We start from the raw sequence: 72,089 nt of genomic DNA, 5'->3' as shown, positions 1-72,089 counted from the left end.
TAAGGGATATAGTTTAAGTAATCATTAGATGTCACTGAGTGCGGCAGTTAGTGTTGTAATGGTACATAATGAATGGACTTCCTGTAAATAAATAAATAAGTACTTGGTAAAAAGTTCAGTAATGATTTGTTTTTAAACGGGAACCGCCTTCATACTTTTTCTTTACCGGCACATTTTTTTAAGTCAGATTACATACTTTAGTTACATCGTTTGCAGTTGGAGGAATATATTTGAAACTGAAATTATTATTTAACGAAAATCACGCCTATAACTTTAGTATAGGAATATTTCACTCATACAAAAACTTTACCTCCCATACAAATTAAAAATAACTATAAAATTGGTCTTACAAGATCTCTCCCGTAATATGACACAATGCCACACGGCAGACAATCGAAGATAAGATAAAGCGGCCCACTTTCCATAAAGGATCGACTCGACACTTACTAGTCTATCACAGATTACAGCCGCAGAGAGATAAACTGACCGATAGTTAGTTCTAAAGACCGACGGTGTCAAAATATTTATTATATCGATGAATTTATTAAACATAAATAGTGGCGAGCCGTGAGAACAAGAATAACGCTATTACAAGGCTTATACTAAAAATAAAAAATACCTTTTTAATCTATATGTCGATAAGGTGAATGAATTTATTTATTTTACACAATAATTTATTGTGTTTCAATAAAATATGTATAGGGCGGGTTAAATGCCTCAAGTAATTATGTGGTAAGTGCAATTTGCTAATAATTCTCGACTTTAATGGTGGGAATAATATTGTTATGAATTCATAAATATAGCAATAGTATAATGTTTACATAATTAAGTAGGTATGCAGGTATATGAGAAGGATTGGTATCTAAGAAAGGGGTTTCGCATTTATTCCCGGCTTTTGCAAAAGTTTATGGGTTTTGATATTTTAATTCTAAGTAATAACAATCAGGAACTGGGTACCTTGGGTATAACAAACGTCACACGTACTACGAAATGAAATTGAAACATTGATAATTTTGACTGCACGGTTGACGCGGTGGCTGGTCAACCGGCTGCCATGCAACGTGCAGCAGGTTCGATTCCCACTTAATTACATTCCACACACTTTGTGTTTTTATTTTATTTTATTGTGTTATCCACAAATTATTGTTCCGAGTCTGGGTGTTATGTGTATGTGAACTTGTATGTTTGTAAACGCACCCACGACACATGAGAAAACACTAATGTGGGCAACGTTTAAAAAAACCCTTTTTTCTTACAAAAACGAAGGAAATAATGATAAAAAAATAAATCCCTTATCTATTTGTCCCTCTGTTTTATTTAACACGCTATCAATTTTTATGAAAATGTGATATTTCAAAATTAATAAAATGAAACCTCACACGACTGCGTTGTAAAGACATCGAACATGCCGACTACAAGATTGATGGCACAATAAAATCAACATTTTATAACTAACATTATTACTTTATAATCTCAAATTTGACTTTTATCTTTAGAAAGCTTGTATAATAGATAAACTATCTTTGGAGACACGATCGCGTTGATTAGTCAAACCAACTCATCTCATATAAGCAAGATGACCAATTAAGACATATAAATAAAAATAAGTTGCTCATAATAAATTTTAAAAGTGGTTTTAAAGAATTAATGAGTTCTTTCGGACACCATCGTGCGCTAACTTATAGCTGTTCATAATTACGTTTTAATATGAAATGTCATATAATCCCAATAGAGATCACATAAGAGATTAGTAGAAAATAAACTTTTATAATGGGAAAGAACACTTTCCGAACATTTCGGTTCTCAGACGGCCTATAAACCGTGACGATTATTGAACATAAATTTTACGAACATAATGAATATGTTTTTGACATTTATTTCCGTAATTACAACGAAAGCGTAGCCAGGTATTAAAGAATATACATTTGTATATTTTATTATGTTCCCATGGTCCAATCAATTTCATGGTCAGTATGCTTCTGTAGTATTTTAACTACTTTCTTGATATACCAATGTTACTTCTTCAAGTTCATTAGTATTAAAATAACTACTTACTTTAATCTAATGCAATCTGAACCTTCACTAAATCTGAAATTAAACTCCACATTACATTAGCAAACCAACGTTTCTGGCCTGTTTCAGTTAAGAAATTAATTAATAAACGTTTTCACTCACTTTATTAACAAGGTAACCCTTTCAAGCCCATTATACTCAGACAAAAAAAAAGTATAATAACAATTCAGAAACCGTAAGAAACTGCTCAATCACAAAATCAATTCGATGTTCATACATGTAACAGTCAATGATCAGGATTCAGTAGCAGCATCCGCTTCTCGCCAATAAATACTGGAGATGAATGGTCTATGCGTGAGAGCACTATCAGATGACACCAGCCCGGCAGTACAGTGTGTTGCTTTTTGCTGCCCATCGCAGACATCTCGTCGAGCACGCTACTTGCGTGCTTACATGCCTATTCGTCATTTTTATGACGTAATATGATTGCGTTCGGTACGAAATTGCTGGTGTAGATTAAGATTGTTATAGACAGAACATTTGGAACTTTTTAAACTGTCTTGAATGACCAAAACTGGCCAGTTAATTCATAATGAAGCTGAAACATGGAAAAAAAAAAACTGATTGTTACGGGAGACTAGTAACGGTTCTGCAAGTAAAACCATTGCAACTTGGATACTGAGGGACATTTTTACCTAGAATAAAACACGCTAAGGGAAAACCTGCATGCGTTTGTTTTTATTGGTCAGAGATTTTCGTCTAAACGAGATAGGAAGAATAAAATAATAATTAGGTGTCAGAACAACACCTTTACACTGGAGAAACACTGAGATTTAAGAACTGTTTTTTAATTAGCTTTGAAGAACTTGAGTAAAATATTGTTTCCTTGTCTGTTTTCTTCACTTGTCTGTGGTTCTCTGGTATCACAAAGCAATGTCATTGAAAGATTTTCCGAGCGAAGCATCTCTTGGACTACTGTACATCCATTTTTTATGTCAATAAGAATTTGTTCCTGGTTGACGAGTGAAGGAATCCGGCTCGTTCCCTTGTTACATACCGCTCCATCATAAAATGAAAATAATCAATATCACTCATTTATAAATCACCGAACAATTACGAATAAAGCTGTAACAACATTTTTAGTTTCCGAACCGGCCAGTGTGAATGAAATGCTATTCATGCGTCCAATGTTTTCTTTGGCACAAAAACCATTCAATAATCAATCGTAACGGTAATTGTTATTAACTACCCGAAATGCAATAACTTCCGAAAGGCATGAATGTAAGATTCAGACGTCCGCCCGACGATAAAAATGTTGATTTAATGTTTGAACACGTGTCAACACTTCCAGTTATTGCCATCTGCGGCCAATGTCACCTGTAACTTTTTAAGTGGACCGCACACTGATGGAAATTCGCGAAAGTCGAATCAGGATGTAAGGGCAACGTGTTATTTCGTTACTGCATCGCCGCCTCATGAATAAACACATGCTCTGATTGATGTCATAAAAACACATGCTTATTATCCCGGCTTGTTTTAATTGTCTCGTACTCACTGTCCACCGTGTGCAATTATTATTTTAAATTATCAGTCTTGTTACGACTACTAGATACTTGGTGCAATAACTGCGAGGTCTGGTTTTGTTTTCCGGATTGGGATACAAATTATATTTTTTTAGTAATGAAAATAATAATTGAAGCCTCTGCTTCATGAGTTATTCCTGTTTTACGGTAGTAGCCTTGGAAGTTTTGAATGAAGTTATCCTCATAGTGCAATGTAATAAAATATTTGTCATAGAATTTCTTGCAATAGATTTACTTATACACGTTCTCCAAGATACTCTAGATACATATATTATTATCAGTTAACATAATCTTAGTACAATCATAATATTCATAAAGCAGACCACGTAACAAAAACTCAACTAGCAATGGACGAAAGATTACAGCTGATTATGCAAATGAAGCTAAGATATGTAATAATGTCCAAGCTCTTGATTGAAGGAGCACTAGAGATCTATTACACTATAAGGTAATTTAAGGATTAAAATTCTTTATGATACATAACGATATAAAGTTAACAAACTAGTTATAGTCAGCAGTCCACAACAATTAGTCAATTGAAAAGTTATACGTAAAGACTCCAAATTGTAATCACACATTTAATAATGTAATCACACATTTAAACACCTTAAAAATACCTTTAACCGATGAGCATGAATGAAAAGACTGATGCATGTATGTACCTATGTATGCACATTTAAACATAAATTATCATTTATTTAGCTAAAATAACTAATAAGGACTTCATGCTTATCAATCAGCCTTGCAAACCTAATAGAGCGAAGATAAGAAAGCCAAAAAAATATTTGGAAGCCAGTCAGCTTAACCTACATAGCAAAAAAGTACAACTTCTGCATAATGACGTAAATAGAAAGAGTGACGTTTAAATCCCTTTACAATATGCACGCGATACATTTCTTTTACTTTCAGCTCTTACTTTCAAAGGTTATGTGTATACTGTATTGAGATGGGATCACTAACGCTAAATTTAACGCAGGACAAGTCGTGTCGGCGGCTTTGCCTCTTTTTGGCTCGCATGGCTCTTCGAAGAAAACGATACCCCATTGTTATGCCTGTTACTGAGTGTACTGTTACACTTCTTCATGCCATGTTACTAATGTTCCCTTTGTATAACTTATTGTATCTCAACTCTCGAGTACCTACTGGGTCTGAGACTAAGCGAAGCGCGCAAATGTTTCGCGAGAAACATGCTTGAAAATGCATGTGTTGTGTACATGTATTAAAGTTCGTACTTGAGTAGTGAGCTTGAGCTTTTGTTATTCATGCTTGTATTCTTCTTATTCATATATATTTAACTAAATATAAGTACCTAAAATATCAGTAAAATTCATATCTCTAATTCAGATACCTAGTTCATAAAACTGTAAGAACTTCGATATCAGTATAAATTCTTTAATAATTTGCCACTAGTTGACAATAAAATAAATCTATACACCTTTTTTTCTAAGACACCTTACGCACTTTAAGTCGTAAAGAAAACAGAACAAAGATAGAGGTACTAAGTAATGACAATTTACTACATAGTACTGAGATAATAGAACCAGTTTTAAGTAAAGAATAAAAATCTATACCTCGGTTCTTACTTACGCACTTTGATTAGACAGTGCAACACTGTACTTTAATTTCTAAGACTGCATGCCGTAGAAACGATAAAAAAAAGTTAAACACAGATTAGATAGCAAGAATATTCCTTGATAGCTTTTATCAATCAGTTGTTTCTTGGTACGGTATTACAGTATCGCTGGGAGGCGAATCCTTAGAAAGAGATCTTCAATCATCTTAGAAACTGGTTGTTTTAAAACAATTATTCAAGTTACTGCAAAAGCGATTAAACGTTGTAACTACTGCTTGCTTTATTCTCTTATATTTTTAAGATAGCTCTGCTCTAGGATTTTATGGCTAATGCTAATACAAACTTCACATGTATATGTTATCACGACTTTTATATCAAATGATACTAAAAGTCGTGATAACAATTTTGATCATTTAAATATTTCTTGTGACGGAATATTGCTTAGCTGCTATTCCTTTCACAGTAGTCAATTGTTCAGGTGGCTCGCTAATAATGTCGTCAAAGTCACAGTCAAATCAATCAAACCTATATATATATACTATGATACTTTTGAAACGTCAACAAAGAAAGAAACAAATTATAGTCTGTCAGTCTGTCCGTCAGTGAAGCTACGTCGATAGATGACTTACCTTTTGTTCCTATTTTAAAGTTTCAAAATTGTGCATAACCGAAAAATTTACAGACGATAAAAAGCGACACATTCTTATGAATATTCGATATACTTCAAAGTATTTTTTTTTTCAAATAGATTTATGCACAAATTGATATGAAACCATTATTATCTTAATGCCTAAGTTTACTACCTAGATAGCCACACGTGACGTAACATGGCCCTTACTAATTAGTAAAAAGGTCCATTAAATACGACTAATTAGAGATAAGAATTTGTTTAACTTTCTAGCTTCTATCGTAAAAAATCTGTGCATCTTAGGTACATTAGTGCTTAAGTTGCTATCTTTAAGTATTTTTAACTAACTTAAGTGAATGATTTGATTGTATATCTACGTGGATTTTAAAGTTATTTTTAGATATTTTCTACGTGGGAAAGTTGGAAACTTCCCACTTCAGTCTTACCTCATCACCCGGAACTGCGGACTGCATAGCGAGTTACCTGGGCTCTGATTCGAAAAGTAGGAGTAACAACAGGGTGATTTATAGTCAGTAAGAGTCTGACACTCCTTGTCGCCTCGCCCAAAGTACAGAAGACATTGTATGATTGTCCTCCTTTGAAAAAAACCTTACATCATTGCATGTAGGTAGGTACCCCATTCACCTTTCCGAACAGCAATCAAAGGACGTTATATTATGACTTTACTTATTTTAGCACAATCCAACAGTTCAACACGTTTTATTTATTTAAGAAGATTCCCTATTACAAAGAAACGTAGGTACTGGATCTGGACATCAGAACAGATTTCGAAATAAAATGCATCCAATAAAAACATTTTTACTTGATAGTTGTTCGAACGATCAGCCGGACCACCGCGTAGAAAATAAGACGTCAGGCAAATTGAAACGGATCAAAGGAATGAAAGCTTCGTGCAGGCATTAGAATTGACCGTTTTCTGTGCGTTTCAAATAAATAATACCAAATACGAGACTCTTCCGATATTGCGAACATCGAGGGAGATTTAACTTACCTACAGGCTGTTGCTTTGGGTAGACATGATTTTTGAGTTCTTAAAATGCTTAATCTACTTAATTTTTTATTAGTATGGTGTTTTCAACATATTTTTTTTACATTATGCAGTATTTTTTTAATATGTAAAAATAGAAAATATTTATTTTAATTAAAAATACTCCTGTGAGATGATGAAATACGATAAGGCTTTTCAAATCAACTAAATGCGTAAAAGTAAATCTAGAAATCAAGTTGATTACATATATCCACATATTTTACGACCTCAACTTCAATCAGGTTTTCCATCTCTTCCAAGCACCCATTAATCTTTATAATTGTTGATTACACTCAAAGTTTACATTCATATATAATAATTATCTGTTCAAATCAGTTAACTCAACTTGATAACATAATTCAAATCTTGTACTCGATCCCGAGCCGAGTTTCCGAGTCATTATGTCCTTAGATATTATCGATAATCGGAAAAAACAAATCACTCCTAAATGTGAACTGTCTTAAAAGTTCAATCGCGAATCGACGAGGCCACCCGTTACATCGCTTTCCCCGGTGGTCCAATCTTCAAGATGATTAAATTAGGATACGAACAGATATAACATGCGAAATGATATACAATGAACCGAGTCCGATTCTGCATAATGAAGCAATCAAATAGTATCCATTGTACCCCGGCTCATCCTGACGTAGCAGTTGTAACGTTTACTTTTGCGTTACGTTACGTACTTAACATAGAAGAGATTAGGTCTAAAATTATCTCTGTATGAGCAAAGTAAATAAATGAAAATAAACACGAGCTGTCAGATTATTGTACACGTTATAATTAAATGTCTTGAATGATCAGCTTCGTAAATGCATTTCAAGTCAGTAACGCTACGGACCTATAAGTTTGCGTTTTAGTTACGTTTAGTAAGTAACACCGACGCTTTGCTGTCCGTGACCGCTTTGCATACGGTAATCCCGTTGGAATACTCACACAAAAAGTCGTTGCATTTTAAAATCCTTTTCGAAAGCAAACATTTGACGTTTCGAGGGAAATTGAGCGGAAGGCTTTTTGTATGCTTCTTTGGAATGGATTAAAGGAGGCTTTACTTACACTAAGCTGACGTTCGGTAGCACTCTGTTTCGAATTGGAAACAACTTTTTGACTGGTCGCACACTAAAGATGATTTAAGTCATCATCTTTATTGATTTACTCCGATCGTGTAGCTGGGATATATTTTAATATGGCGGTGAAGCTGGCTGAGTCCGTTTATCGATGTTCCACTGTCAATATAGCGCCTTTGTTCGCACCAAAATTTATAAGTTAGACGTGTGTCCATTGTACGGCGGAGTAAAAGGCAGGACGACAATGCGAAGTATTTTATACCGATCATAATCCTGACGTGTGGTCAAAATGTGTCGAAGCGTTAAAGATTTATATCAACGGCCACAGTTTTTGGGGCAGTGGGACATTTATTATTTCCTACCTGACTATGAAAATTCATATCACTACTGGGCAACCAATTCGCAAAATCGATTGTCGACTTGTGAAACGTGATCAAAATTAATGGTTGCCGCTGAAGCATTTATGTATAATAAAGTTTAAAGTTCTTTTTGATTACTCATCTACTTTAAAATATCGTTTTTGCGACACTCACTCTGATATTTAAAACTGAAATTAATAATGAAATAAATTGCATTCTACTGAATATTAAGCGAAGGACATAAACGTTGAAAATGGATGGGATGTAATAAATCAATAAGTAAACAGTAGAGAAGTTATTAATCTTGAACGTAGGTGGCTCTACTAATCTGTATATTAATGTATCAGTATCAGTTTGAGTGTCGAGGTGTCCGCTTCTCCTGCTAAGTATGGATAAAACCTACAAAATAGTGGCATTTAATATTGTATTGTATATTCTTGAATGTCATAGTTTTCATTCAATTTAAGTGTTTATTCTACAGGTATGTTGCAGGTATCGTGTTTACAAAATGTTGCACAGTGATGGTATTTATTTCAGCTACAAAATTTATTGAAAACTAGCTTCTACCAGCGGCTTCGCCCGCATTCCCATGGAACAAAAAGATACCCTATCACCCAAGTTAGCGTAAACCCTCTCTGTATACAAAATTTCAACAAAAACTGTACAGTAGTTTCAGCATGATTGACGAACAAACATTCACATCAAATTTACAATAACGTTGCGATAGAAACTTTAAAAATATTCGGCGTAAGGATATGAAGTTACAAAAATAAATCGGTTATCCTTGTCATAAAAATCTATACAATATAATAAAGCAATATCATTGACCACAAAAATTCTACCGGCAACTATAAAATGTAACATCTAATCATACGCCCAATATACCACAGATAGAACATTTTAACGACCTCTTTTTACACAATAAACTTACATAGTTACTACCTTCATAGTTGTATGAAAGATAGCGAATACATCTATAGACCCGCCTCATACCGCGGCGTCTCTTTCCTCATTATTGTCAAACGAAACGACACTAATTTTATTTATTAGTACCTTTTACAACTTGTCAAATTGCGTAGTACTACTGCTACATGGTCGGTGGGCGGCGCAAACGCAGGCCTTTGTAACGCCGCTGTGTATCAAATCGATTTGTTTTAGGGTTCTGTTTTTGAAAAGAAAGTGAAATAGTTGTCATTGTGAGAGGCATTTGTTTTTAGAAATGATAAAAATAAAATGATTGGAGAGCGGATTTTAAATATTAGTAACATTATTAGTAGTTTAGAACTAGACTCAATGTAGTTAAATAAACGATTTACTAAAAAAAGTAATTTTAGTATAATGACTTGACTGTAATGGTAGAAATTATAAATTATTTAAGATAACTAATTTACTACTGACAGTCCTTCTAACTACATACTTAACACTCACACTTATCTTTCTTAAATAGCTATGCAACAAAATTACTTTCTTTTGGCAAAACCTCTAACACATTGTCCACTTCGGTCTTGACCATTTCTCTCTTCTCTTTTCAAACTTCAACAAATTGTTTTACTAACAGAACTCCCTTTGTTACTTAAGCCATAAACTTAGAGAAAGGCCATCGAAAGGAGATAAGATGCTTGTAAATTATCTTAGACAAATTGCTTTGCTATTTAATTTATTCAAAACGGTTGTAAAAACGTATAATTTTATGCGAGACACGGCTACAGTATATTTTTTTGCCATACGCAGTGGGTTGTATAAAATTTTTCGAGTTAATATTCCAAGATTACTAGAAAAAGGTATATAGATGACTGAAAATTAATATTTTATATTTTGTCTAGCTTTTGTTGCACATAATAACAGTACCTATTATAATTTGGAAACGGCAATCATGTCATGAAATTAAGTATATGTTTCGTGATAGTTTGATTTTTATATATTATACGATTGACGCGATGGCTGGGCAACCGGCTACAGTGTTACGTGTAGCGGGTTGGATTCCTACACAGCGCAACTCTTTATGTGATGTCTAAGTTGTGTATATCAACTTGTATGTTTGTAAACGCACCCACGAGAAACGAGAAAATCATAGTGTGGGGCAAATAAAAACTTACTTAAGTTTACTCTGTAAGTCTGCCCAGATAGCACAGAGGAGTATATCTAGGAAAGCATAAATATCCCCACAGAGTTACTGATTTAAGACAATTTCAGTGATCACAGAGCATAAATTATATCTACTGAATTTATTATTATTCACCATCAAATCGACATAGAACAAAGCAGACGCGAGTCATGAAAGAAACAAAAAGAAAGTCCTGCACTAAAGAGGTTGACTAACAAGCACACTCACCCCTTTATCTTACATCTATCAATAAATATAACTTTGTATGGCTGACATTGTAATATAATACTACAGTGCGGTCCTAAACTGTTTCACACCTTGTACTTGGGTCAATAAGTAGATAATGTACGAACCCTATTAAAGACCACATCGTATTGGTCAGTGACTGGCGACTTGGAGCAGCCCTTAACTTCACTGACACACTGCTGTTTAGATTGGCGATGAGTCGAAGAATTAAAACAATAGATTGGTTGTTAGGATATTTAAATAAACCTTTTCTTAAGTAAAATATAGTAAAAGGGATGATTTATTTATTTCACATATAACATTTGCCATTACAGATCGTAGGTCTAATGCGACAAAGTAACTTTTATAAATGATGACGGGGTATGGAAATTAAAAATCTATTTAGTCCGTCAGTTAGGTAATGAAAAAATATTAGACACGTATTTTTTTATTTTGTCATATAAGATAACAATACTTAGATACCACGAATCAAAGTTAAGGAGTGGGAGCAAATACGTCATTTCTGCGTATAAAATGCACCTAGAAGTGACGTCACGCGATATTTCAAATTAATATATCTTCGAAAGTATTTGTTTCCATAAGAAAATAAAATACGTGTCTAATATTTCAAAAAACTAATCTACAAATTGGACATTAAAATAAAAATTAGTCACTTAACCTATTGTCATGGACGTAAATCACTTGGAAATACATTAGGAAGTATAAAATGATGAATTGTACCTTTATAACTGAATATTAACGAAACATAAAGTTACTAACCTTTACATAGCAGTATAACAATATAACAATTTCACAGTGGCCCGATTTTAAAACAAAAATTAAGATGACCATTAGAAAATCACACTGTTGATCAATCTAAGCTCTCGTATGTCTCATTTCTAACATCTGCCCAACCCGTGCATGCGTAATCAAAATAAAAATATTATTTTAGTAGATTTATTCGATAGTGGGCAGATGTGTCGGCGCGCGCTCCTGCCACTCTATTTTTCTTCCTTCATTGTATTTGGGCGAAGGGCCTTAAAGGGTCAATATCCAAGTCTGGGCTTCCGTTCGATATTCGATTCACTTCTTGTTTTGTCTGCAAACATCTTAAATATCCGCCGTCAATCATTAGCCGAGATTTTGCATTAGTTGAAATGCTTTCTTTGAATTTGTATTAACCCTTTGTGGTTTAATATAAGGGCCTTCAAAGACTGCAAAGTCTAGTGAGTAAAGTGGCTATGAAGTGTTTACGTAGAATTTATTTTGTAGAGGCAGACTAATTATTAAAAATATTGAAGCTTGTAGGTAGTACTAATGTGCAAGTGTCCAGAGGCAGTATGACACATACTTAGAAGTTGAGATAATTTTGACTGTTGATAAAACGAAAAGAGGTATGTAAGACTCGTAGCAATTGGTGTTCCATTGTCTCTACAAATAGATTTTTTACTTGAAATTAAATTAAAACAAGACAACACGAGTATCAATAACCTATTAAACCAATATTATAATACCAGCTACCTGTTCTACCTAAATAAATATTTATTTATATGTGCTGCAGAATGCTAACTAAAGAAACGGCACACGGCGTCTGTTGCTGGTCGGATTAACACTATTTACTTCTTGTTTCGCGCGAGCCAGTCCACTTAGTCTTTTTAATGTGTAAATTAATTTAAATCGACCTTTGGAGCATGAAATTCCCAATCCATTACCCGTAAGACAGTTTAATGCGCCGCCCGAGACTCACAACGCAATAGAACACTGTTCCCTAGCGAAATCCGCGTATTCCCAACATACTGGACACAGGTGGCGGATTCTTGAAATAGAAAAATCGCCCATACGTCTCTTTAAGTACATTTTTCCCGTTTCATTATGGACCATGGACTATGGACCATAACGAGGAACTTTTTCATTTTAATTAAACGTGCATTAAACTTGAAAGTCGGTGGCTTATCGCATGTCTAGGTGTTAAGGACTAATTGATAATCGAAATAAATGGACTCCTTTCGTTGGGACTAATAGCCGTGTGTCCGTGTGAACGCGACGTAATCAGCAGCCACTTCTCAGTTGTCGCTCACACACGATAATACCTGTGAGCTGATCATACGGGGCGCGAGAAGTGGTCTCACTAACGAAACCAGAGATTACCTCACAATCTCATTACAGCGGAGCCAGTGCCGTCTTTAATAGCGGGGATAACACTGGAATACGTTTTAATTTTCGCGTCCAAGCTCGTTAATACGTCGCTCAGATCAGTTTATACTTAGTGCCAAGTCGTTGCAGAAAAATTGTTAATTACTTATTTTAAGCTCACCTCAATATCGCGATGTTGGGGTCCGAGTCTTCGATTATGTTTTTAATTTATTTTTATTTTTTTTTATATCTAATTAATTTTTAATAACAAGTCAGAATATTCCGTTAATGTGTTCTTATCAAATAATTAAGTTTTACAAGAATTTTTAAAACAGCATTAATGTATAAATTAGTTGAAAAGTTAAATGGACTTGCGACCTTCACTTTTTCATACGCATATTTTTCACGGAGGCGATTTTATTTTTAATAAACAAGCAAGTGCTAGACTCCCCTTCGAGTCGGATAATGCAACAAACTAACATACTTGATTAGAGTTGTTAAATAAAATAATTGATGCATTAATTATTCGTAGACGTGTAAACAAATTGTGGCGAAAAATATTTAATGACACAGAGAGGGCATAATTGAAGTTATTTATTTACAATCTGATTTTTTATTTTGTACGACGCATTTCGATACTGGTAGTGGCTAGTAATGGATTTTTCGGTTATCAATTTTTCATTGGGACGTTAAAGTATGTTTTGTGCCTTGATTTAAAGTTTTAATATGGGGAGACGCATCCGTTGTAAAGAATCAATTGACAATCTGAGCCTCACGCCTCGTGGCGACTGAATAAATGGCGGCCGCGACGGGTGATTAAAAAATATGGCCACTTTAGAGTGTTAAATATCACAAAAGGCTGGCAATATTTTCAAAATAATTACGTCAATAATTGGCACGCAAGCCAACAGTAAGTGGAAGGAGGTTCGTCTCATTATTCTCGTACGGATTTTACCACCAACCGAGACAGATTAATCGTTTTAACTATATCATAAGTTTATATTCGAACGTAGAACTGCGCTGTGTCAATTACACAGCAAAAATACAGCTGTCTATTATTCATGGTATGGTTCATGAACTATCTATGCTAAGTGAAACCCATATTGCATGCGTGGGAATGTTGCCGCGCGACTCTCCGCAACAGATCATGAATGAAACTTATTTATGTAGAGAAACCTATAGGCCAGACCAGGCCATCTTTATAGTATTTGCCAATGTCATCGATTGGTTTTTTCAAACTGAATTTACGAAAAAAAAAAACACATCTTTGTGAAAAATTAAAAACTTACAAAAGTTCTTAAGTAAATCATAGGAGCAAATAAAAGAAGAAAAAAAGGCATCGATACAGAAAATTATCTGTCGAACAAAAGACGAAAATCTGTCAATAGAATGGTGACAGTCGTTGAATGTGCGCCTTCAACGGCCATTCAGCGATAATCTAAGGATCGAGCTCTCAAAGTGGCCGAAAGTACAATGGCGTTGAAATACATGAATACTGTTGCCGATCAGATGGTATAATGGATTCCAATTCTTACTCACACTTTCAATATGTGGCCACGAAAACTGAGGGTGTAAACATATATAACCAAAATATAAAAAACATATTGACTGCACGGTTGGTGCGGTGGCTGGGCAACTGGCTGCCGCGCAACAGGTAGCTTCGATTCCACGGAGCAATTCTTTGTGTGATCCACAAATTGTTGTTTCGGGTCTGGGTGTCATGTGTATGTGAACTTGTATGTTTGTAAACGCACCCACGACACAGGAGAAAATCCTAATGTGGGGCAACGTTTTTATAAAGAAAGAAAGAAAGAAAAAATGTTGTTTAAGCTATAACACTAATTCATGTTACAATAACAATAATTTCATGTTTTATGTAACAGAAGGTGGCCACCGATAACGATACGATTATTACAACCGTAAACACACAAATTAAGAAAATATAACTTATCCTAGCCATTCAAAATGAAGTAGTACTTAACCTATTGTACGTTACGTAAGCATTACAGAAAACAATAAAACATATCCTTTCGTAGCAGCCTCTTATTTTTCTTGCAGCTACAATAACAACACATTGATGTTTATTCATCCTCGCTGTTCTTCTCCAGTTTCGTGGCCCCAACACCTAAGCCTTCTGACAAATGTCTACGTCACTGATATAATCAGGTACTATAAGCAAAGAATAGTCATGCATCCATGATACTTGTGGTCAAAACAGATAAACATGGCGATTGTGCTGGCGATTTTGTTATTTTTAATCGCCAAATGATTACAATCTGAGGTGCAAACAGTTTCTTAGACAGCGTTGCAGCTGAAAGCGTCTTTTATAACTTCTTGGCAAATTGTCGTTTATCTTTCAATGAATAGAACTTTAAAGGACGTTCATTGAGTATTATTTTGATAATTTAGTTATACGAACCACTAATAGAGGAAAATGTTTGAATGAAACCCAAAGAAACTTCCATCGCCTCAAAATATTATTCTCACCTTTTTAACCTTCACTGTACTTTCACCAATAATTCAAGACCAAATTTAGACAAATCGGTACAGCCTTTCTCGAGTTTCAGTGAGACTAACGAACAGCAATTCATTTTTATATGGATAAACCCACTTTGCTAATCAAAGTGCACATTTACAATCACAATGTAAGTTAACATACACTTTTCTACCGATTATATCATGCGATCCATACAATTTTCCAAAAAATATTTTTTTAATTCCCATAACAAATAATATACCAGTCAGTACCATACGTAACCCTATCACCGGTTACTCTTAATCACTTGCACTTCGGGTCATGCATGTGCCAGCGCCGGCGGAGGGTTGGACTTGTTCAAACAACGCGTTTATTTGCATTTGACGAGTGTAACGAGCTTTTACTATCGTTGAGTGTCACCCGGTTATAGGGTTACCATATATTCCAGTAAGCACGGTTACAATTTACATATTTTTCTAATCTCGTTTTGTATGTTATGAATTACGTTAGTCAGTAAGTGATTCAAGTAATTCTATAGAACACGTTCCGAATATTTGCATTGGATTATGGTTACCGGTTTTTTTGGATTAGTATGTCAGATATAAATATTGTCATTGTTTTTTAAAAAAACAATATTTAGTTTCAAATCTCTTGCTCATCAGCAAGAGATTTCTTCTAAATTTACATTATTTTTTTTTACTGGAATAGCGAACATCAAATCGTTAGATAGTTAAGGTTCTGCTTTCAGCTCAACTAAAATGTTTGATTTGATTTATTGTTTTTCCTATATTTACATTAATATTTATATCCATAATTTTTCATATAAAAGTATTTCCCATTTTCCGTTATTAATTGCCACCCTAAATTCAACAAGTACCTATAGTATAGTTATGCGTTGTGGCCTCAAATTCCCTCAAATAAGGGGTGCGACACACCTGTCCCGCACCCTCGCCGACACGCGACGTATACAAGTTGCACAAGCCGGTCCACCAATATAAAAAGACCTCCTGGGCCCCACAAGTTCAATATATTCCTTCTTTTAAAGCAGCTACAGTTAGCCGATCGCCAAAGTTCTAGATTAAATGGTTATGAATTGGTAATGGCGTAGGGTGCCCATATAGCATGCTCTCAAAATCTGGGCATGTGTAGAGCAATGTGCATTGTTATGGATATAGTGCACTGTTGAACAAGTTTCATAGGGGTGTTTTATTTTTATTATTATTCAGCTTTCAGTCTACCTGATTGACCTCAGTACAAAAAAGGGGAATATTATGGGGTAGTTATATTTTTCTGAAGAGCTTGTCTTAAACTTTTAAGACCGACAAGAGGATCACTATTTGTTTCACAAGTCACCAATACATAGGGAGTGATCAATGAAGGCGCTTCATCGCCGTGACTGTGATCAATCGACCATTGTGTGCGCTCAAATTGGTAAAATGTCTTTACAACCTATTTTATTGTTCAGTCCACGGTTTACAACTGCACCTACGAGACGTGACACCTACATCACTGATAATTCGATAAAATAATGCCGATCAACTTGAAGTTACTACTGCAAAAACAAATATACGTTTAACTTCACTCCTTTGTTTATTCTGTTTAGCTACATAGAGGGCGAGTAGAAAAAAAAAACATAAAATTACGAATTGCCAGTTCTCTTTTTTACCTTTCTTCAATAAATACGATAGCCAACGAATGTATAATTAAAATAATGTTACCGAACCGGTGTACAATATGAAATAATAGTATTTATGAATTGCTGAACAATGGTGCTCATTAGGGACCCGTTCTACACGTATCAAAAATACCGTTGAATAATAATAATTTTGATATAAAAATTTAACAATCGAACGTAGTAATAATTGCGGAGGGAATCGCGAGTGGTTGGCGCGTGGCGTGCGCGCGCGCCAGACAGGTGTGCTAACCCTAATTGTTCAGTATGAAAAGGAGGGCGAGAGGGTGAACTATATGAATTTGCATCAAATAATGTATGTAACGTCACGCTTTATTGCCCTTGCAAACGAATTAGGGTTACCAAACGTGTTGTATTGATACTGGTTGTTCAAGGTGAAATGTTGACCAACCACATTATAATTTAGTTTATTGTGGCTTAGTTACATTCTGAATACAGCTATGAGTAGCTACACCAGCATAAAAATTTATGAAATACAAAACATCTCGTACACACAAGATCAGTTTGACTGCACAGTTGGCTCAGTAGCTGGGCAACTCGATGCCGTGCAACTGGAAGGGGATCGATTCATGCACAGAGCAGATTCTTTGTGTGATCCTGAAATTATTGTTCTGAGCCTGAGTGTCAGTACATGTGAACTTGTATGTTTGTAAACGCATTCACGACACAGGAGAAAATCCTAGTTTTTTTTTAACAACAGAAAGTTGTACTCCAACTAAATCTAGATCTCGAGGCAGAACATAAAGTTTGTGATGAAGCACATTAATGTTACAATGACTACCTACAATTGCACAAGACCAGTAATGATATAATTCTTATAGGGCAACTTACATAACAGGTAAGGAATCAGAACAATCTGTTACACCAGCTATTAACCTGAGGACATAACGGCCTTTCTATCCGCTCGTTAGCCGAAAACTTGTTGCATGTGTACAGTGCCTTACCGACAATGGTTGAACAAAAAGCTTGGTGTACGTCCGTTGCAGAACACCGGAACACCTCAGGCGAAGGCTGCGTTAAGGAGCAGTTGTCTTGATGTAGATACATGTTGAGTAATGTGGGAACTAAATGGTAAATAGGTTAGAGTGAAGTGCGAAGTCTGTTTTAGGTCATCATGAGAATAATTCTACCAACTTTAGATGTGGGCATTTTTTTGATTATGGTTTATATATATATATATATATATATATATATATATATATATATATATATATATATATATATAATATAAAGGGAATTGACGACCGTACTTGTGTCACCTACACATCAACAGATCAGAAGCCTCTTCTCGCACAGGAGAATGTTTGAGCATTAATCACCTTGCTTGTTCAAAGCGGGTGTCACTTACATAAGAAATTTGTTCCTTAAAACACTAGTAAGATGTGGTGAAACTATTTTTTTTTCAATATTTATATATTTATAAATCGTATCATTTGTATATACTTATACTTTGTATCTTAAAATACTGTACAGTGTACAGCAACAACCAAAAAGCACAACAATAAAATAAAACATAGAACAGCATCCTCGACTTGCGGCAAGTGAAAAACGTTCAAGCACTTGAATTAACATTGCAAATAAACTCATGTCAAGTATTAAGTAGTGGGGTAGTAAATAAATATGAGTGTGTCCTAGCAATCAGTGCAGATATATAGGCTGTAAAATTAGCCGGTCGCCGGGGGCGCGGCGGTCGCGCGCCTCCCTTGCGGTTCCTGAGAACTCCGAAGACGCCTGAGATGATTTCGTGAGTCCTCTACGTGGGTGGAACTTCGTGTTGCGTGTGTGAATGGTATATCGTACTTTTTGAAAAACTTCTAATATGTATTCAAGGATGATTGCTCAACATTAAATATTATATGTATGTCTAACAGACTTTTTTTGAGGTGGGAAAATCATCCAATGACTTCTCCCGCCTTGGGTGAGGCAGGAGGGAGTGTCAGACTCTTACTGACTAAAAATCACCCCGTTCCTTCTCCTGCTTTGAGCCCCGGTAACCTGTTACGTTGTCCGCAGCCCATGTCTAAAACAGACTGTGGTGTGTTTAGTAAATCCTCGCTTGAATCATAATGCATGATTTGTTTCGTTTATCTTATTTATGATAATTATCTCGATAACGTTATTGAACAGTAAAATAATGATAAGACATAAAACAACTCGACATTTTTACACATCACAATCCCAAGAACTTGTTAAAAGACCAAAGTCCTTTATACGACCGTTTCACGTCTAGCGAAGCATCAGCGCCAATAATTGCAGGCTCCCGTACCGATTTAAATCGTACTCATAAAACATTTTGTAAAAGCCAACATACACAATTTATTGGTGGGATTTAATAATTGCTCATAATTGAAATGCAAGAGCAATTACGTATGTTACCTACCGCTCTGCACTCGCTTTATATCGCCGAAAGCCAAAGGCGTTTGTTTACAATGAAAATTATGTAAAGTGCAACTTTGACTGATGTAGATGGGTATTTAATGCATCTTGTGGAGTCTTGTTCTTCTATTTTAACTGTGTAATTAGTCATAAATCGTATTTTAGCTGTCGCACGTGACATGTACTCGATTTATTATTAAGATGTACGTTGAAAATTGAGATCATTAATCTAAATGACGTAGGAAGCTTTCAATCAATCTTCGGTAACTGTAGTACTGTGTATGATGCTTTTTACATATCATCTGACTTGTTTTTCCCTACATGACATAGGCAGGGTGGTACTTACATACATACTCGTATAATATTCTTATGCAAACGTTTCTCCAAACGCGTTTTTAATGTTAAGTGTTCTTGTAATACTAGGTAGACCACTAGGGCAACAGTAAATCTATACATAGTATAAAACAAAGTCGCCCATTTTGTCTGTAGTCCCTTCGTATGCATAAAACTTTAAAACTACGCAACGGATTTTGATGCGGTTTTCACTAATAGAAAGAGTATTTTCTCCGACAGGTTTTTATATATAATTGAAATACATTGAAACTATATTAGCTGAGTTATAGCGATTTATGTCCAAGAAGTCAGAAAAAAAATCTAATTGAAGATTGCATTTGTGCGTGCGCCGCTTATACCGTTGGATACAAGTAAGAACAATGTATAGCAAAAACATTGGTCTTTATTAGTTCTACAAAAAAGTCCGCGATGACATATATCCAGCTTTTTTATTTAAGTCACAAAAACTACTTTTCTGTATTAAAAAAACATTTAATTCGTTGGGTGATGTTTAACTGGTGATATAACCAATAATACATAAATCCTTATCATAATAAGTAAGTTCATCATCACGAGCATTTAATTTAGATTATTTTTGCAGTTTACAGTGTGTTATTTAGACATATAGTTTAGGAGATATCACGATATTAGTATTGCGGCACGGTACGGGCCGGCCGCGGCGGCGGGGGCAGCGTCCCTATAAATAATATTAAAAAGTAGGTACTACGACTTTGATCTATACATATAAGACAAAAAAAAATCTGTACATTACTTAAATATTTTTTCCAAAAACTGATAGGGGGGGCGATCAAAGAAGAGTCACAGAAACCAAAAAACATTTTAATATTTTAAACGCGGTTAAGGGAAAGAGAAGTTATTGTGAATTGAAAATTAGTATCCAATATGTGTTGGTGCGTTGACTGTATTTGTCGAAGTAGCGGGATACACGCAAACGAAGTTGCGCGGGTCAGCTAGTTTAGTAATATTATATTAACGGTGTATTTATTGGTTATATCTATTTATATTACCGATGTTATTGGTATTAGAAATGGGAATTGCAAATGAAAACCCCTTGAGTAGTCATAAAACGTTTAAAAAAACATACAAATGACTGTGGTAGTGTTATACAGGTGCTCACGGCGGCCATCATCCGAGATTAAGTTATCAAGTTACGATTTATACCACCAATAAATGTCAAGGTAAATGCGTATGACTGAAACGGCGTGTGTGGAGTAAATTCTCCGCTTTTACTGAGAAACTTATTAAAAAGTAACGTTAGCTCAGATCGGGCTGCAACGTTGCCAATTTATAATAACGATCTCACTTAAAGACAACGTGCACTTTCAGCTGCTAATATAATTTTAACTTGTACGTTGTACTTGTACTCACTTTGCCTTTTTTAAACGCGCGCCAATGACTTAATCACGTGTTTCGGATGCCACCATTTGTTATATTCCTTATTAGTATTTGTATGTTATTTAAGTACATACTTACGTACAGCAGAATGGGTTTCGATGTGAATTGTGTTGTTTTACATCGCCGTCAACATTAAGTGAGGTGATTCAAAGTCATAGAGGTAGCCAATATCACCACTGAGTTCTATATCGGTTGCTAGGTTTTACGTAAAACTTGACTAAAGTATTATTGAATTCGTATTTAAATCACTACCGTGGGAAAGTTTCTGTTCGCCAAAAGCAGCCAACATATTGTTTTTCATCCAAGATTGATAGCGGAAGCCCCATATCTCATGTCTTATTACTTTTATCTGTCATTTCCGTCGAAATTATTGAAAACATATCATATTCACGGAATCGATTTAATCCAAGTCATTTTTATTTCTTTAATTTATAGGTAAGATTGATGCGTTTATAATTACAAGTTACGTGTGAAATGAACGGATATCTGTTTTAAGATTAATTTAATTCGCTACTAATAGTTTGGACGGCCATCAATCATGCCAATTTCCTTAACTAGGAAACGAATGGACACAAGTTCACTTGAAAAAATATTGGCAAGTGTCGTGGGTGTAGCACTAGAATCGTTATAAACACATTTCGTCGCGCGAACTATAGGCGGAGCCGGGGGGCGAAGGAATGCTCCGACCGATCAAGAATCGGATGTTCTTAATGAAAGAGATTAATGACCTTCTGCTACCTGTACCTACCAACTCCTCGATATAATGATTCGTACGTCTGAGTTAATTGGATATCTCGTTCCGCAAACATTAAGAACGACCTTGGTGACCGCATGTTAGCGAATTCCCACATTTAAATCTCCTCTCTATATTCATGGAACATATGCTAATCAAATTGGTTTCCATGAGTAAAAAGATCACAGTAAAATGGCATTTTCAAGTCAGCTATCAATATGCGTCACTTTGTTAAATGTGATTCGTATATATTTGCAAGTTAAGAGTCATTCCGCATCTCGCAAGGTGGACACTTAGGTGACGGACTAAGGAGAGGAATTAATCAAAATTACTAATCAATCGCTAATTACAGATCAACGACCGAGTGCGGGCAGTGCAAGACTCGCGTCCTAATTGCTGGACGTTTTAAAGCCTATACGGCGTACGTAGAGTCTTTATCTCAATAATTAAAGGCTTATCTCCGAGTCAGAAACGCCGTCAGAACTTTATCGTACCGTGTCCACCCCAGCGTTATCTTCATTACGACTCTGCACCGCAACTTTAATTCACGTGTCCATTAATTTTAAAAGCTGCCGCGTGCGTTTGTTAAACCAACGATTATCTTTACAGTAATACGGCCCTAAGTTTCCCATGGACCTATAAATCATTGCAAATCAAATGATGTCGAACTGCAGCGGGTAATCTAGGTTATGTTGTGTTGGCAGATTTAAGACTCGCAGCGTCTAATTGCTGGTTCTCGTTACAGCTCGTAGTTGAAGCCATGGCGATAATTAACGCTTTGTGCTTCAAGATTACTCATTGAATCGTGTTATGATTACTTTTACACGTTTCTATAAATAGATTCGTTTTACTTATACGCTCCTGTGTGATGAACGACTTATTTGCAGACAACAAGTATTTATAGACTTACAATAATTGATAAACATTCACAAAGCTACTCGATCTACATTCTCTGGTAACTTCAAGATCAGTAGTCGTGGTTTAACCTCTAGACCAACGAAGCAGTATTGAAAAACGAATAAAAATAAAACATACATATCGTATGTAGGCAGGAATATAGCAAGTATTAATGTATCACTTAAACTTTTCTCATGCAACTTGTGTCGGCACCGCTTGATCTACATAAACGATAAATAAAAGAAATACCTACTAACAGTGACAGATTACTATCGCCCTCAAGCATTAAGTTACTAGTATATTCTACAGAGGAATCGTACAACTTGTGCCAGAGATATACAGGTGATACACTAAATATTTTCATTCCAACAATTATTTAAAAAGAGGGATAATAACTAGATAGCAATCTTGTACGTTTATAAAGACGGACAGTCTGGAGTTATCACGAATCTTCCTTGTAAAGAAAAATGTTATGTGGTCAGTGTTATTTCAATGTCAGCTGGACTTAATTTTCCAATTTGATTTAATATGATTTTGTATCTTGTATTATCTCGTCCGTCTATTCATGTAAGCGCGAACTAGCTAACGATCGGACTAGGTGGTTGACGGCTCGCCCACGGTATCGCATCGCGTCTCTCACGCCACAAAGTAAAGCGAAAAAGCCTCTACACGAATAATAATATTAATTACACCACACTACTATCTCGTAGAAGTAATCGTTTTAATTATTAATAATAGCGCGTAACAACAGAATACTCTCGTGATCCGACGTGGTGTTATTAAGCCCTATTTTTTAAATCTATATTAAAGTTGTAGGTTTGTTTGTACGTACGAAGCTTTTATGAATAAACATTTACAACTATCATTTGCCATTATACGGAGGTTTGTAGCGTAACTGGTACAAGTTTATGGCTATGGAACAACATTTAAGTTCCGTGGAATGAAAAATACAGATAAACGCTCAATGATAGTTTTATTTTAATTATTGTTTGTGGTTTCAGTAGATTGTAGTTTGCTTTTTGTAAGTTATATGTTTTCTTTTCTGTATAAAAATCTTCATGTATTTATTATACAGACAATTGTTTGTTTATTTTTCAAAAATCATGTAAGTACGTAATAAGGTAAAAATCAATAACAAGAAAACGTTCGTCTGGTACACAGATTATTCTATATTACTGAAATTATCAGAAAAAGTACGTAGATACATATGTATGTGCTTAGGAAACTGCTAAGATATTGATTTAGAGCATCATAATTATCTATACATTCGTTCTACATAGTTCCAGTTCGCGTGAATATTTATTTCACCCATATAATCAGGACGAGGAGCCGTCAGGCCCGACCTGAACGCCCGGCTTTTGTTATAATTGAATTTTGTTAACAGCACAGTTATACAGTTTTATAGCAAGAAAATTAATTTTTATGATGAAAAAACCATTTGTGTTACCAGTGGATTTTCATTACCCCTAATCTTGGCAGAGTTTATTGTTAATAAAACAAAGGTAAGAACTATTGAAATAATAATTAGTGGTGCGTTTAGTGCGGAGCGCCTGTCCTGTGCTGAAGCTGTATTTAATGAATGCCAAAATTATCATCCATTGTTCTCCGATGTGTAATGGACCACAGTATAATGTCACCTCTGTAGGGACAATACTTTAAAGTAATTATAAAACATTTATTTTAACACCGATCGGTTGTTTTATGAAAACAACGTCAACGCCTTTTATCCCCAAAGGGATAGGCAGAGGTGCACATTACGGCACGTAATGCCGCTATACAATGTACACCAACTTTTAACGATTTGTATTATAAGTCCCATGTAATAGGGGGTGAGCCTATCGCCACATACTGGGCACAACTCCAGACTCCGTGCTACTACTGAAACTTTTTTTAGAAAACCCAAAAAACCCAGTAATATTGTGAATAATCGATTGTTATTACATGTACTTGCATCTATGAATATCTATATAGTGAGTAATTTAAAATATCAATGTTAATACGACATGTATGCGAAAAAAAATCAACGACAAATAATAATGGCATAACTGCAAGTGTTAAAAACTTGTATGACGATGTCATAAACTTTATAATCAACAGTATAACAGTCACCCACGAGATGACTATTATAGTCTAGGGTGAGGAATTACTCCAAGTTAACAAGACAATAATTGTATATAAAAACTTTAACAAGAATAGGCGAGTTAAAACTTATAATAAATTGACAGAACATTCTTTTGATATTTTTTTTTTAGTTTTTATACTAATTACAATAACCACAGCCCATAAAATTATGTTTATGTACAGCATTCAATCGAATCAATAAAAAATATAATATAAAATTATCTCTCGCTTCTGTTTCGATCGTGAGCACATAGCTGGCCCACCCTTAATTGCTTGTCAACAAATTCTTCAATGGACAGCTCCAGTGGACACACAAGATTCCTCTTTTTACCCACCCGAAATACTCGATAAACAAGTCATCAACACTGGAACCTTTTCGAATGAACACAAACCGAAAACAAAACGAAAAGTACTCGAGATTTCCGAAGTTTTCTTACTGCGACAAAGTTGCAACGTTATTAGCGTAATAACGTTATACTTTCGTATCAATTATATTTTAATAAATTCAATAAACGAACCAGTATTCTGTGTGCATCTCGGTGCATCGACCCCATTTCATTGAACTAATTTTTTTGTGGTGTTCCGCATACGAGTAATGCAATACGCGGACACATTTTATAAAATTGACAATGAAATACTGAAACCATAACGAACGGACGTTGCTAACAAGGAGACAGGTTACAAACATTTTTTAACTGCGAATATTCGATCCTTAGAACCAGTACCTTAATATCGCTAGTTCGTAATTAAACATGGAATGAATGTACCGTCGTTTCATTTATTAAGAAGTAAATGGAATACACGCCTTATTCCAAATGAATGGAAAAAAGAAACAGATTAATCCAGCATTTGTTACGAAAACGACTCAAACGGGTGTAGATAAGTATTGTAATTAATATATGAGTTGCGAGCTGAATATTCTTTATATTAAAGAGGTCCGGTTATAAGCGTCGTCATAAGGCGCGTGTCTTTATTTTTATTTAGGAATAATCGTCAGTGGCGCAGGCGCAAGCCGTGGATCCAGTTGGAGTACGCGAGAGTGCCACGCGCCACTCTGTCACTCGCCGGCCGCCGCCGACGACGCGACGCGAGCCTCAAGTTTATATACAGAGTGACTTTGACCTCTGAATGCTATATTAACCTCCTCATCCAACACACGTTACAATAAAATTATTAGAAAAAACGTATAAAAGAATCTTTAAAAATTGCCTAAAATAGAAAATGTATAACATAAACCATGCTTTTTACCCTTGACTTTTACGCAATAATTCTAAGTGCCTTTCAATAAGGCGTTAAAATAAAACATAATCAATCACACTTAAGGCTTCAAACGTAATAGTCGATTCAGGTGCACAAACGCACACAATCAACGCAACTAAGGCTCTAACAGCACAATTAAAATTTCAAATTCCAATTTTGGTGTTGCTTCTTTTTGTTGGACGCAGCAATTTGATGGCGGTTTTTGTATTGGTGAAGACAGAAATAGATCATGGCATAGCTGGACTGGACTAGGTGGAATCCGCTCGACCTTCGATTATTCGCCATTGCCAGTTGGCACAATAACCAGCAGTCGATAACCACGGTCCAATTAAGTTCGGTAGCGCCTCTTAAAGGCTCACAAGACAAGTTTTTGTCACGGACCAAGCGCAGACGCTTAATTGGCGGATACACGTCATTAGGTATGTGCAATGCAACTTTGCGGTTAGAATAACTTTTTGCATTTTAATTTGTATTATACATATTTGCTTATCCTGCATAAGTAGACTACTTTGTAAACCACGTATGTATTTATAGTATCTCGAACGATCTCTTAGACAATGTATTTGCCTTTATCTTGACGATATCATGTTCATAATAGTGATGTTCTAGTAATGTTAGATTTTGGTCGCTGCAATTAAAATTGCAAGGAGAAAATAAAAGAAGGATCTTGAAATAAACCATCTATGAAACAATTAACGTGAATAACATTTATAAGATGTTCGGATCACCTTTAATTAAAGCGAGCTTGTTCATACAAAATTGTTGCTTGATCGATGCTGAAGCCCATCCAATTACTTCTCTTGTCGTTGAGATATTATTTACAGTCATCTTGTGTGTATTTATCATGAGATAACGATAAAATATTGCGTGTACAATCTAATATAAGTACATCTGCGAGAACTGTAATTACATCGATTAAGATCACGGGTTTTAAGACAAAAAATATCTTAACCCACAACAACTTATATATTGGAATGAATGATAAACGGTTTCATACTTTTCATTTCGTTATCTTACTACATAATATATTATTTTCACGTATTTTTAAATACATAGTTAATACAAATGAAGTTCACAAAGAGTAGTCTCACAAAATGTAATAAGTTAATTAATAAACAACAAAATAAAAGATACAGTACGATAAACTACGTATGGTATCAGCATAATCAGATTAACTAGATAGAAATGAACACATTGAAGGCCGTGGTGGTCACCGGTGACCGATGTTAGCGGAGGATTTACCTTCAACAGTTTTCTATTGGCAGTCAAAGACTTAACAAAACACCATTTATTATAAAACACTGCTTAAAATCACCACCATCGACAAATCAATCTGTATTTACACAATAATTTCCAATCCTAACTGTTCCTGAAGGACAACCGCCGACGAAAGTGCTTTCTTGCAAGCGTGGAATATCACTCGTTGCTTGAGAAACATATTCATTTATTTGAGTAACATTATTATTTGTTTGCATGTTGCTTGTTTCTTGACGCGTATTGCCAGTTTCTTGAGCTGTATTCTTTATAACTTCACTTGTCTCATTTACATTTGATTTGGAAGAAAATACTATGAGCATTTTCGTCACTAAAAGTACTGCCACTAACACTATCCTCATTGTCACACTAACAGTTAATGTTTGAGCTCCGTTCTAAAGTCGTTCATGTTATCGACTAATATTTTCTATCAAAAAGTACTTACTTATAATAAACATAGATACTTATGTTTGAACATAGTTACTAATTGCAGTCGTTACTTAAGTAACTAATAATACAAAGTTGTACCTTACAACTGTGAATGGTACAAGATATTCTTAATCTCAGAATATTTTGTATTTGGTTCATGTTTAGTGACATATCTTTATTATTCCATGTATCAAACGAATCACATAAAATATGATGAAAGATTGAATTATATAATTAGGTTATAAGTTCAACGCAAAGATTTCAATTTTTATCACTTTTTCAACAAATTAGAGTCATTCGTTATAATTTTATTGACCATTGATGCTATATGTATTTAATAAATATTTAAAATATCACATAAGATCATCTTTGAAATGTAATAAAAGCTAAGCTAGACTTAATTGGATTCAGAATTATTATAATATAAAAGGCTCCGAGGTAACTAGTCTCAAAGCCTTTCGTGGTCATAGAAATGCATAGTTACGTTAATTAAAAGCCTGAGCATGTACTTGCATACACAATGACGAAGGAGCATACCTCATAAGCGCATTCATCCTGGAGAATTAGACGGTACAGTCTGCAACGATAACGTTCACTGTCCGCATCGCAGGCCACGTCAAAGAAAAGCAAACGTGAACGCGTGCGTTTGTCGTGGCCACGAGCATTAGCCTGTAATGGATATGATCGAAAACCTGCTGCGGTTACATATTATGTCCATAGCTTCCCGAACTGGTCCCAATATCGCTTATTATGTATCGCCTTTGTGTTAATCATATCTTTCGCTCAGTATGGCAACCGTGGCGGCTACCGGTCGTTGGTCTATTAATAAAGGGCAGGCTTCCACTCGACGGAATGCTCGCAACCTGCTATTGTAGTCTAGTGGTTGAGGGATTTGTCTTTTTAATCGCGCTGCCTCTCTACTGCCTCGAGCCTATTATTAGGGTTAATTGGAATTATTAAAGTTTTTTTTCACAGCAACTAGAAGTTTTAGCAGATAGTAGTGATGCATACGAGATAGGTTTGAGTGAGGCGAGCTTTTAGATTAATGTATGGTTAGAATACGTGTTATGGAAATTTTAATAGATCGAGCTGAGGGAGGCCGAGGAGGCGTACGATCGTGACCGTACGATTTCGTTCATTCACTTCTTTTTGCATACGAATTAGAGGTAATGTTTTGAATGCAGCATTGCGAATGTATAGAACTACGAAACTACTGTTTCAGTGGACGTTCGTTATATTATGTACAGATCAACAGTTTCAAATTTCTTCACGTAGTTGAGCTTGTTAACTACAAAATTATACTTAATGTTGAAGCTCGTCGTATGTTTTTTCGATCAGTCGATTTTCACTTATTACTGGTGTGTAGCATGCACTGAGTATTGAGTATGGCGTGTCATTTGCATGATTGTCATTAATTAACTCATAAGGACCGTGACGGCGTACGAGCGTATAAACTTACTGCAGCATTTATCATCAAATTGCCGGGCTATCTCAAGCTACAGTGCAATTACCGTCGTTTTAAAATGATCAATGTCGCCAACTGCGTTTGAGACGTGTTTCGACGAAGATTATTTTATATTTTTGTATATCAACATCGCATTATTGGCATTATTTCGCGAAACGGTAAGCAAGGATGCCTATACTTATTGTAACCGCATTTTTGTCAGTTATGGTAGTCATCATTACAAAGTAGATATGTTAATTAATGACAAGATTAAAATTGATGATGGCAAAAAATATTTTCTTAACTAATACAAAAAGAAAATGATTTAACTTTAATTTCATTACGAAAATCGTAGCGTATTAGTGACAGACTACGATATACGTAGCGTATTTCATAACAGAATTAAAGCTAGGTATTTTTCACACCTGATTCTATTCTCTATAAATCGACACCAGCAATTTATACTACGCTAACTCGAAATTTGGAAAAAACTTTTTTATGCCAATTTGCTTAAAATGTGTGTTTACATACGTCATAAAAAAATTGAGAAGAAATATGCAAAAATAAGAAAGTTACAAATCTTATAAAACGCTAAGTAAAGGTACTTTTTGAAATCACTCGATTTATATTACGCCAACTATTATTAGCGGAGTGTGCGCGCGGATCATTTTGGTCTAAGTTCGTGCAACACTGCGCTAACTCATAGTTAGAGTAGTTTAGTGCGTTCGTGTGTATACTTGTTCGTCTGTAAAATGAACGACTTAGCGACTTTTACATAGTAAATACTTATGTGTTAACGTATTAATTAGTTTATTAATGGTACGTTGACTATTCTTTTTGTAAGTAAGTACATGTTCTTTATAAAATATTGAAATATGCATCAGATGATTGATCATGCACTACGACGTCCCGTACTACACTACGCTAACATAAGTTAGACGTGTATAAGATGTAAATTTTTTTTGATGAATTACGTTTATATACGGCTAACTTGCGCTAAATCAAAAAATAGAAATAATTAAGGAAATATAAATATGAGATATTACAATGAATAAATTAAATATTTAGCATACCAAATTTCAAAAAAGTGTCTTTATTAATATAAAAGTTATCACGTTTTTCCCTTTAAACGCCTCTACTGTAAAGTACGCTTTTTGAGTTAGCGTAGTATAAATTGCTGGTGTCGAAATATTCATAGTTTACAAAAACTATAACAATAAAAAATATTGGTTATTATTAAAAAAAATACAATCAAACATGATACTTATATCACATAATATAAGGTACATAGCCGCAGGCGACGGCTCGTAACATGTTATTCATTAAATCTGAGTCGATACGTTGTTTATCATTAACACAATATAAATATTTGTTTATCTATTCTCGATCTGAAAGTTAATTCAGAAGCGAGATTGTTATAGACCCTGTACACTGCAGTTTGTTATAAAATTACTAGTTTATTAGACATACTTCAACAGCTCGTGAGAATCCACTAACAGGAGCGGTTGACAATGCCATAATATCATTCATTTTTAACATTTTATGTTTAGAGATCCATATGAATTTTTATTTTAAATCTGTTTTCTAATCTCACTTAAAAGTGAATCTTTTAAGTAATGAACACACCAAGTTAAAACTGAATGCAAGTTCGATTTCAACCCTATAAATAGTTAAGAAGAAAGTTTTTTGTGTAGTCCACACTGTAGGTTTTCAATTTTATGTGAAGAAAGGTTACTTTATTACAAAGGAGAATATACTTTAAAATAGTGATTCTGTCACCTTACTAAAACTGTTCAGCTATTGTACAGTCTCCTTAACCCTAAACCTGAACACAAAATTCGACACTTCATTAAGTTGAGGCGATACCGTGCGCCTGCGGCGATGCCCACTAGCGCCACTAAAACAAACAACTCTATTAATTCCCAGCCATGTAAAGGAATCCGCTATGAAATTATACCGAGACCAATATCAATCATTCGATGTGTCCAAATCGATAATCGATATACAATCGAATATTCAAATCGAGAACTAACACGGTATGTATCGATTAACAACTCAATTAAAATGAATTATAATGTGATATTTGAAATAGAAACTTATTAAGTCTTTTTAAAATGGAATTAGGATTTAATTTACTTTTGTCTGGTGATTGAAAAATGATGCAAACATGTCAAAGATTTCTACTGTTTGTTGTCTCATTTAAATTCAAAGCAACTTCTGTTCCCTACTGTTCGGTTGATTAATATAATATTACACTTATGGATGGTACCACGAGATTAAGACAGTGGTTTTCATATGGTGGCTACATACGTTGGGTTTTGCTTGACGGTTTTGCCCTTATATGCAAAACTGTACAGACATACCTAATCGAATTATATTTTACCGACAACTGTACAGTTTTCTCCCATACACGCTAGGGTTTGCATGCACAGTTTTACATGTAAGGGCACAATCGTCATGAAAAACCTAACATTTATGGCATTAAAGAAAGCCTTCTTAAAAAGCTGAATAACTTATTATACAAATATACTCTGAGCTTTGCCTTTTTAATAGACACTAATTATTGACTATGTTGATATTGCAAGCCTACTAAGTATGGCTCATGATATATGTATACTGAAGGCACATACAACTCATAAGTGGAGGCAGCTTGTTGATGTTAAGCTGAAAACTAGTTACTATTAAGATGATCTAGAATTCTAGAACCTATTAACATAGTACGTGCCACTATGTTTATCGCTTCTACGATATGGAATGCTACTATTTATCGCTATGAAATTCCTAAACTAACTATGTACCTAAATATTTTTAGCTCATTTTGAGAGATGAGCTATTATCATAAACTAAACATGCACAACAAATGCATCATGTGTAGTGTAACCACAATACTATCGAAATATTGACTCCTCTGATGTTGCCGGTGTCCATGGGCGACTCTCATACGAAGGCTCGCTTGCCCCCTATTACAAAAAAAATACACCGAGCAATGCAAGCCATAATAGGGTAGATGACTAATTTTTATTTTAATGTCCGTCTTGTAGATTATTTTAAAATATTAGACACGTATTTTTTATTCTCTTACGGAAACAAATACTTTCGAAGATATATCGATTTGAAATATCGCGTGACGTCACTTTAGAGTACGTTTTATACTCTATAGTGACGTAGTTAGCTCCCACTCCTAAACTTTGATTCGTGTTATCTAAGTATTGTTATCTTATATGACAAAATAAAAAAATACGTGTCTAATATTTTTTCATTACCTAACTGACGGACTAATTAGATTTTTAATTTTCATACCCCGTCATCATCCCTATTATGATGTAGTAAGTAGGTACCCATTTAGTATCTAATTGTGATTGATATTTTGGACCTAATCTAATAATAACAAAATTCTTATAAGAACATACAAACATTATAATATACAAATACGATTACATACTAATTTGCAGGTGATGATCTCTTTAGGGAAAATATATAGCTCTGACTCCTTCCGAAGCATTAAGTCCAACGCCATAAAATGCTCGATATTTTATGATCTACTTAGCACAAATCCGATTGTTGGAACTTCTCTTTCGGTACCTCAGTACACAATATACGACCGAGAGAAATATGCTGCGAAAAGGATAAGGTCTTCATTAAAATGTGTTTAATGTCGGATCGGATTCAAGTAAGCTTGATGAATACACTTTCTATTACTCTTAATATAATTTTGTTCCCCGATACCAAAGTAATCTCAACTTTATTTGTATAAGTACTGCTATTTACATGACCAAATTTTTAATAATAGTTTTTTTTACTCATATAACAATAAAATATTTACATACAAAAGAAACGTTGCCGCCGAATGATAAACGCATCATAAGTGCCCGAAGGCATCTCTTTGGTCGATATCTGTTCGGAACAAATCACTGTTTTATCGTTACTCCCATCGTAAAAAATATTGATATCAACATAAAAAAGAGGACGAAAAACAATAGAACGGATGGATTGAAAGGATTCCTGCGTGAGATAAAGAGTCGGTTTAAAAAAAAGATATGTATTAATAATAGCTTTATAGTGACCATCTCCGAAACGCTGGTCATTCTTTATGGATAATGGTGTCATTTTAAACCCTATCGTTGAAAGATAGTTTTGACACTTTCCTAATACGAGACATGATGCTCCTATCTCTTACTTAGCTGTTTTTTATAAAGTCCAATTGGACTCGATGACTTGATACATTTTCTAACAGGACGTTACGACAAAATATATTTGAAATGTAACGTAAGCGGATTTATAAAGTCACATTACCTACGCATTTAAAAAATGCAATATTTTTATGTTTACCTACGTAGTAGTTTTTAAAACGTTATTCCACAAAGAAATTCTCCGAAAAGAACATGACACAGCACAGCTGATACATATAGGCAACCAAGCAAAATTAAAACACCTAAGAAAAAACTGTCATCGTAGCAATAAAATACAGAACATATAGACATTGACGTTTATTTTATTTTACGGTAATTATATTTTTCTGGAAACAAGACTATGAATTAGTTAATAATCGCCATTATTTATCCTGACCTGCCTTAATTTACTGAATGTTAATCGTCGGAACTCGCTAGGCAATCAATAAACACATAATTTACTATACAACGACCACATTGTAATCTAATAACTAATTTGCTTGATTGGATTAAGACGTCAAAGCGTGCTTTAGATTTCACGGTCGGCAGAAAAGATCGTGTTACTATCTATAAATCTGTAATCGATATTTTGTTTGATGATTAAAATGTTTTAATATAAAATTAACTAGCGTGGCGTCTAGCGCGGGTTTGAGTTTATAGTGGTGTGAGAGAAATCATAAAAAGTATTTTTTTTATTTATTAATATTAGACCCTTGTTGACTAGTGTTACATTCCCCCACTAAAATAAAATAATATGTAAGACAAAATCAATGTAAAATGACCAAAATCTTAAAATGAATGTTTACAAATGTCTAATTATAACAAGTCATTAGCAGCCAAGTACTATTGCCCGTTCCTATTATGTAATGTACCATACATTGTAGTGTGTATCAAAAAAAACTTACAAAAAAATAGTACAAACCATTTTTATTCACAAATTCTCAGAAAAATATAAAGAAATATTGCAAAAACATGGTATAATATGCAAATAAAGCTCCAAAAAGTTTCTAGCAGAGCGTGGTTTCGATCCACGGACCTCTGGGTTATGGGCCCAGCACGCTTCCACTGCGCCACTCTGCTTGTGTCAGCTGACGTCGAAATTACCGATCCGTATCGTCAAACAGTACTGTGGACTAAGTCTGTGACGTCATCTTTAGACGTGATATTTTTTTGTAATCTATTATTATAATACTACGAATATCGTATTATCTAGTGATAAATTACATTTATAGATAAGCTATATCAAAATTCGACGGTTATGATATTTTTGGAAAATCCAATTTTTTACCATATTTAGCAAGACTTTTGATGAAGACAATTTTTGCTAACTGTACAGCATAAATTGTGAAAATTAAATGAAACTCCATTCATAACCGTGACAGAAATTATCAACTGCAACAAAAAGAACGCAACAAAAAATCTCCCTCGTGATTATGATTAGAACCTAGACAATTATGGCAATGAACAATTTGTATGCAATTTATGATACTGTATTCGCAATTAGCTGTGAAATATATCACTCATTATAACTCGTTAAATATTTAAAACAGCATTCTTCGGTATCAATGACTTAATTAAGTGTCACTCTTATTATTCTTTAAAGGAAAAATAATAACAAAAATAAAACCTAGTTTGCCTCATAGGTTTTTTGCATGTTCATTTTAATTGTCATTATAAAATGATTTGCAGTAAATCATTAGTTCCTTCGCCACGTCCGATTTCATTACAGGTAGGCAGGGACAGTAGTTCTGATTGTGATCTGATTACAACATGTTCCAATTCTGTCATTTCCATAATTCTTTTATTTCGGCAAATCTTTAGAGCAGAAAGAACGTTATCGCGAAACCAGAGGCTTATCAGCAGTTCCCTTGTTTTGCGGCGGCAATAAATTGTTTAAATATACCATAATTCTTTGCTTCCTAAGATCAACTTTCGATAAGTGTTTATTAGAACACGGGTGGTAGAAAACTTGTGCGATATCGCCATAAAAACAGGTGAACAACAAAAAAAGCCGACATTTTTTACGTTTGCCAAATCTTAAAAAGTGTTCCGAACATCTTCGGGCTTGTTCGACCCTTATCTCTGTTTGTTTAGTAAATAATGAGCGGTCGCTAACTTGTTAACAAGTCCTAAATTTGTGTTCAAACCAAAACGTTTACTTGAGAGGTAAATACAATAATAAAATGTTTAAAAACTTTTAATTGAAGTGGTCCGTGCCTTAGTGTCTTAATAACGGAGTTAGCGGTGAAGGGAGAGGTCTCGGACGTTATCTTATGCCGCCCATTTCATAACATTACATGATTGCTGTATTAAAAAGTAAAGTGGTCAGATACTGAAGGTATTTGCATAAAGGATTGGCGGTTGGGCGTCGCGGCGTGTGGCATCCTTCTGTCCCCGCTATATGTCAGCGTTCAAGCAAATTGAGGTTTCAGGAACACTCGTTAAAAGCCTCGAGCTATAAGGATTTCTCGACGTGTAAATACAACTGGTAGTTAAAGTCTGAATTCGTCATTTACGCTGTCAGATTTGATGTTTTGAATAATACCTTCTACTAAACTTGACTGCGAAACTCAAATTAAGAAGTTTAAGATAAGAGGGTACGCGATGTATTTTTTTCCTTCGCATGTTAATTAAGTGGATTTTATTTCACCGATCGAAATGAAGTCTCCGTAATAAATCGAGACACTTTTGAATAAATGACATAATAAAGATGTGAATGAATTACGATATCGATATCCAGTGTAGTAAATTAACGATGCAGATCGACGCATCCCAAAGATATTTATGAGATAAATATGTCTCCCGCTTGCGCAGTGTCTCATTACTGCTGCCGACAAAGCTCCGGCCGGCCAGCATTTGTCACACGAACAGTTGCAAATAGCAAAATTCTTTATAATTTATAATTATGTACTCATGATTTTACTTGCTAATTAAGGATGTACCATGTTTTACTCTCAGAGGAATAACGAGCGAGAAAATTACAGGCGATGTGACAATAAATCAGTGAAGAAAAAATTGCAAATTTTGCATTTTTTGATAACTACATCGATGTTTCAGAGTAGCAGTAAAGTGGTGTGAGGAATTCGCTTATTAAATGCTGTTGAGATGTCTATCAAGTTTGATGCAGCTGGGCGGTGTAGCGGGGGAGGCTGTGCATGCGCCGGGGCACGCGTTGCTTAACATTCAGCGCGCAGCCGCGCCCCAGCCGCCACCACGAACGCTAACTGCCGATGGCTCGTGCTCACTTCCGCAATAAAACTCATTAAAATGATGAGCATTGAGGTTTTCTTGTAATATAAATTTAATTTCGAACACTTTGGATCGTTGATTAATAATATTTGGCTCTTTTTCTCCGTAAGAAAATACAACGTAATTTATTACTCGTGGCTTCCTAAAAAGTGGTTTAATGGCTAAGTACAAGTCACTTTAGACTCACTACCAAAGACTGGCTAATAGGCAATTTCCAATTTTGTATATTTCTCAGTAAGATAGGTCATATAGTCTCAATAAGATAGACAGTCACAATACTATTTAGATCATAGACTACGAAATTTTTTAATTCAGTATTTTTCTTACCTGCATTCAAGTCCTCACTCATTAGATCTCAAGGTTTAAAAACAAATTCTGTGTCGCAGAAGCTTTACTAAATCTGTAGGACATTATGTCTCCCAGATGTATCACCTTCTCCCCACAATGGGATCGAAAAACTATTACCGCCTAAGGTATGAATGTACGCAAACGTTCCCAACAGTATATTGAGGGCATTTAATGCGGATTCCCTAAGGAGTCTCCAGTAAATAAGGTTGGTTTACGAGTACCGTAATGCGGAGGCGGTATGCCATTGTAGCAGCCTTCGACGAGCACACTTTATTGGCTAATTTTATTCAATTAAATTGTTCTCGTTGCGCGCCGACACCCTTGCCGGGCTCATTTTAACGCCTCGGAAATTATTGCAATAGATAACATAATACACGGCGTGCGTTCGAAGGTAAGTGATTTAAAGACAGCCCCGGCACTTATGTTTCGCCAGCCACTAGCGCACGCTCGAATTTATAGTAACGGCTTTGACATGCACCGCTACTAAAACTATAAACATAAACTAATACGATCGTATTGCTATCTCGACTGTCGGCGATGATTCGATGTATGGGGTTAAAAATTATTATAATATGTTAATTCTGGACAACATTACAAAGCGGGTGGTGGCTTCCAAACAGTGAACGCGCCGTCAACCTCACGCTGTGAATCCACTAAGACGTCTCATCACAATATTGTCCAAAGGACAAAACTATTATTCCTACCCTTTGTCGAGGTAAAAACTTGATTTCACTAAACTGAGTTCGCGTCATGCTGACAACGCATTTTACAAATCGTTTATAACAGAATTTTATTTTAGCTGGGATGCGTATGCGCATTGATAACTATCGTGGTTATGAATGTTGACATATGAATAACAAAACTATCAAAAGGGTTGCATTGTTAAAATGTTAGCAGTTTATGGGCTTGAGATATTATACTTAAATGTCGGCAAGTTCGGTTCCATACGGATATATACCAGAAAAAATGTAAGATTGATCATAGTCTGTCACAATATTCTAAACATCTAAACAGTAAATAGGTATCGGTTCTAATGGCAAAATTCATATTATACATGTCTTTAATAAATCTTTGTAAAAAAAGTCTCCGAAAGGAAAGTAGATCATAGTTTTTTCTCACAAACGTTCTTGAATCTGACCGAAAAGGACATAATTAAATTACCATAACTAACAAAAACACTGCTCAAACAATAGACTTTGGCGACAAAGTTCCTCGCTTCCTTGTCATAAAACACGTCAAAGTCCCGCCGAAGTGTCCACATCTATAAACAAGGATATGGCGTCTACTCATAAATCGTAAGAAAAACAAATAAAATTATATTTAATAGGCTCGTGAGAACTGTCGCCCACCACCCACTGCGGCAGGTTCGTTAAATATTTTAATTGCACCGCTAAAAAGATCCCAAAATTTTATTTCTCGTAAATCAAAGTGGTGTCCACGGTAGTCCCCGGGTTTTTTCTTTCAAATATCCTGTGGTTATATCTGATGAAGTGCCACAAAATAATGCGACTAACGTTATAGAGACTTACTTCTTGAAAAAACGCATTCTTTATATAAACTTAGCTTCTAAAGAAAATTTAAAGGAAGGGTTTAATAGCAACGTCATCAGTGAATCGTGAAACGAAATCTTACAGATGGACATCGATTAGGATCGCTGCCTACGCTCCGTCAGCCCGATCGTTTCGCTTCCAAAATTTTTGTAGAACTTGATATATTTACCGCAAACCGATGAACAGATAAAACTAAAACGATACCGCTATACTATTTTCGTAAATGGTATCATTTACTCCAAAACTATAAAGGCAAAATTACGAAATAGGGCACGGTTTTCTAATATCAAAATTATTGCCATCAATGAAATGACAAATCAGTTATCTCATCATTCCTTCATAATCAGACATCAGGATCATAATTTTGTGAACGGAAGCATCATTCCGTCAAGGGTCGACAGTCATTCGAAATCCATCATTCATTGCCAACTAGACATTTAAAACAAAAATTTCCGTTTCAATAAATGTCTCTGTTTGTTTTTCTAACAGGAAACCTATTTAGTTTTGGTAAAAAGATTGTTAAAAAAAGAAACTGTGTGGGTGGTAGGAGATGACGACAGTTTAAGTAGTGTAACTCGATACGTGAGTCCAGTAGTTTGTTTTTCTTGCACACTCTAAATTGTCGGAAGCCAATGAGATGATGATATTTTGCCGAAGACCCATCGTAGACTTTATGAGCTCGTGTCGGCTCATCTAAATGTTTACGGAAGCGGTTTTTTTATGAGCACTTAAAGAGAGTTGATGCCGCCATTACACTCGAAACTAAAATTGATTCCCATTTTAGTCGTTTTATAATATTAACATCTAAGAGGAATATGAAGACATTTACGTTTTTGTTACTAATACTCATAATTACTTATATTGTTGATTTCTTAGCATCCTTCCTTTATACCTAATGAACGAACTATTTTTCAATGAATTTCAATAATATTTTCACCGAAACATTTAAATAAAACTCAAAATATTCAAACCATCTATCACTCGCAACAAAACTCATTAATCTTCTCAAAATAATAAATAACAATTATAACTACATCTACAAATCACAGAAATCCAGTACTCAGTCGGTAACAAAATTTAATCACAGAGATTTTTTCTCTAGATCAATAAAATGATCGAGGGTTCCCTTGTCTTGTATGTGTGCGTTCACAACAGGGAGGAGATCACGTGGCTAAACCCTGCACAACCCCTATTAATGTCTCCCTTCTCTTTCTAACATAAACGAGCTTATAAGGATAGAAAAGGATAAAAGTTATACGTGTGTGTGTAAAACGGCGCGGGCCCAAACATCTGCCTGGTTCCTGATATTTTTCGGTCGGTTAAGTTAGTCGAATAATAATACTGAATTAAATTTGATTAAAGTTTGAATTGATTTTACTGTGGTTCATCAATTTTGTTACAGTATTAATGTAAGAAATTATAATGGCAATTAATAATTACTAATCTGATTAGGCCCGATGCACAAAAATATATATCGAACCCTATTACTTATTACAATAAGCACGAACTTAATTTAGCAACTACATACGTAAGTAGTATTTACTTATGTCGTTTACATCTAGCATTATGGTACTTATTTCAAACAAAATGTTAATTCACAGCATGTAACGGTTTTGCCATTGAAAAAACGAGACCGAGTTGAATAGAACAATTTCAAGAAAAAACTTGATCTTGAACCTTTGCAAAATTATGGGAACCCCTGTTTAGGAAAACATAACTTGTAACTAAGAGGAATAAGGTGTAAAATGGAATGGGGTTGTAAATTCGGATGGTAAATATAATGTTGTTTTATAATAAGAAGTTGGCAAAGAGTTCATTGAAAACGAATGCAGTTCTAAGGTCTCGAAGGAAGGGGCAGGTCCAAAACGTCTCGTGTGGTGTTAAACAAAGACTGAAAGGAGTATTATGTCTGGACCACGGTACCAATGAATGCAACTCAAGTATGAATACTTTGCAAATTAAAAAAGATTTTAAATGCAACAAATGGTAACCAGACTCTTTTAATATCCAGCCTTGAAGATGGAACACGTTTAAATTAAACGCCAAATTCCTGGAAAATGGTATAATGTTGTTTTATAATAAGAAGTTGGCAAGGAGTTCATTGAAAATGAATGCAGTTCTAAGGTCTCGAAGGAAGGGGCAGGTCCAAAACGTCTCGTGTGGTGTTAAACAAAGACTGAAAGGAGTATTATGTCTGGACCACGGTACCAATGAATGCAACTCAAGTATGAATACTTTGCAAATTAAAAAAGATTTTAAATGCAACAAATGGTAACCAGACTCTTTTAATATCCAGCCTTGAAGATGGAACACGTTTAAATTAAAAATCAATCTGTGGCACTGGATTTTATTCAATTATTTTTAGTAATATTGCCACATCAGTAACTGTTTACTTAATACTATTATTCATTAAAATCCCTTATTCATCATTCATAGGTCGTAAGCCAATATTTCTCATCTTTGATGAAATGAAAAATTCAACAAGATACATTAAAAAAATAACGGACAAATTTTCACAGACAAAAATTACAGTTACAAAAACAAATATTTAATCGTGAAGCTTAAACTAATATTCAACTAAATAAACTAAAACTTTTACTTTCGATTAAGCCGTTCCAATAGGCATCAAAGACACCTTTGTCTCATTGTTATCGTTCAGAATCATACCCAATATTTTGAAGCGGATATGCTTACAACTCCCCCTTTTTATAAAAAAGTCTATTCAATAGCTAGTCTAGTCGTCTAGATGCAGTCTCAGGGTTCCAGACGACTTTTGTTGTACTGACCTTAGCTTATTTAATGTTCAAGTTGAAGGTTCCCCTTTGTTCCTTTTCTCGGCTGCCTATAATAGGCTCGGGCTTCGGATCTGGGGAAGCCCTCAATAGCCTAGCTAATTCAAGGTGTCCTATATTGAGATAGGTTAGCATTAGAAGGTAACTCGGCCGGGAACTATTCATAACACAGCTGGTTTGAAGTATGAATGCGCAGGTTAACTTTTGTGTTTTTGTTTGGTCTAGACTTCGTTTATAGGAGATTTTTTTTTCTTCAAGAAATAGTGTCTATGTTTGTTAAATATAACAAGATAGAGATTTTTATATATATTTTATATAGATAATCCTGCACGTGCATAATTTTCTTATTGAAGTCATAACAAATTTTACAAGTAGCTTATTGTAAAACTCTTATGTGAATAAATTAAAATGTTGAATTAGTAGAAAAGTTAAGAATAGTCTACATTTGATATTTTGGGAAACTAAAAAGAATATTCTTATTTTAGCACAACGCTACAGGAACAAGAAATTTAAGAAAACACACTCACAGCGTTCTTAAAAAGTTGCTTTTAAAAAGGGTTCGAATGTTTTGACAGATCAATCCACCTCGTTCGAATGCTGTGGCATCTCCGATTCGATACACCTTCCCCTGCCAGCAATTACCATATGGCTAAGCTAAATATAGCCAGCATAGTATGCACCATAGTCACACCTTACGGATCCCACATGTTCGCAAGATGGTGAGCCTCGGTCTTCGCCTTGCTGAGCGGATTGCCGCGAAAAAACCCGACATCTTGAGTTACAGGATGCACTTTTGAGTATTAGGAGCACTCGTCTTACTGTAAATCCAAAGACAGTTTAATGTTTCCATCTTCGAATTTCATTTTTTAATTGTAGTTTTTTAGCTTTTATTTTTTTATCACCGTTCATTAGCAAAGTTTAAAAAACGTTGGAACACGTTTAAAGCATAAATTTAGTTAATTAATAAATGTACTTTAAGTTAATTAATAAGTGTAATTTTCATATCTTCAATGACGCCTTTAAGAATCAAAATACGGATAAACGCCAATGCTTCACGTTGCCTTATAATAATATCAGGCGCTTTGTAATCCGCTCTCACTATGATGGTTTTATTGTAATCTAAGCTTATTTTTCAAATATAAATGTAAACTTTCATATTATGGAAATTATATAGGCATTACTAAAATGTTTGACGAATGTTTGACGCCATTTAACTTACTTACTCATTTCTACATTTTTAATTCAGTACGGAAACGTGACCAGATTTTACCAATATTATTTATATAAAAAATAATTTATACTTTATGTAACGACTGTCATCTACCCATGCATTGACTTTTATCAGGTACCTAATATACATTTTCTTCTGAGCAACTGATGCGGGTTATATAAATAGCTATATAGGTGATACTTCCTTAAGGCGTCTCATAATATTATGCCTGCCTTTAGTTAGACCCACAAGCTACCAACAGAAAATGTAGTACTATACTGTTACCTATAAAATGTGGCAGACACCTTCAATATCTATATGAACAAAACAAGAGACCATGAATGACGATACAATAAATTATAAAGACTAGTGGTCGCCTAGTGGTCGAAATTCGACCATATACGATTTAAATTTACAATACCACTTAACATACGTTCAAGGATAATTTTTATTTAACTCAAACTCAAACAAACTCTTTTATAAAACTCTTTTCATATGAGACGTGAGAATATCATCGCAATGTCTATCGATTTTGACGTTTTGTCAAATACGATCAGATACTATGCATGTGTGTGTAATGTTTTATTTATTGATTTAATTTACTTTATAAGCATTATTTTTGAAAAATATTAGCGTTCTGTACTTCTCCTACACATAAACTATAAGTGTACCAAATTTTATGCTCCTACGTCCGCGCAATTTTCTTAAAAAGCGGTTCAAAGATTTTGCATCACGTATTAATATATAGATTAATAAAATATGTGGATACATCTTATCCATACACTAATATATAAAGCTGAAAAGTTTGTTAATTTGTTTACGCGCTAATCTAAAAAATCACTGGTAGCAAATTGAATAATTGTTTTTGTGTTGGATAGTCCATTTATCGAAAAAGGTTATAGGTTACAAAACATCACGCTACATAATATGTTACAAAATTGTTTTATAATATCTCAATTAAAATATTTCTTTATAAACAGAAGCCTCATATATTGTAAGTAATTAATTTTGACCTTATTAAATAAGCAAATATGCGTTAGGGTAGCCACCTGTTACTTTTAATCAACTGAAATAAAGACTGGTATAAGGTAGTTAGCCCTCTTACTGTGGATTCAACTGTTTCTGAGGGAAAAAAATAATTGATACAGATCCTTAGTTATATCTGTTACAAATTCTATTTAAATCTGTTCAGCAACTTTCGCACCTCTTTTTCACTTCTCTTCTTCTTTTAAAAAAACTTTGCTCCAAGCTAAGATTTTCTCCTGCGTCGTGGGTGCGTTTGCAAATATACAATTTCACATACATAGCGGGAATCGAACCCGCTACCCGTTGCTAGCCATTTACCCAGCCACCGTTCCCACTATGCAGTCATTTGAGTAACAAACACATTTTAACAAACACATTATTTTAAGTATCCTTTTACTATATAGACTTTGACTTCAAACTTGCTTAACTCATTAACCGCCACGTCGGACAATTAGCGGAGGATTTGCCTTCAACAGTTTTCTTTCGACAGTTAAAGCTTTAAGTACTTTTGCTAGAACAATCCAATAATCAATTTTTTATGAAGACCCAACCTTCATTAATAACTTTATTTTATAATCTAAACGTTAAGCAACCCGCTGATCAACCTTCGAACCTTTTTCTATCTCCCATTGATAATCCCGTTTTATAGCTCCAATATCACAAAAAAATTACGCCAGCGTAAAATAAACTCTATTTCCTTGGAAATATGTATTATAATTATTTGTAGAACTATGCAGTTGTACTAGAGATGTAACAATAGTCATACTAGAACTGTGGCGCGTGCCACTACACAAAAGCTAAAGGGCGCGCAGCTGGCGTGGGTGTACACACATACACTCACACATACATACAAACATGACAGTTGAAAAAAGATTAATTATATTATATTTTATCTAGATAATAAATGGTATCATTTGGATTAGTATCATCCATTAAATGTAATATCTTCCCCTGATTGTAATGTTTATTTACTTTTATATTATGTAAGTAAAATGCATATTTCCTTAAATACTCCTTCTCCAAAAGTTACTGTGAAAGTTTTTCATAATAATAAGTTAAATCTTCTGGTTAATATAATCCCATATACCTACAGAATTTAAATGCAATTGAAGCATGCATTTACTGAAGTTTTAAAGTACTGAGCAATAAAATACAACAATATTACTTGCTCTTACCCGCTACTAACATTAAATATTCCATTTGCCAACCCCCTGCGCCTGCGCAATCATTTCGGAGTTCCATTGAAACACGCGAACGGTTTTAGCTAGATTATTGCCCATGTGTGATCTGTTTCCATGTGTGCGTTTATATGACATAATAAAGGTAGGTATGTGTTGGTATGTAAGTGCAGCTTACACACACATGTATATAGTTGGGTGCGACACCCCATGAAAATTATATTGTCCTTTATACTGTTCAGGTTTTGGGCCATCGTTGCTGTTCGTGATCGAGTTTGATTTGAGCTTTTGATGCAGTCAGGATTTATTTTAAATTAATGAAATTAATTTAAGTTTTTGAATAAACTATTTAAAGAATTTAATGCACTTTCTAAATAAGTGAATTTCAAAATGAAATACGTTAGTAAAAGTGTAGATAGATTCAATGAATGTCTAGAATGATTTAAATATGGTTCTAATATTTTAACCGAAAACTCAAAGGGCCTATCAAGCTGAACAGAAACGCTTCCCCATTCCGCCCTTTTTAAAGAGCATGTGTGCAACTAGTCAACGTAAGTACCCCTGTTTATCCCCCCGCGAGCCACCCCAGGTGCGTCCGCGCGGCACGCGCCATTCCTGTCGCGGCCGGCGCTCTGACGCCATCGAATAGTCCTACTCCAGTTAACTAGAAAACAGTTATTTTCTACGTGATATAATTTAACCCAAGTCCGCAACTAATACAAAATAAACAAACGTAACATGTGAAAACGGCAACTCATCGTACCGAAATGAGTTCCATCGGCGTTGTTGTCTTCCGCAATTCGCCGCTAGGCAAGTCGCAGGTGCTCCAGGAATCCGTGAATAATTCCGTGAACATATCGAACAATGACGCCAATCAAAATTCCACACGTGAAATTATTATAGTGAGAAAGAAGCAGAAGACTCCATCCGTGCCAACAACTGTGTCAGTGACGTCATTAGTTCGTGCTGCTGACACGTCCTCGTCAACAGCACCAGCGGCTAAGAAATCGCGATCCTGTGAAAATAATGCGGATGAATCAGTGCGGTCACCAACTCCGCTTGCAGTAGCTCGACGAAATGCGCGGGAACGCAACAGAGTACGTCAAGTCAATGACGGATTTGCCGCTCTCCGCCGACATATCCCTGAAGAAGTGGCGGCTGCTTTCGAAAATGCTAACTCAAATCGAGGAGCTAACAAAAAATTGAGTAAAGTGGAAACGCTGCGCATGGCAGTTGAATATATTCGAAACCTGGAGAACTTATTGAACATCGGTCATGATAAAGAAAACTCTTCACGACCATCGATGGAATCATTCCCATCTCCAGCATCATCATCGCCCAGAGAAAATAGTCAAGAAAGAAGTTATTACTCTTTGCATTCTCCTGCAATTGAAGATGAGGATATGGATGAAGATGAATTAGACGGATCTATGCACATTTCTCGACAACAATACATTGATATGCAAGCAGCGGAACAGTTCCAGTTAGTGGCCACTCCAAATTTGTACGAGGAAGAAGAAGGCGCTGGACAACCTCTCACTCCATCATCCGATCTTCTGGGTCATGAAGAGATCACTCCTAATTTATTGGAAGGGCATTTTGCGTTCCCAAATTCAGCTGAACAATTTACAGTGATTCCTGAAAGACATTACTTGAGTGAAACTGACGTGCCAGTGACTGAGAACGATTTCGAAGTGAAATACTCCACGATTATGAATCAACAAATGCATCATAGTTTCACTGAAGACACTAGCTTGCCATCGATTGATCCTGGTTTGATTTTGAACCATAACGAATACAAATTTAAGGCTGAAAATGCTTTATTAGTTGAAGATCAGTTTAATGATGACATGGAACTCAAGAAAGAACTTCCAGATATTCATGTGACACCGGAGGACAGAGAACAGTTCGAGGAAACCCTGAAATGGTGGCAAGAGAAAACTAGACAAGCCCGATTATTGAAACATAACAATAAGAATTAATTATTTAGGATATAAATGAACGTAGTTCGCGTGTAGATAAATTTAATTTGAGATATTTATTGCGATAGACGTATGTATGTATAGTGTAGTAAAACATAACATACAGCTGTTAGTGCCAAAGTCGGTTGACGGCGCAGGCGCAAGGTGTGTTGTAACGGTCGAGAGACGAGCCTGCACTTCAAGCTTTGTACATTGATCGTGTTATTTATATGTAATTCTAGTAGTTTAACATAGTTCAATGTCTTGAACATTCAATGACTGTCCGATGTATGGTAGAATAGTTAAAAGCTCGCCTGAATAGTTCAAATATTGTAAATACTTACGAGTTTCCTAGGGCACCTCTTTATACAAATTGAATTACTTGACTTAGTGCCTTCTATTTTAGTAAACATTGTGATGTTAGAATTTAGTTAATTTACGATAATAAACCTATCTGAACCCTAATTTTGCTTTTTTTTTTTTGTACTAGAAGCAGAATAATATTTTGTGTATCACTACTTTCCATCTTATCTGTTGTGAAATCAATTGAGTAAAGCTGTTAATGTGTCGAAATTAAATTTAAATTGGCTCTGGCCCTTACAAATTCTCTGCTCCTAATTTCTCTATGGCCAATAAGTCTAAATAAGGCCATTTACGTCACATTCCCTTAATACCCAACCCCAGTGAGACAAAGACCCTTATGCTAATGCAACCAATCATTTGACAGTAAATGACCTACTTAAAACGCTTTGCAGCTTAGCATAAGCCGCTACGGTCGGTTGCACCATCCTCTAAATCTCTTATTAACTGTCACTTTAAACTGACTGTTAACAAGAGATGATTTAGTTTGTTTTTGAATATTCGACTGAGAGAGAATTATTGAACGTATTGTTATATTCACCAAAAACCTAACATTTTAATTTTTGTATAAGAAATCTTTTATTTAAAAAAATACCAATTCCAAACACTGCCAGTAACTTTTCAACAATCAATATTTTCAACATATTTTATCTATTCCAAATTTTAGAACAAAATTTGTTCCTTAATCTCCAGTTAACATTCGGTGTAGTCAGCCCAAAACCCGAGCCGTTAACGGTAAGGCGATAGCGCTATTATGATTGTAATGTGCCGCCGTTATCCCGCGTAAAAAATACCAAGTTTCAAGGGAGACCCATACAAACGGGTTGATTACAGTTTGGGTCGACCGAACTGATTTAATTTTTGTGAAGCACATTTGAAATTATTCAAATCAATGCTGCAATTTGTAAGATGTTGATGAATCGTGATTTGCTATGATGGAACCCTGATGATTGTCAACCCAATTAAAGAATTAGTAAGTACAGATTTTCCCACAGTTTACTTAATTACATTATGTTTAAATAGTCATTGACAGTAAGCGGTTGGACCAAGTACATTCCCCTGGGGAACACCCTTAAGTCTAGACTAATGTTTTGTGTTATCTGTGCGATAATGACAGCTAAAAATTACTTAAGGACTTAATTGTGTATCAAATATGAATAGACACTGGTGCTATTTGTCTTTGGGAAAGAAACAACACCAACTATTATATCTTTCTATTTTTCCTGAGAAACAATACCCGGGTATTTTCATGGTCAGAGTGAATAGGTACTTTCTAAGTCTGTGTGATCCATCTTTGGCCACATCGCTTCGCCGGCTACTGCCAGGACGGCGAACGAGATGGTGACGAAACGCAGAATTATCAAAGTTAAAAAAACTGGTACACTTTTTGCTTTACCTTATTTTCAACCCGGAATTACAGTAGCACCTTGTAAATTGCTTTGACTTCAGCCAAATAACGGAAGTTTTGCTAATGAAGAATGCAACGTATTCCAATATTGGTAAACAAAGTTCACCTATTTCTTCCTTAGTTAGTTTCGTTCCGCACGCTCCTTGTATCCGGGACTTTGAGAATGTAAAATTTCTCCCTTAACTTTTTTCTTACACCAAAATATCGCCATATTTTATGGGGTAGTTGCACGCTATTTTGACTTCCATTTAAATATTTTCCGCTCCATTCGTCAGGCGCTGTTTCAAATGATTAAAGTTTTTGATACACATGAATGAATATCGATCACCGTTAGGTAGCAATTTATCGATTTTTAAAAACTTACTCCCTTGTGGATCTTGAGAACACGTGTGCGCTTGCTGCACCAAAACACATTATACATAATAAATACCCATAATTAAGTGATCAATTTCTTGCATTACATTAAACTGGCAAAATTTGGATGAGGTAAACCCTACTAAAGTCATCGCTGCCTATCATCAATTCATGAAATGATCTTTATCTAATGTAATCCTAGAAAACAGAACTTTATCTTAAAACAATATGACTAACACTTTGATGCAATTCCTAAAGAATCTCCTCATATTTACTATCTCAATCTAGATCACACATAGTTTCAAATATTTATCTGGCAATGACTGAATCACTCATCTAGTTATTTAGATAGCAATTGTTATCCAAACATCATGTTAGATGATTCACTTGTATGATGAACAGCCCTTAATTAACTATGACATACAAACGCATATTACAAATACAGTTAGGAACGTGTCTTATAAAAGGGCAAAATGAACTAGTTTTCACTACAGATAGGGATCGTAAACATGCCTTTAAGGTCACACACGGAATGCTACGGAGAAATTGCAGTTTTAATTACATTTTCTAAAGAGAACGCGAGACGGTCTTTTTAAAGTGCTAAGACAACATTATTTCTATAGCAAGTGGCTATTATCCTTTGGAACAAGTGTCCTCTTATACCGATATCTTCATACAGTTATCTACAGTAGCAGTGCAGTTTAACGAACGCTTATTTTTACTATCATTATCTGCGTAGATTATTACTGCACTTAAAACGCTCGAAGACCCGTTTGGTTCTATGTTGGTACTTTGTAACTCCTTTTTAGTGTTAAGTAACAAATGCGCTCTTCTCAGATAGATGGGTTTAATTAAAATTCTGTAATACCATAGCCATTTCTGCCATTTTATTTAGTGTCAACTATTTTGTAATAAAAAAAAAGAAAGTTGACTGTATAAATGAAATTGATTCCAATAATGAAACTGGGCTGAGCGTAGACCCTATATGCAAATTTGAGAGAATTGTAAAACAAGGACATAACATTTTTGTTGCATATCTATCGTATCTTATGAAATTCTACTTTAAAATCCGGACAGTAGAGATTAAAGTAATAAAGCATAAATTTATAGACACCTTATAATGTCAGATTAGCAAAGCACGTGACAAAATTCTTTTGGCCAATAAATAAATTAAGTCAGTAATCAGGCTACGCGATGCGTGGGAATGGCGGGCCCTTGCATCGGTAAAGCTACGAGAAAGATATCCTGATCGATGCCGCTTCGAAAAAAGTCCGTTACGAACTTACGAGCCGCTATACCTTTTGTTACCTTTCATAGCGCGCCTGACCAGTCCTGATACTTGAACCATTTTATCAACAACTTTTAATTGTACACAGATTAATGTTATCAAACCCTTTTTGATGATTTATTACTGTCACACCTAAGAGCTAAGTTATTTACGTCATATTTATAACTGCAATACAAATTTATTAATGTGCCATAAATATTGATTAAGTGAATGTTTTACGTCATGAACCTTGAACAATCGCATCCGCCAATACGTACGTCCGAAACGTTTTTAATAATAGGTCATTACATTTCTGAATACAAATACCTACCAGTGAATTGTTAGTTTATGTTACTTCTTTTTATTTCCTTGTTGGCAATATAATTGTAAAGATCAAGACTGGTACGTCGTGCTACACTGCAAAGTAAAGTCAAAGAAGCTACCCTATTGTTGTATAATATTTATTCTTGCGTGGATCTCCCCGAAGTCTTTCAGCGAGGTCGAGGCCATTGTCACAGGGTTCATGGGAACAAGCAAAAAACGGACTTTACCTTTAGGGTACTACCGAATTCACTAAAGAAACTGAATAAGCACTTTTTCTACGCACAGTTCGCGCATCCACGTGTTCCAAGATTAGGATGACGTATATTTTTGTATTATTAATAATAATCTGTGCATCTTATGCGGAGAGCTTCGGGCCATAACGAAAATGTAGACTTGCACAAAAAATGTCCGCTTGTTTGTTTGTTTAATTAACAAAGATGACATTCCTTTGTGGAGGCATTTCCTTCTTGCGCTCGAGTCTTTGTCTCGGCCTTCGGAGACAAGCTTAAAAATAAACTTTGTACTGAATTATAACATGTTTTTGTACTCCATATATACTTGCACTGATATTGTTCACTTATCATTGACTATGTGTATAGTAACCTTGTAACTGTCGTGTAAATGCTAGACATTCGACTAGACATATTCAATCTCATTACACAATCTAAATTCCTGTTATTTCAAGGGCTCGTCCTATGATTAGAGCACTAATAAAATAGTAAACTACTGATTAATTCGATACCTTTAACTGATAAATTGAAGGATAGGACAAGCGGAACTACCAAATCAATTAGGATATTTGACAGCACTGATAGGCTAATAGGAACTATTGTTTAGTATTTATTCACGTAGAAGAAATAAATTGGTCTCTTCATCTTAATATGATTCTATGTCTGTTTTTCTGAACAAAGGAACTTGAATTAAACAACATATACGTAAATTTAAATAAAAAATAACTAATAAATTAAAACTACATTACAATATGTGCGAAAGTGATTAAATTTCAAGTTTATCTTCATTGTAAATGTCTGCGGTGTCAATGTACAAGCTGTTATATTATATTTGCACTGCCTAATTGCTTATTCTGCTCATAAGTTAGGAGTATAAGATGCTATACTTTACATTACTGGACTGGGTGTTTGTTAACCTATTTTTATTATGTATTAAATACATAAATATAACATTCACACCTTTTATTCCTTGAATTAATAAATGTAAGTGAGCATTTACTAGTTTAAAGTCGCCTTTTCGCCAGTTCTAAATAATTAGTACCAAGCTAATCTAATCCCATACATTACACAAGATCCACCATAATGCCAGGATTTATACGGATGAAATAAAACGATATATCTTTTCGGGTTTCCGACATGAGACCAGATTGTTTGAGATAGTAGACAGTGAAATTACGCCATGTTCCTGCCTTAGCATTGCTGCTGACGCCATACGGCATGCGTGCTACAACCATCTGGCTCAACAGAGATTCAACAAAAACTACAAATTAGCTCTCGACTCACGAAAATGTTTCGAGTCACGGTGGCATATGCTTTTGTTTGTTCGTAATTAGTATAATTCGATTGATGATAAACAAAACATATGCGTTTCTTACGATTTTTTGTTTGATTTATTTTTGAACTGCAACTTTACCTAGACACAATATTGTCGCACTTAGTTAAAATATAAAATAACTTTATTGTTACTAATGTGGCACTGCCTCATTGGTCGAGTGAACGCAAGTGCGACTGCCGCGTAACGGGTCTTGGGTTTGATTACCGTGTCGGGCAAAGTATTACTGAGTTTTATTGGGTTTTCCGAAAATTTCTCAGTAGGTAGTAGCACGGAGTCTGGAATTGTGCCCATGTTTATAGGTTCACCCGCTATTACATGGGACTTACAACACAAATGGTGAAAAAAGGGTGTACATAGTATAGCGACACTACGTGCCGTAATGTGCACCTCAGTCTACCCTTCGGGGATAAAAGGCGTGACGTTGATTATTATTTTATTTTTGAACTGCAACTATACCGAGACACAATAGTCGTACTTAGTTAAAAGATAAAATAACTTTATAGTTACTAATGTCTACTTACTTGACTGTAACAATAAGCTATGCTTAGTGTTTATGACTCAGCACAATCGGCTTTTGTTCGCATTTTAAGTGTCACGCGCGTAATTAGTGTGCAATTTGTTTTGTTAATTGTTATTGGCATTTGTTTTAAAACTTGTTCGAGTTTTTTATAACATGATACTTTGTTATTTCAAGTAAGGGTAAGTAGAATACTAAATAAATTATGGCAGGTATGTATACTCTTACACCCTACTACTTCCACGCGGTTTCACCCGCTAATCAGTTCCTTACAGTTTTCGTTGATAAATGGACTAACCAACACATAAATAATGGAACAAACAAAGTCTGCCGCATTTTAGTAATATAGATTATAGTTCTGCAACAGAATAAACTTTATTCCCAAACTAAAAATAATTTCTAGAAACATTTATAAGTATATATTATTATGAACATAATTCTCATTTACCTAACCGGGGAATATTGCGAATAATCTATTATTGTTAAATCATCAAAATAACCCTGTCACAATTACCTCCGGCCTGGAAAGCCCTGCGTTCGATAACTTTTAAGTCAATTAATATCTACAAATGAAGATTGATTATTATTTATCTCATTTATATATTAAACGTATCACAATCAAGTGTTACTAACAGAAATACAAATTATGTTAATAATATTATCGATAATGACATCTGAATTTATATCTCTAATAGAGAATAGATTGATATGCCTAACTTATATACCTTTAAATAACTATTAAGTACAAAACTAGAACGGTACTTACTAACGTAAGTAGGTTTTTTTAAATTTCTTTTTATTATTCGCGTAACCGTGGTGTGCTATGTATTATTTCAGACCATAATCTATCCCTGTTCCAAATTTCATTTCGATCCCTTTAGGCGTTTTGACGTGGTTGAGTGATAGACATACGCATGAACACCCAAATTAACGAACTTTTGCATTTATACTATTAGTAAGACGTTGTAGAAATATAGAAAAAAGTAGGTACATAACGATGACGATTTATGGATTGTCTTATTAAGTCCTATTAATAACCCTTATGAATCTTTGTAAATAATATTTGTTATAATATATAGCTGTCAAACTTGATCAGACAGGACCAAACAACTCACATTTTACCGTCCCTAAGTATATAATATAATTTATGCAAAATATTTATATTTCATATTTGAATTATAATATCTTTGTAAAGGTTGCTTTAAGATTATATATTTAATTTATTTGAAGTTATAAATAGAACGATCAACATTGACATTAATTAAAATTAAATATTATATGAATTGTGTGATCGTTATTTTTTATATTTCAAAACGTATGATTATATATTTTTACTGCTCTGTAAATTTTAGATTAGGTTAGGTTTCATAGACAAGAGATTGTGTATTAACATTGTATTTATAATAGATATTTCAAAATTAAATATTACGTAAAATATTACTTGGTAGAAATTAATCTTCGTAAGCCGTAAAAAAGGTACGTAACTACCATCACGCACCATAATATTAAATACCTTCTGGTAAATAATATTAAATCTTTAGAGCTTCTGCTGACCTAAGGATCCCAGCATCATGCGACTGACTGACTACCGCCATTTGAATCCTCTCGTACCACGAAAACCCAATTCAAACTAAACCTGCCATCTTCAATAAAACGCCATAGACTCCTAAACCACACTGTTCCACTAAAATGGTTAAGCACCAGTGCGCATTTAAAAACATGTGCATTACGAAAGTCCCAATTATGGTACTCAAAATAGAACAGGGTAGAGTCATGTGTCTCTGCTGTACGGAAGCGAGTGATCCGGTAGAACATGTTACATAGTGCGTATGGTACTTTTAGCACCATATGGTAAATTACCATAATCCATATAATTTTGTTTTATGTTATTCATAGTGTTCCTTTTAGTTTGGTAAAGATTTCATTAGTCTTATAGTTGAATCTATGATCAAAACTTTTTTAATATAGGTGTTTCGGATCAATCAGATTTGAGTTTACTAGTCGCATATCAAAGACTAAAAACTATAGAAGTCCATACATAACCTCACGCCTGTCTGGTATGGAATGGCAATTGCTACGAATCCTATATACCCCTTTCGCTTCATCCACAGACATCAGTCTTTTCTATAGAAGTCCCTAAGTAGGTGACTCACGCGAAATGTTATTTGACTACGTAAATCAACTTTCTCCAGTAGAAAATCATTTCAAACGACATTCTTCTAGTCTATTCGCAAAATATATAATATACCTGTCTAATTATATATTTATATGGGCCCTTACATAGGTGGCTTTGTAGCAAATGAAGAATATACAAAAAAAATATATTCTTTATAAATATCATAATAATTCTTCATTATAATACCTATGTAGAACTGTAGGAGGAAAAAAACAATTAAAAAAAAGAAAGCGACTTACTTAACTTGCGAATTTCACATTGAAACAAAACAATAAATATTCAATGTCGACCTAAACATGACACGACTTATGCAAATAACAAAAAAAGGGTTTATTAAACCCAGTCATTAAAACAGCGATACAGTCATCGTTGCTGCGTTGTTCAAATACAATTATAATTGAAATTGTTAATACATAATTCAGTTTTATTATGACTTCAGTCAACGTAATATTAAGTTATGTAAAAGTATTATTTGTTATAAACTTCGAAATCTTCTTCAATGCTTTGTGTGACTAAGTGTGGGAGAGCCATGCTTCGGCACGAATGGGCCGGTTCAACCGGAGTGATACCACGGCCTCACAGAAAACCAACGTGAAACAACGCTTGCGTTGTTTCGTTGAGTGAGTGAGGTTACCGGAGGCCCAATTACCCCCTTTCCAATCTTCCCAATTCCAGATTCTCCAACAACCCTTAAATTCCTAACCCCCAAAAAGCCGGCAACGCACTTGTAACGCCTCTGGTGTTTCAAGTGTCCATGAGCGGCGGCGATTGTCGACCATCAGGTGGTCCATAAGCTCGTATACCGGCTTATTCCTTAAAAAAAACTTAGGATATCTTACTCAACATAGAATATTTATTGTATGGCATTTAATGTAACAGTTAATAAATATTAAAATTACAATAATTAATTTAAAATTCAAGCCGGAATCATGGATTGCATAGTGCACATGTCTGTTACGCTTTGGGTGCATGTCAACCTTGCTTCCGATACACATTGCGCCTGCGCACGGTCACGTGTTCAAATAAATAATTCAACAAAGTGGAAATACGTATTATTTAGTTTTTTTAATGATAATAATTGTAGTTATAATTCATGAATTTTGAATGGGGTCGTAATTTTCACGTCACAGTGCCAAAGTGTGGCACGTGTATGTTCGTATTATTAAAAAATAGACAAAATAAGCGGAAAAGACTTTGCTTTGTTCATCAGTTTCGCTAAAAATGGAGAACTCTTGAATTGTTTGTGGAAGTCCATAGGTGTAAAAGGAGAGTCAAAATGTTTGAGACGGTACAAAGTTTGTTGGGTTAGTAAGAAAATACAAAACTAAATACGAGTAACACAGGTAACTACAGATAATTTGTTGTCAGATGTCTATTCAAGAGCCAAAAATTCTTCCTTCATTGTTTATAAATTAACATAATAAAAACTAAATTATACCTACTTAATTCTGCGTCTAAAATAATAACATATATGTAGGTACATACCTATCCCACATTAGTATATAAGTAGGTATGATACCACATTATCTATTACACAATATTGTTTCAATATAAGAGATCACTGTCGTACTTTAAGTACACATGACATGATAACGATTTTTATTTTAGGTAATGAAAGACATTGCCTTGTAACCCAATTTATTTCTAACATTGACTCTTTGACTATAATAGAATGTGCCTTATGTCCCAATTTATTTTAAACATTAACTCTTGGACTATATGACGTATCTGTAGATTTTTGAAGTTTATAAATGTGTATACTTTATATATTCAATGTTAAAATTCTAAACTTTAATTTTATTTCCTTTTTTGTCTATTCTAGAATATTCATAATGTTATTTAGTTTAATTTTAATGTTAATATAATTTAAGCTATTCTACTTATACATACATATAACGTAACAAAACAAAACAAAACTTCGGTAATTCATAATCTGTATAAAAACAAAATTTACAAGTACAAGTATTTTTAAAACAAGTTTTACATATCACATAGCATAGACACTGACACAAAAAACAGACTCTTAATTTCGATTCCCTTATTCTCTCCAAGACACAAAACATCTTATACGGAACAGTCAAGCTGATTATATTATTTATGACTTAAAGTATATCTTCTTCTATATAATATACTAGCTGCTTCCGGTTTCACCCGTTCTGCACGGCTCCTATTGAACGTAGCATGATGTTTTTTAGCCTATAACCTTCCTCGATAAATGTGCTATCCAAAACAAAAAGAATTATTATAATCGCACCAGTAGTTCCTGAGATTAGCGCGTTCAAACAAACAAACAAACTCTTTAGCTTTATAATATAAAATTTATAATATAAAATAATATAAGTATAGATAAAAATCAAATGCTGTTCGTTAATCTCGCTAAACTCGAGAACTGCTTGACCGATTTGGCAGATGTCGGTCTTGAATTATTTGTGGAAGTCCAGGAAAGGTTTAAAAAGTGAGAAAAATATATTTGAGGAGGTACGAAGTTTTCCGGATCAGCCAGTAACTACTACAATCTAAATAAAATGTTGTTAAAAATATTTGCTAGAAAAAAGAAGTCAGAGGCCACACGATGACTATTTATTTATCGCGACAACATATTATGTGCGTACTGTTGGCAAAATATTCCATTTAGGAATATACCGAAACAAACAGATCTTTTTAGGTTGATTTCGTTTATCGCTGCGTGATTCATTTCGCATAATAGGGTTAAATAATTATGAGATATTAAAATTAATGTTGTGAAAGAAACAATATCAAAATATATGGGCAAGGAATACTATAAATTAAGACCCCTTGTAGGACTCCTTTTGAGTATTTTTTAAATGATTTTATTTAGCATGTTTGTGTGGGTCTAATAATATAATTAGAATCTAACCTCCTTCTTGGCGTTCGATCGAACTGATAAGTATTTGGTAGACACTTTTAACCTTGATGACCATATAATACGAGCCAATTATATCCGTTTAATATTAAAATACTACTCCAAAATCAAAGTCAGTCAATTTACTTCAATTCATACTAAATTAGGCACTTCTGAAACGTCAAATTGATTTTGTCAGTCGTCAGTCTGTCTGTCAGTGAAGCTAGGTGCTCGTTCCAAAGTGTAACTTTTATCGTAGTCATTTAGATTTCTATTTATTATAAAAACCTATATTAAGATATAGAACGACATAGTCCAGATTTTACTAGTTTTCTTACACATACATAGTAAGCACACATTCTTCCAGATCTTAATGAGATCTTTGCTCTCATTGATAACAGAATCGCAATCAACAACATAATTAGCAACTTTCTAGGAAAACATAAGTCATAGCTATTTCTAATCACAAAGTAACACATGTTGTCTAATATGATTCATTGGATAATGCAATAAACTATATAGACAGGCGTAGTAGTAAATAAACCGAATTATGCACTTACATTCTACTGAAATGTATCCTATACTGAAGAGATAAGGCTTAAATTAAAACTTATTCTTAGATTTAAGTATGTTGTATTTCAGTCAGTATAAATAAGTGTCGTGTAGTCAAATACAGACATGGGTTTGGGTGTAATGTACACGCGTCCTTTATCTGTGAGGTTATTAATCTCATGTTATTGGATAGTCCCTTACTCTAACGATTATGATATTGTATGTTTATATATTTACTTTCCACCAATTACTTTGTGATTATAATGAAGATAATTATATATCTCAAACACCAGTCAGTCACAAATGCCGTCCTAATATTGATTCGTCCTCATCGCAGTTGTAAAACTTAACGATTTTGCAAGTACTCGGTCAACATCTCCAGCTGCGGCCTACCTAGTGGGTTACCGGGGGTCCGGCTCGAAAAGCAGGAGTAGGAACGGAGTGGTTCTTAGTCATTACTGACTAAGAAGAAGAAGGGAGTGTCAGACTCGTAAGAGTGTCGTAAGAGTCTGACACTCCCTCCTTCTCGCTCTCGCCTCGTCAACGGCGGGCGAAGTCATTGGATGATTTTCTCCCTTCGAAAATAAAATAAGTAAGTAGGTACTCGATCAAAGAGATGCCTTCAATTATATTTTCGGTAACATTTGGTACCTAACTAATGATATTTGGTACCTAAAAAAACTTAATAGCTCTTCAGGAAACCTGACTGTTACCTAAATCATGTGACTAGGTCATGTTTATTAATATACGGACTTCTTTTTCCCAAGACCATTTTTCTCAATATTTTTATTTTCAGGCTACAAAGTCTCATAAATGTAGAAATAACGTAATTTAAATATTTATATTAGTAATGTAGACACATATTTAAATAACCTATTGACGTTAATTTATATTTTTTACGAAACTGAGGACAATGTAATATTGTAAATTCAACTATTTTTCATCATAACATCTAGATTTTGAAATAGACACAATACAATAAGTAATTAAAATGATAATTTTAAGTGTGAGAGAGCCATGCTTCGGGACTAATGGGCCGGCGCGACCGGAGTGATACCACGGCTTCACAAAATATCGACGTGAAACAACGACCAGAAGCCCAATTACCTCCCTTCCCAATCCCCAATTCCACAACAACCCTTAAATTCCTAACCCCCAAAAGGCCGGCAACGCACTTATAATGCCTCTGGTGTGCGGCGATCGCTTATCATCAGGAGATCCGACTGCTCGTTTACAACATAAAAAAAGTAATTAAAATGAACCACTTTCTGTTGAAACTGTCTCATGAATATTTGCTTACTAAATACTGACATGTAGGTACATATACACTATACATACAAACTGATATGCTAGTTACATACTCAATTTTCTTTCCTTGTTAGAAAGATAAAATATTGCTTCACGCTAAAACTAGGTACGTAAATACCTACATACATAAAATTTTATTTTTAAGAAGAAATGGGCGCTGGCTTGTGTATTTCTGCAATCCTACGATTGCGTCAAACGGTATCATTCACGTAGTTACTTATCAAAAAGGATTTGTTCAATAGCTTTCGAAATTTATAACCATTAACCTACTCGATAAGTTATATTGAGCGAAGATGACAAAGGATTTAAATAGATAACTTAAGTTTAATAATTCTTTCGGGCCGTAGTGGCCTGGACGTTAAAGACCCGCTCTTCATGCATTAGGGGTCCGGTTCGAAACTTACCAATGATAAGTAGGTATCAATGTGACTTTCTAAGATTATCTAGGCGCCATTGACAAACGGTGAAGTAAAACATAGTGAGGAAACCTGGGTTTATAATTTCTGATTATAAGTTTGAAATCGCCGACCCGCATTGAGCAAGCGTGGTGATTAATGCTCAAACATTCTCCATGTGAGAAGAGGAATTTGGTCAGCAGTAGCCATTAACAGGATGATGATGAATGTTTTTTTCTTTATAATACACCTAAAGTTTGTTGCATAAGTGATGACAACTACTTATCACCAGTACAAGCCAGTGTCATCGTAATACTTTGATAATTTGTATAATTTATATGACAGCGTTGCTCAATATGACATTGAAATGCAGTATGTTAAATTTTTTATCACATATCTACATCACCGTAATCCGACCAAGGCCAAACTAGAACACAGCAGTTGAACTGTTATCGTTAAACATTATAATATCAATAGTATTTAACCGCACGCCCGTCAATTTCTAAAGAAGAAACTATAAAGTGAATCTCGTAACCCTTTATTTCCTAACCCTCAACAAACAAAGGGCAATATTTATGATTTCGCTTTCATTTTTATAGGTAACTCCCACTTCGGAGGGTTCAATAAAATTCTAGTCAAGTTTTTTTCTATCTGTTCCACTTCTAATTGATAGCACGTGCATGGTTTCCGCTCAGCCACGTGTCCTATTGTAAATTATTAAAATATTCGTTCCGCCCGAATTCCATCGCGGCCATTTGATACGAATGATATGATATGCAAGTAGAAAACGAGATGGAATAAACTAAAGCACAGGAACCACTTGACATGAAAATAAAGGCAATTTCGTTGATGCATGTTTTATTTTGGAATGGCAGTAACGGTAGGCTTTTGTTCGATATTGGCTGTATTTGAATATAAGGTCTGACGAACTAATCGATCTGCATTTGAATGCACAACCTTCACCAATCAGTGCATACATATGTCATTACCGTCAACCGACGCACATGTTCATTAACAAGTTCCTCACACTTTACTTAATAAACACTCAAGTCCTCTATAAATAGACTAATCCAGTCTCCAGATGTTTTCCTGGTTGTTTTTTTGTCACCAAACATGTCTTACCAACGTGGGAACTGGGACCTGGAAAAAATCTTCACAGATGTGGCGAATCTTGGTCGCGTAACACGTGGCAGACAGGAAGAATCGATAATTTATGTGGAGGACGCGTGCCAACACTTGTGTCAGTGTAAGCACAAGTTAACGGACTGTGAAATTGACCTACTGTTTTTATTGCCTACTAGGTGCGGATGGACCCTTGTAGGTAAACGTCTTACATTCGTTTATTTGTTCCGCTTTGTGGGTAGACAATAGGTAGCAATTATTGTTTAATTGGGCTCATCGTGTTTACTTGTAATGCACATGTTATTATACTAAGTGAGTTATGTAGTTTAACTGATTAGGTACGATAATTAATGAGGAGCTGATATATCGCTGTTAAAAATTGTTAAAAGTATCGTTGGTGCGATATTTTTAACATAACTGCTTAAGGTGCATAGTTTCAGTAAAATGGTACGACACTTTAAAAGATTTTTGGGTTTTCATTTCCCCGTTGGTCAAATGATCAAAATCAGCGATTACGAAATTCTCAGTAATAGCAATGTGGTCTCCAATTTGTCATATTAATGTCAATGTTGTTAGAACCAATTTGGAAATACCTTTAATTTTCCTGAATTGTACAATTTCCTTTCGGAAAGCATTGAGCCCGGATTCTCCAACATTCTCCAACTCCTATCCTCTTCTCCTTTCTCTCATTTTTTTCTATTTTTCAGAAACTTATACCCATAAAATAGTTTTTATATTACAAAATCAACAGCAGTATCGAGTCGCGGAAAATGCCGCAATCTCCTATCACTTTTACATTCGATGTTATCAGTAAGTAGTTTTGTGTTTATATGGCAATAAAACCGATCATCACATGCTTATATGGATATCGATATTTATCATCGAAGTTAAAAAAAAATGTCCCAAAGATAAATAAAGGGTTAACGCCTTCAAGATATTTTCGGATATCTCGTCATATGCAAACATCATTAGGATACCCATCAGGTATCATATTTAGTTACCTGAATAACTTAGGTTTTAAAATTGGGATTAAAAGGGTCACCTACCCCACTTGAGCGTCTAATTCGAGGAAGAATATTCTGCACAAAAGAAACGTGATTCCTTAAAAAATACATTAAAATTTTTGTCGAGATAAATGACATAGATAAGTCTGCTATTTCCTGAAGAAATAGGTAGTGGGGATACACATTTTTTGGCAATTATGTCATCAAATAATTTCGACTGCCTATTGCTTAACCTGAGCTGCGGGCTACCTAACGGGTTTACCGGGCCTCCGACTCGAAAAGCAGGAGTAGGAACGGGGTGGTTTTTAGTCAGTAAGAGTCTGACAATCTCTCCTCAAGGCGAGAGGAGTCATTGGATGATTTTCGCCTCTCAAAAGTAGTGTCTACACAAAAATCTTTGAGAATTACAGAATTCAAAAATACCTATATACTCGTAAATTGATCTTGCAATCATGTATTTAATAATTAAGTGATAATACCCATAGGCTCTTAATTAATCTTATTGCCGGTTCTCGGTATTAAATTATATAAAATAAGCACAAAATCGCATTAAATGAAGCTATTTCTTTATCTTTAACAAGGCAATAAAGAGTTATCGTGACAGAACTTATAAATATCTATCAATGAAGTGCCTACCTACGTATGAAGATAAAAGTTTATAAAAATAATCGGTTTTTTACTGCATTTATCGATGTTTCACGTTTTAAACTAAGATCATAATACCACTAACGTCACTTGAAGATAGGCAGACTTTATGAGAAATGATAGCACTTATCATTTTGTTTGCATAAAAAATAGTTTTCGCACGTTATGTACTAGAACTCGGTACCAATTATATCTTCATAAATTATCATTTAAATGAACACTGTAATTGCTTATTAATTGACTGTCTCGTTGGTCGAGTGGTCTCGACTGTGGGTAAGAGGTGTCGGGTTCGATTCCCGGGTCAACCTAGTTATTGCTGGACTTTTCGGCCGAAAATTTCTCAGTAGTAATTCCGGAGATTGGCGCGTTCAAACAAGCAAACTCTTATAATAATATAGGTACATATAAATATAATATAGGTAAGCATAAGATGTAGGTAATGTTCTCATCTACTACTATAACTGAATTTATTTAAACTTGTTTACATATAGGTTTGATTTCTATTTCAGTAAACACCAAGTTAAAGAACCCATTAAGAAACAAGGTCAAGAATCGAGGTTTCCATAAAAAAATAATTAATGAACAGTCCCTCCAAATATATGCCTACATATCGCAATAAAATGTCCAATAAGTAACCATTTATAAGACAGATATTATTTGGTACACTATGTCACGGGTAGGTACCGAACGAAATAATTGTTGTGAAATATTAAATCGTGCCAATGAACTTTTGACATATTGCATAATTGATTATAACGGCACACATAGTTAGAATATTCATTGATAAAGCAACGTAGGTCCCTACCTACATGTTTGTATTTGAAGATATTTCAGTTGTATCTACGTTTGTATGAAAGAAATCTTTAATACAATACATTGTTAAGTTTCAGTATATCTATCTGCCATACTCAGATACATTTAACGATTACTTAAACTATTCCTTAGTAACGATTTTGTTCAGAAAACAATTGCTAAGGACTGGGTTAAGTAACCATTAAATGACTCTGAGTGTGACGGTAAATCTATGTAAATTATTACACAATAAATAATAACAATGAGGTCGTTCTAATAAAATTAATCTTTAATATCGGATTTCTATTATTTTAACTCTTATAGATAAGTACAATCTTATAGTTAGATCACAAAATTATAACCACAATTAATACACTCATATTCCATTTCAAGGTAACATCTATTCAATAAATTATTATAGTTGACATCCTTCATCATATCTGATTTATGTACTGGATCATCGTATCTATGTCCATTATAACTAAACTGTGACCAATGAGAATCAATTAAACTGTCCTAATCAAAGTAGGTTAACTGAAGCATACAAATACACAAACAAACATTCCTTGTTACACACTACCATGTTTTACCACGAACACTGCATAATTTTTGACATAAAATACTTTGTTTAACGCCACTGCGATTAATAAAATAAATACGGCTCCTTCGATCGTTCATACAAACAGACTTCAACAACCTTAGGTTTACACTATCACGTCTGTACGTCACCCAGGAGATCAGTTTCGTAATATAACCAACACAAACAGTCATCAGCTGATGTCGTAATCACTAACTTCTTAGATATCTACTTCTTTACTATTCTTTTTCTTCCCATACCTAAAGTATTCTTCAATTTGAAGTAAGGTTTTTTCTTTTGTTTCAGGTAAACAGAAGTATAAAAATATGGTACCACACAGTGTTGATAACCCATAGAACAAATAAGTTCCATGGTGACCTATACTTAGGAACATAGAGGGAGCTGTCTTTACTACTGCAAAGAAAGCAATCGATGTCATCATAACACTGATGCCTGAACCTACTCCTTTAGTTTCAACAGCAAACAGTTCACCGACCATGTTCCATGGCAGTGGTGATATTCCTAGATTTGATACAATTATATAGAACGCCATCAAACCTAAAGATATAAACGGTGACTTGTCATGGATGACACCAGAGCTATGCAGGTACAAATATAAAGCTAATGCTATTAAAGATAACGACGTGAACACTCCACTGAATATTGCCATGGGTCTTCTTCCTGACTTCCTGAGCATCATGCAGGCCGCGGCCAGGGACACACAGCGCAACAGATCTATACTCAACATGGCGGCGTACGCGTATGAGCTGTTTGAACCCCTGCCGATAAGTTCTTTCATCATATCTGTTGTGTACGCACAAATAACGTTAACTCCACACAGTTGCGTAATGACGAAAAATGTAGTCATTATTCCCAACGGCTTATAAAATTCTGGCTTCTTAATGTTTGCAGCTAAAGTTTTCAATTTGCCTTGAGTCTTTTGTTTGGATGTGAGATCTGCAATCATTTTGTCCAGCTCCGTCTTCATGGCTACACTATTTCCTCTGTACCATTGGTATGACATTATACATTCATCGATTCTGTTTTTAGATGCCAACCAAGAAGGTGATTCTGGTGCGTAATAAAGGATGATTCCACCAAAAAGCGGGAAGAATCCACAAAGCAATGATGCTAAACTCCAGTGAAGGAATGTTCCGAACAAATGTGACATGAAGACACCCACTGCGATGCCCAAAGAGAGGGCTGCTAAGAACAGACCTCTGTAGGCTGGAGAACTAATTTCTCCCACATACACTGGACCTAGAGGGCCAAGCCATCCTTGGCATAATCCAGTGATGAATCTTCCTATTAATATTAAGTACATTTTGTCGTACGAAAATCCAATGATCAGCCATCCCGTTACAAAGGTGGCGGCTAGCAGTAGTGTAGATAATCGTCTTCCAAGTCTGTCCATTAAAAGACCCGCCATCAGGTTACCGAAGAAGAGTGCCAAGGATGATATCGCGGCTAAAAAGAAACAAAATACGATTAATTCAAAGTAATTGTTTAACTATTCTATAGTTATAGGTTCAGAGACAGCGAAAATATACACGTACCTACCCATGATACCAATTCGACTGAGAAGTTCTTCTTTCCCTTGGCATGTGCTAATTGTGGTATTAAGATGGCAGAGATGCCTGATGTACCGCCAGCGCCCAGGGTCAGCATGAACACGCCAAATGAAATGATCGCCTGAAACAAAAGAAAACTTAAATAAATATGCAAGATATGTCAACAACAGGAAAGATCAAACAATGTTTGGTCTTGAAAATATAGACAACTAAGGTAACCGCACCAAAGACCCGCATCGTACGCATCATACGGATTCCGTATGATGTCATCGGTACGCATCGCGTGTAGGCATTGCCGATGTGCGATCCGTACGATGCAGATCAGGTATGAGTTTTTATACAAAACAAACCAAAATCCGTAGCGTGGGAGGCGTACGATGCTGGCCTAAGGACGCTTACTTTTATGGTAATGCCTAATAATCAAATGATTTAAAGATGTAAAGACAGACATGCTACATGATCAAATCTATGTTTTGGCCTACAAATTCTAGGCAATTCCTTAATAGCAAATATCCATCTTCAATAAACCAAGATCATTAAATTACAAGTAAACGCATACAATGGCAATGATCTTGAAGGAAACTGCAATAAATACATTGTAACAGTGACAGTAGTGAACTCTGTGCGTAATCGTGCACATGCACGTGTAACCCATATCTAATAGTAAGTAGGTAAACAATACTACAATATGTATGCACAATAATTAACATCATTATGATTATTGTAAATATTGCGTACAAGTAATAAGTGTTGAGCAATTAGGCGATAGCTTGGAATTCTGACACGGTTCGTAAAGATTTAGTGTTTACTTTATGATTGTGATTTCGTGATATGATTTTGTTGGACTGTTTCTTGTTTATTTAGTGTTTTTTAATACTAGTTTCATTCAACTTGAGAGGAGTTGTATTTTGGCTAATAATTGCCGTAGTCATTTAATGATTACTTAAAGTATTCCTTGGTAATGTTTTTGTATGAAAAACATTTGCTAAGGACTGGGTTAAGTAACCATTAAATGACTCTGAGTACGGCGGTAATTAAGTTTGGTTCATACCTGTTGATTTAAAAATAGTTGATTTGATATGCTTTGTCTTCACATCACAGTCGTGAAACGAAGTAAATACTAGTATTGGATATTATTAGATTTATAACACCTGTGCAACAGACCTTTAAAACAGATTTAGTATTTTCATAATAACATTATATTTTAATAATTCCATAATAAAAATTGTCTATTAATTTTATTTTATTATTTGCTGAGAATTTCCTAATTTAAATATCCAATATAGAGTTTCTTGCTCGTCCTTCTCCATTCGAAGCTACACTTCGGAACGAGCACCTAGCTTCACTGACGGACAATTCAATTTGACGTTTCAAAAGTGCCTAATTGAGGATTAATTGAAATTAATGCTTTGACTTTGACCTAAAACTTGACGTTTTTAGCAAAATTTTCACACGTGCGTAGTTTAAGGATACAGAATATCACCAGACTGTAGATAGTAGATAACAATGTGTCATAGAGCTTTAGATTAGGAAATTATGATATGCATTACATAAGTGTCAAGTGTAACGTGAATTATTGTGGCTGCGGCATTTTGAACTGACGACAATGTGAAATAAGGATTCACTTCTAAGCTCTTTCAATAAACTTTAACTCGAGATAGTTGGTAGAAGTATTAACTAGGTCTTTATATCATCATATGCTACCAACCTAATTGCCATAAAACTGCGCAATTTACTTAGACCCAATGGGCTGCTTGAATCTTGAAGGTCTTTAAAACTAGGTTCTATAAAATGCCATGGATTACAAACTAATCACACTAAAAATGTGAAAGTTCGTTTGTTTGCATGTTTGTCTGCTAACCACGCTAAAACTGTTGTACGGATTTTGATGAAATTTGGTATACAGAAGGCGTATAAGCTGACTTGGGTGATAGGATACTTTTTATCCCTCGGGAATGCGGGCAAAGCCACTGGCAGATGGTAGTATTTTAGTATTACTTATATATTATATCTTTCTAACATCAGATTAATGTTTAAATAAACATTAAGTTAAAAGAATTCATTTGAATTGATTTCATATTGGAATATTAACAAGGTGTCTATCCTTTCGATTAGGTTCAATATATTTTTAGGCTTCCTTTTCGCGACGAGAACAGACAGTGATTCGCTAAGAGGCGTATGATATGCATACTAATATCTCATATTAAAATAGCGTATACATTTTGGAGTTCATTGTTACAACTTATGATATTGTAATAAGGCACTGCTTAGGTAAGACCCAAGGACATTAATATAAAAACTAAATGCTTTACGTCTCAGTCTTTTAGATCTGATATCAGATGTACGAAACTAATAACTATGTTAATAGGTAAACTTGGTTTATAAATTTTTAAACTGACATGGTCACAAGTAATATCATTAAAACTTAAAACGGGATATTTACCGTGTTTATTAATTTTTGTGAGATTCCGATGTTTTGGCCCTGTTACAAGCGCCATGTAAAAAAATTAACTCATCATAACGAAGGAGTTATAAAACTAAGTTTAAATATATTTTAGCTACAGTTATGTGTATAGATTATGGCGTCCCTTTCTTTATATTTTGATAGAACAAGTTATTCTCATTCCTAACTAGATATAATTAATTTAATCCCATCATAATCGGTCCAACGGTTTAACCGCGAAAGCGTGACAACGAACTTTCGCGTTTAATAAGTAGATGTGGGTTTTTATTTTCACACGCATGTTACATAATAAGGTAATTTAAATGCTAATGTCTACAAAAAAATGGGAATACTTAGGATCGTTTGACGGTTGTCTAGATTAAAATATTAACATTTTGCGGCCCCTACGAAGACCAATAAAGCTTATAATTAATCCTCAATTATTCACGTAGTTCGATTAAAATTGTATCACTATTTAATTCATATCTTATTTTTTAATTTACCTTATTTACTTGTAACATGATACTTGTATAAGATAAAAAAGAACTAATACGTAAAATCGTTTCGAAACCAAACCAGTCATTTCGAGGTGACTTAAGTATTTAAAAATATCGAACAAGCAACTTTGACCTTTAATTTAATAGCTTTAACACACGAAATCGATTTCAAGAATTCCCTTTTATATTTTCTTTATTTGACAAGTAAAGGACTTTTAATTCCAAAAGAATATCTCAATAAGCTTTGCATTTAAACTGATAATAGAATAAATATTCTATATTAATCTGAAAATTGTCTAATATTTATCTTTCTTTTTGAATTTAAGCCAATATTTTAAAATTTTCTGTTCCCACTTTTACAGTTTTAATTCACAATGCTTCCAAAATAACAAAAAAATGTACTAATTAATGGCAATTTTAGAGGAAGCTATTAAACTGATAAATAATGTGCGCCGAGGAAATCAATACAATACGTAAAATCCGGCCGTTAATCTCTCATAATTCACCAACTAGGTGATGGTCAGTAATTTGTAGATCAATTACATGAAAATATAACAAATCTGTGTCCACTGTACACTTACGTTTGACGGAGAAAAATAATCTAATATTTATTTATTAACACCCACATAAACAATAAAATATTCGAATTCATTCTTAAAAAATAAAATGTCACTTTTAAAATTAAAAAGTTATTATAATCACAAACCTGTCTCCTAAAAGGCGATCGCTGATCAGTGTTGACGCATTCATCCTTTGTGTCACATTGTTCCTTTTCATTTTCCGTATTTTTATTAATTTTCTCTAATTCTGGCACTGTAATGTCACCCATGTCTGATAGTTTCCGCGGCACTGCATCACACATGATCCCAAACAACGACTTTATGAACCTCCGAACGCTTTGGAGATTGTGTTTTATCTTATCACCCACTCAAGTTAACTGTGGCTCTGTCGTGTAATGGCATTTGTATTTTTGTAATCAAATGTAAACTGCACTGAACGTAGGAATTTGTGGAAACGTGTTGGCGAACTGGTTTTTTCGATTGAACTTGTGATGGAGGTCGAGAATGGGATCTCATCGACGGCGACACTGCTACAATGTCATCGTGATCGAAACAAAGGTGATTTTTGTTTACTTTTTTTGACTAAACACAACTATAAAACTTAACACATATTAAAATCAAGTTCTAAGAAAATCAGCGTCAAGACGCGTGCTGTCGTTTCCTATTTGGACTCGACTACTTGATTAAAAATTCACTCGTCTCGTGTCTGGTCAAGTTTAATGGGTTCTACGCCTTCGAAGTGAATGGCGTTTTTTTTGTTGCAGAATGCCGTTTTATTATTATTCAGTATTCAAAAAAATATGACTAACATAATTAATAAAGTAATTAAAATTTTAAAAAATAATAATAATTAGAACACGATTAATAAATTATCTATTTTCCTCAATTAAAATTAATGAAAAAAATAAAAAAAACATCGTTAAATAGGTAAATAATAACCACAAAAATATTTATTTTCTTGTTTATCAGATTTTTTAATAAATAATGACAAGTAGTTGCGAAAATGCGAAATATAATATCAATGACATCACAAATCCTACATAAGTAGGTACTTAATTATCTAACTTCTTACAATAATATTATACACTAGCTTCTGTCTTTCTGGCTTTGCCTGCATTCCCCTAGTCCACCCAAGTTAACTCATACCCTGTCTGAATACCATCTTTCAAAATTTCATCAAAATTTGTTCAGTAGTTTCAGCGTGATTGACGGACAAACAACAAAACAAACAAACTTTTACATTTATAATATTAGGTGTGGTGCAAAAGTTTGTTTGTTAATAAGTTTGCTTCATTTGATTTGAGGAACCCAAAAGCATCTATTTTATTCAATAACTTTTTCCTCTTCATTTCTATTGAAAAGAAACCTTTAACTACATCTTTTGAATTACATAGGTAACTATTGTAGATTGCGAGTGTCGCTGCTACTCGTCGCGCGTCGTGTGTCGCGGAATGCTGCTCATGAATATGAGCCTCTAGCATGGTTTGAAACTAGTCGAGTTCCTCGTCAAAGAGTGATAACATAATAATTAATTTAGTATGTCTCACGAACGTTATAATTTTAAAACTATTATAACAATCTTCACAAAAGTGAGCATGTTTATAATAAAAGTCCCATTGCTCTGATTAGACTAAAGTATGCACTATCGAGGTATTACCAATAGATTAATGTATGAGTATGATAATGACTATCTACAACAAGTATTATGTATATAGAACACACTAATGCTATTTACCAACAAAATTATAATAAAGCTTATCGATACTTTAGCGCCACTTTGCCGAGTTCAGTTTATTATATCGAGTTTTTTTTTTTTGAAATACCACTTTTGATTCCACTTAATATAATAGGTATATAAAATTTCCATGTCACAATGTTAGTTACCATGCTCCTCTGAAACGACTTTGCCGATTTTTACCAAATTTTATATGCATATTTAGTAGGTCTGAGAATCGGCTATTACCTGTTTTCTAGAAATAATGTATAAGGCAAAATAACTTTTGCCGTGTCAGTTAGTAAGTATGTATTTTGGAAAACCAATGTTAATAGGAGTTCCATTTTTGAATAAGATACGTAGACATATTAGAGTAATAAATAGACTGAAGACATGTTACGAAAAAAAGTGATATAGGTAATTTTGAAACCGTGCAATTTCGCTGAACATACAAAATATGTACATTGAATTTCATTCTTGGATGAAGGTTTTTTATGAAATAAGCCGGTAAACGAGCAGACAGATCACACGATGGTAAGCAATCTTATCGCCAAATGACTCACACAACGCAAGCGTTGTTCCACGTCGGTTTTCTGTGAGGCCGTGATCACTCCGGTCTAGCCGACCCATTCGTACCGAAGCATGGGTTTCTTGGGGAAATTTTGGAGTTTCGATTTTCGAAGATCTCTGACATGAAGAACGAAAATAATATTTCAGGCCTGATGTATTATGCTCAACCCTATTGTACAGAATACATTATACAGATTTTCTATTTTTAAACCTATATTGTAATTTAAAATATAAAATATTATTTTATATTGCCTCGTTGGCCGAGTGGTTGCAAGTGCGACTGCCGGGCAAGAGGTCTCGGGTTGTAAAGTATTACTGGGATTTTTTCGGGTTTTACGAAAAATTTCTCAGTGGAGGCACGGAGTCTGGAAATGTGCCCGGTATATGGCAACAGGCTCACCACCTATACACATGTTACATGGGACTTACAACATAAATTGTGAAATGTGGGTGCACATTATGTGCCATAATGTACACCTATGCCTACCCCTTCGGGGATTAAAAAGGCGTGACGTTACGTTACGTAAATATAATTTTACGTTTTGACGTTGGAAACAAACTCCTAAGTTCATAGTGTATGAGTGAAGAACGTGAATATTATCATTAAGTTTCTAATCTTCAATAGTTAAGGCCATGCGTGAGATCGGTATTGCAGTGAGCTACGGCATTTTAGTGCTAGGAAAATGTATAATAAACAATGTTTTCGGAACATTCGGCATACATATAAAGTAAGATTTCAATTATATAGTGTGTGTGACAATGTGATGTGTTTGAATTAATATGCAATGTGTGTAATGTACCTGCATGGATGTATAAATAAGTATGCACCTTATTTCAACAATGTTGAAGTCATGAA

The 72,089-nt window shown here is 34.6% G+C and overlaps 2 protein-coding genes and 1 non-coding gene across 4 annotated transcripts; 1 reads left to right on the top strand and 2 right to left on the bottom strand.

The window, feature by feature from the left end:
- Window positions 1-34,342: 34,342 nt before the first annotated feature.
- On the bottom strand, window positions 34,343-34,414 carry Trnam-cau (transfer RNA methionine (anticodon CAU)). The gene has a single exon. It is a non-coding gene; the product is annotated as a tRNA-Met (tRNA).
- A 10,875-nt stretch (window positions 34,415-45,289) lies between these two features.
- Window positions 45,290-47,111, top strand: LOC118263558 (achaete-scute complex protein T8-like). Its single transcript, XM_035575624.2, has one exon. The coding sequence runs from the start codon at window positions 45,455-45,457 to the stop codon at window positions 46,667-46,669; it is 1,215 nt and encodes a 404-aa protein (XP_035431517.2). The 5' UTR covers window positions 45,290-45,454; the 3' UTR covers window positions 46,670-47,111.
- Window positions 47,112-63,569: 16,458 nt separating this feature from the next.
- On the bottom strand, window positions 63,570-69,621 carry LOC118263349 (facilitated trehalose transporter Tret1-like). Of its 2 annotated transcripts, none has more exons than XM_035575277.2 (3): window positions 69,096-69,621; window positions 65,435-65,570; window positions 63,570-65,345 (listed from the first exon to the last, which is right to left on the bottom strand). In XM_035575277.2, the coding sequence occupies exons 1-3, from the start codon at window positions 69,249-69,251 to the stop codon at window positions 64,099-64,101; spliced, it is 1,539 nt and encodes a 512-aa protein (XP_035431170.2). In that variant the 5' UTR covers window positions 69,252-69,621; the 3' UTR covers window positions 63,570-64,098. The 2 variants fall into 2 exon arrangements, with proteins under 2 accessions (XP_035431170.2, XP_050561214.1); XM_050705257.1 differs by having other exon boundaries at window positions 65,439-65,570; window positions 69,096-69,112.
- Between the last annotated feature and the right edge of the window lie 2,468 nt (window positions 69,622-72,089).

Source organism: Spodoptera frugiperda, chromosome 27, assembly GCF_023101765.2.
Source record: "Spodoptera frugiperda isolate SF20-4 chromosome 27, AGI-APGP_CSIRO_Sfru_2.0, whole genome shotgun sequence".
NCBI classification, from domain to species: domain Eukaryota; kingdom Metazoa; phylum Arthropoda; class Insecta; order Lepidoptera; family Noctuidae; genus Spodoptera; species Spodoptera frugiperda.
The sequence above is the reverse complement of the archived record's forward strand: the minus strand, read 5'-3'. Positions and strand labels throughout refer to the sequence as shown.

Excerpts from the sequence above, each read along its gene's own strand:
- LOC118263558 (XM_035575624.2), top strand. The coding sequence starts at position 45,455 with ATGAGTTCCATCGGCGTTGTTGTCTTCCGCAATTCGCCGCTAGGCAAG.
- LOC118263349 (XM_035575277.2), bottom strand. The coding sequence starts at position 69,251 with ATGTGTGATGCAGTGCCGCGGAAACTATCAGACATGGGTGACATTACA. Across the intron at positions 65,571-69,095 it reads GATCGCCTTTTAGGAGACAG|GCGATCATTTCATTTGGCGT; the intron begins GTTTGTGATTAT and ends CTTTTGTTTCAG. Across the intron at positions 65,346-65,434 it reads CGAATTGGTATCATGGGTAG|CCGCGATATCATCCTTGGCA; the intron begins GTACGTGTATAT and ends GTTTCTTTTTAG.